We start from the raw sequence: 72089 nt of genomic DNA, 5'->3' as shown, positions 1-72089 counted from the left end.
ACTGTGCACTTAACTAAAACGAAAAAGCTTAATAATGTGAAATACAGGACAAATGAGTGGAGTAAGGTATTTATACTTTAACTGAATACAATAGTGCGCGAGAATATGAAACAGAATGATCATATAAATAAGGGCTTGGCTAATGCAAGAACCACTCATCGGGTAACTTACGTGCGATGTGTGCTACCTTGGACAAGCACAGAAACATACAGAAAAGCATCGCGGAATGCCATTACGTTCTTCCACTTCCGAACGGGTGCCGCAGAGATAATGAAAACTCTGAAGTAGACGAACGGAACTAACACCCTGACTGTATCGGAAAGACCTAACAAAATTCCATAATCTTTTTTTTAATGTGTTCTCTAACGTGATGCAGCAACCACTATACAGTGAACTCATAACAACTAGCTATCATTATATTAATTACTTTATGCATCGAGATAAATGAGTAATCGTTGTTCCCACACTCTGTTCATAAACGGGACAACAGGAAGGTTTAATGACTGCTATAATAAGAAGCACCTTCCAACTCGTACTCCATTATGATCAGCTTCTCATACAACACACAGTAACAGAAAGAACTTACGGTCCTGCAAGCGTTAATGAGCGCTTCTGTACTACACGAACCGTATTAGCATCCAACATCTTATTTCGACCATATCAGGAAATTCCAAATTCTGGGTTACGAAACGTCCAGTTAGCTTACTAGACAGACGAGCTGACACTGAGTTATAGTAGTTATATGACAGTAATTCAGGCTAAAAATAAAGAATGGTTCAAGTAGGAGGTCGAGATTGAACAATAAAGGACGTTAATACATATAACATGCAGGTGGTACGCCTGTGGCTCTACAAAGTGGGAAGCTTGATCAAACGGGAACATGTAGCTAAACTTGTAATCGTTTTAATTTTTCATTCTAATAAAACTGGATGTAACGTTATCTTGCTCAGAAAATCTGAGAACTAGGCAAGTATCTGACCTCAAAGCATTGGATTTCGCGTTCGACAGTTGACATTAGAGACGTCAAACAAAACAGAAAATTTGTATTAGTCGTTTATAACTGTTGTGTTGAAAAGATAAGAGAAATATCTTAACATTAATAGAGATGAACGGCTCCCGGAGAAGACCTTTAAGAATAGTTGATAACTACAAATTCTGCTTGAAAGCAGCGGAAGTTACAAATCTCCTTGAGACGTAGACACACAAGAATGTTTTGAATAACAATGGAAAGTTATTTCCTGTTGTTACTGATCCTTTTGAGCCTGTCGATTTGTTGTTTCTATGCTGGTCACATATTCTTGATGATGAGCCATTGTATTTATTTTCATCAACTGGTAAGTAACTCACAATAACATGTTGCGCTTCCGTTTAGAAAAAGGCACAGTAACTTGCTGCAAACAAATATGAAACCAAACATAAAATTCAGTGGCAGAAACTAGAGCGTGTCTGAAGTCTCGAATTGGTAATTTGTTCACGAAGCATGAGTCGGCTATTAAGAATGCTGACTCACGTATAAAACCTTATCTTCCATCCGCCGCTCTTATCTGAGCGTGACTTCGAAAACGAGGACTCAACGTGAACACGTGGCACCACGACTCCCTTTGGCCTTAGTCCGCCTTATCTAAATGTGAAATAACGACAGCTTTTCATTCTGCCGCTGTGTCAATGTCGTGTTACTTTCAGCGAAGTCTGTAGAGAAGGGAAACGAATTTCAGGATAAATCACAGAGAGTGACTGTGCTACTTATGTTTCCTGAATATGAGACGACAACTTATCACCGAAAACCATCCATGTTATTTTTCACGTGACATTTTTACAGAGGGCTAAGGAGGGAAGAAATATAACGCCACAGAAAATATCAGGAAAACCAACAATATTGCGCAGTTTTAAAGGAACAAACACAATATTATTTTCTGCCCTCCATTAAGTTAAATTACATTTACACATATATTAGAGAACTACTTATTTAAAATGTAATATTTAACTATTATTGTACGGATGTGTGTGATATCCTTAGGTTAGTTAGGTTTAAGTAGTTCTAAGTTCTAGGGGACTGATGACCACAGATGTTGAGTCCCATAGAGCTCAGAGCCAGAGCCATATTTTTGTACGAAATGTACATATAAGGTCCGTTACAGTATAGATGTCTGCATTCAGTTAAGCACTCAGTAACGTTACTAACACTTATTGCGGAGAAAATCATTTCCATATATTAAGCGTCTCCATGTAATGTGTTCAGATGTTTTTAGAACAATGTGTGATTGAGAATAAAAATTCAGTGCAAATGACATCACCTGTAATCTGCAGTTAATCTACAAACTATTAAATTTAACAAGATCAGCATCAGATCATTAAATATCGTAATTACCTAATATCTCTGTCTGTCCAATGATACTTTACCTATTAGTCTCACTCTAATGTAACCTACTGATAGTCGACGAAGCAGAAAACATGTTAATGAACATACTGAAATTGCTGCAAAATATTTGATAAGTGTTCCTTTCTGTTATTGTTTTCATATTTCTAGAGACATAGACCGAGAATATAATTAATTGGTTGGTTATAGTGTTGGAATATAAAAGGAAAATAAATACATTATATGTGAAAGTGCCCCAAAAATTTCATTTTGAAAGAAAACTTTAATAATGTTTCAGCATAGCTAAGGCTCTTGGAGGCCTGTCTGACTACCTCAAAACTAAAAATGAAAAGAAAAAACTCTAAAAACAATATCAGCGAAACATGGCGCCCTTGTCGACAGACTTTGCCGCCTAAAACTTAATAATTTTGTGTTAGTTCAAGAATCTGAAGAAAAAGTATTGGACCATAGCGGTGTTCTGCTTACGTGTCGAAATATCACAATATAAATGGGTTTTCTTTGTCTAGTATGTTTCCTTTCGAACTGTACTTAATACCACGTGACAGTAATAAAAATTTTAATTGTAAGTAACAAAACGAATGTATCACAACACAACAATTAGTATAAATCTTTAACTTTTCGTGTCGCTTAAATTTCAAGTGTATTGTATAACAAATAAATAAATCCATAATATCAAAATGGGTAGTTGTATACTCGTATGCATGTTGCACATATCCCCCTAAACTACTGGGTAGATTCCAAACAAACTTCGTGCACGAATCACTCGCTGCCTGCAAATAATCGCTGTGAGCGTAAGAACTGCCTACCTATCAAAGGGGTGAGGGTGAGAGTGAGAAGGCAGTTTAGCCCGCGACGTGCGAAAATCCACCCTTTATTTATCCAGTGCTTCAGAAGGAGAGCACTTAGTGACTTACAACATACTTAACACGTGATTTCTGATTCTTAAGAAACTTTTTATCGCTGAGAGCCTCCACAAAAAGATGAAAGAACAAATGTTTATCGCTTACATTTTCTATATTCATGCAGTAAAACTGCTGCTTGAACCATGACGTTTTAATTTATTGCTTCCTTACTACTAACTGTAATCGCGACAGATTTTGCAGACAATATTCACATATACCGCTGAATGTACCAGTAAAATTATGTCGTCGTACGACACGTAGTCCAGGGGAAACGACTTCATAACATTGAGCTGGGTGAAAAACATTGAGCTGCGTGAAAATGCAACTGCAGTGGGAAATTCGTTAGAGGTACAGGTGAAACATGTGTACAAATACTTGTGAAATACGTCAAATATATGTCAAATGTATATGGCGTTGTGTACATTAACAAATCGACACGTAGAAAGCGAGGAGCCATAGAACGATTTCAACCAATGGTACACATTTTAGTTACGATCTGGAAAGAAGTACTGTGGGGGTAAGAACCATCAGCCTCCTGTTGGAATGGGGTGTGATAACGTAGAGAAAAAAAAGGGAGGCGGACGAAATGGACAGACATTGAGGGGGAAGGAGGGCATGGACACAGGTAGGGGAAAGGAGGAGATGGACAGAAAGATGGAGAGGGGGAAACAGACAAAGAGGGGGGAGAGGAGGATATGGACAGAAAAAGGAAAGAGGAGGAGATGGTGTGTGTGTGTGTGTGTGAGAGAGAGAAGGAGAGAGAGAGAGAGGGGGGGGGGGGAGGCGGAGTAATGGTGGAGGAGATGAACAGCGAGAGGAGGAGGAGGAGGAGAAGGACAATGACAGGAGATGTAAAGAGAAAGGTGGAACAGGAAGCAGATGGAGAGAAGGATAGGGGGAGATGGACAGGCAGTAGTGGATGAAGGAGGTAGACACAGAGGGGAGGAAGGAGGAGACAGACAAAGGGCGAAAGAGGTGGACTAATAGAAAACTGGAATAAATAGATACTCGGGCAGCTCCAGGAACTCGGCTAGTAAATATATGAAAGATGATCTCTCTATCATTCTCCTGTGGATAGTTTCATCAGCAGTAGAACTCGTTTAATATCATGTAATGAAGAAGAAGAAGACACTGGCCAGGGATATGTACACCTACGACGAGAAAGCACTCTACCACAACTCAAACCCATCAAACATAACACAATTATTAGTCTACCTGTTTTCTGTGGCACATAAACACCACCACCTAGGTTGACAGAATTGAGAATAAGCTCAGCGTTTCTGAAATAAAGGCTGTTAAGTGGATCCCTGTAGCCATTGGCAAGGAGGACAATTAAGAAAGTATTAATCTGAGGACTGCATCCGCGAAATATAAAACAGAAACAGAGATTCTAACGCCTTGAGAAGAAAGTGGATTCAGTGATCTGGTTCTACGAAAAGAAATACTGAAAACGCAATGCTCAGTTCTGTGAGGATATGGATAACAACAGAAAGAATAGTATTAGTATAAACAGATGGACCTCGAGTGTTGGGAGAAGAAGGCACAAGCTCCACCGAATACGTAACTAGTGTCACAAGACAGTCTCGAAGTGATGTTGTCTATGATGTGATGAAAGATGGCTGTGGTTTTGTCCTGTACAAAATGAGTAAAGGCTGGAAACTAAAGTATAATTATTTTATAGCAGTGTTTCAAGAGACCATTAAGTTAGATTATGATGAGATTAAATGTCTTATCAAAGGTTTCATTTAAATATAGTTGCTGAAATAAAAATGAAATTACAGTAGAGCGTCGATTATCCGAAGTAATTTGGGGACATGGGTGTTCGGAAAACTGGTTTGTTCGGATAATCGAACTGTACACGTTTATTTGCCAAAAAGAAGTACTGTACAGTAAAATTATTCATAAAAACAGGCATCTCTCTTAGTATTACAAAGTAACATACAAAGGCAACTTCAGTAGGAATATATGGTATGTGGCACAGTTTATTAAAGAAATATAAATAAATATTACATACGCATTTTGCAGTACACAAAATTAACGTTTAAAAAAATCCTTTATTTTGGTCTGTCTAAGCAAGCCTACACGCTTAGAGCAGCTAAGTCACGTACTTTTTTCATTACAGATATCTGAAACTGGTCACTTTCATCTTGGGCTTCAAACCATCGCAAGGCAGTATCTAAACAAGTGAACGCCTCAGAAGCTGTTGGTATACTTTCATCTTCAGTTTCTGGAGCACTGATTGATGAGATGCTGGGGGCGTCATCTTTATCAGTGACGACATTTACAATCTCGCTGTCCTGCATGATTTGGTGTCCTGGATCTGCATCATCGATATTCATCTATTCATGAACGTCTTCTTCATCACATTCGTGGCAATCTATTTCTTTTAGCATGCCGAGAATTTCGGACATATCATTCTGTTCGTCATTTTCAATCATACCTTGTGAATTTTCTTCTGTGTCCAAAATTTTATTCCAGGCTTTCTACCAATTCTCTTCCTTTACACTATTCCATGCTGCGCTGATCATGTAGGACACGTCTTTCAAGTCAATATTCTTATGATTTCTTAAGAGACTTTCTTCTCCATCCTCTTCTCTTTCTAACAATAACTTACGCAACAATTCTTTCCTGTAATATCGTTTGAAAGTCTCAATAACGCCTTGATCCATGGGCTGTAATAAGGAGGTCACGTTAGGTGGAAGAAATATTACCTTTATGAACTCGTCTTTTTCGTTTAAAATATCACATGACGGATGAGATGGTGCATTGTCAAGGAGAAGTAGTGTTTCCTCCCTCTTCCCATTCTTTAGCTGATGAGCTTTTACAGAGGGTACGAAAACGTCCAGAAACTACTTCATAAAAATCGTACTATCCATCCAGGCACTCTTTTGTGAGGTGTACACAACAGGCAAGGCTGACATATTAACGTGCTTGAAACAACGCGGTTTTTTACTTTTACCAATGACGAACATAGGCAGCCGGTGACTTCCAGTAGCATTAGCACAAGCCAAAGCTGTATTACGGTCCTCGCTTGTTTTAGGACCAGGTGCTGCTAATTCATGACGTGAAACAAGAGTTTTTCTCGGTGAAGCTTTCCAGTTAAGTCCAGTTTCGTCAGCATTGTAAACGTTTTCGAGAACATAATCTTCTTCCCTTAATACGCCCCTTAGTTCGACTTTGAAAGAATCAGCTGCTGAAGAATCAGCCGACAGTTTTTCTCCCTGTATTGTAAGCTTACGAATGCCGTGTCTTGACTTGAAGCGTTTTAACCAGCCCGTGCTCGCTTTAAAGTTCGAAGGCCCTCCAAGTTTTTCGTTCAACTGCATTGCCTTCTCACACAGAATGGGACCTGAGATAGGTTCTCCTTCCGATCTCTTTTGTGTAAACCACTTGTAAACAGCATCATCTAGATCTGTGTTAGTGGCGAGCTTCATAGTTTTACGGCTTGTTGATCCATCAGTAGAATCAAGCATAGCTAAAAATTTGCTATGCTCGTCTTTTGTTTTTTTATATCCGTAATTGTCGACTTCCCCACCTAGTACTCATTGGATAAAGTGGTTGCAGATTCACCTTCTTCTAACCTTTTAATAATCTCGTACTTGTCCCGCATAGAAAGAACAACACGTTTACGTTTAAGCATTTTGTATCGTCAAGTTCACTTCTTCACGCAGCAGCACACAAGTGGTCGTAACAGAGAACAGAAGGTGACTCTTTGCACCGTGAGAAGCTCTTCTTGGGGAGGGGCGCAAACCTTCAAACTGCGCAGAGCGGCACGCCTCAACTCTAAGGCTAGGCCCAAATTGAGAAGTGTATAGCACGTGTGACACTACAGCCAGATACGCACGTGCCGCACGGGTCGCGCGGGTCCAGCGCATATTGCGACGCGTACACCATACTTCGCACGCGCCGACTGGCGACGCTCTGCGCTGACTGAACCGAAGCGCGCGCAACCTCTTATCTTCCTCAAACATTTTTACAGAAACTTTCCCTGAAAATATATGATTTTTGCCGTACTTGTAGCGTTATATGTCAGCTTCGTGACGAAGTGCCCATCACCTCGCTAATGACCATTCTTATTGTGATGTACACATTTTAGTAAGACGCTACGCAAAACTCAAAAAGTTTGCAACGAAAATTAGGGGTCGCTATGATTTTGCGTTTGGTGCGTATTAGACCATATGTTGCTGCGTATGAAATTTAGCTAACATGCTGAATTTTTGTTTAGACTTGGGAGGAGATCGCTATCTGCCTCCGATCTCGAGAAAATGGATCCCATGTAGCGCGCTCACTTCCGATCTCACGCCCTCGAGAATGAAATACTCGCAACATCTCTCGCATCTCCCAAACCGCTCGAGACATCGAAACGAAAGTTTGGCGAATGATAGCACACAAGGAAGAGAGTGTTTTGCCAGTTATTAAACACACGGAGCTTTCTTATCTATGGCGAGATATCACTACTTATACTTCTTTTTTTATTTATTTCACTCCAGTGACTGTAATTTTTTAAGAGTTATCGACAGCAAGCGAAACAAGAGCTTCCTAGTATGAAAATATACATGAAATTTCTTCTTTTATGTTACTGCAAACCGATACTATTGAGCTCTGCGATTGCCAATTACTTGTTTAATGAGGCCCTCCGTTTCAGAATTCTGTCTCAATAGCTGCTGTGAGATGAGTTTGGCAAATTACATTGTGACAAAGGAAGTACAATTAAACCAGTCACCAAGAGAAATGTGGCCTTTACTCATAAACGGTGATGCTTCTTCGAATGAGAAATGGTTAACAACTCACACAAAAACAGATTGGCAATTCTGTTGGAATTTTGGTGGAATCCCCGTAATCCATCGTATTTTTAACACTGAGCGACTGCAATGGAAACTTACCAAAGGATTTTATTTCTTCTCTTGGTATGAGCAGTATTAAAATAGTGACGAGCGTTCCTTCAGGCGGAATGATAGGTGCATGCCAGATACTGTTTACTCACCTAGGGCTTGCCAAACTGACAATGCGTGATCGCGAATAAAATAGTTGTTATTGAGAAAAATAAACAATTGATCTGTCACACAACACAACGGTCAGTCTATTGTCAGCAGCGAAGGATAATGCGCGCGACAGGAATGCAAAAGCTAGCCATGTGTGCCTTGTGAGATGGAGTTCGAAAAACATTGTCATGGAAAGTAGATCTGCCTTTGTCAGCAGCACATTTCAACAAATTAAATATATCTAATCTTAACACTCTTTTAGGATATTCCTAGTTTCGTAATAATACCGACCATTTTCTTCATTTGTGTAGCCTGTTGTTGTATAATTAGTTTATTAATGCTGATAATGTCCATGCAACAATTGAAATGCTTTTTCTCATCGCGGCGAACCAATTATAACATTATTATTTGTGACTGCTTTTTGACTGTTTCTAGCTTGCAGTGGAAATATGTTGTTCACATGCATGTAGTACAGTGTGTCGTATTACATTATTACATCCGTATCAGAGTAATCACAGTGAAACTTCTATACTTCAGATCTTGGACGCTTTTTACCACAAGAACAAAGGGATCACACCTGTGGAGATTATCCCTTTCTAAATTTTTGTAACAGATCGTACAGATACGCTAGCTTACTAGGCAGCGAGAATATAACCTTGCTTTACTTTCCTGCCTTGATTCTTAATCAAATAATTTTATAATATTCATTGCTTCCTTCTTCAGTACCCTCTGTCCATTCTTGCGATCTGAAAACATCGCGGAGGCATATGGTGCAATTCCAGCGGCCAATGGTTCATCAGTAACTGAAGTATACATTTTTCTTGACAGAAGAAAAACAAAACTATGCAGATATAAATAACAGAAAAGTATAACGTGCTAACGAAGAAAGATGGAGCGTTTAAATGGCGAAAACCGAAACACTGCCCAAAGGCAATAAAATTCAGTACACAGTAAGGCAAAATTTATCGTATTGGCAATACTACCACTGCTGATATGCGCCGTTCCGATGTGAGCATATGGCCGGGCTACTTTTCCGCTCCCCTCCTCAAATTTCCCACGGTGCTAGGGAGGCAAGAGCGACGCGCGGCGCGAGAAACTGTGCCTCAACGACAACGCCGCGCGACCTGGCGCAGGCGCGTGTCGCGTCCCAGTCGCGTCGCGTCGCAATTTGCGCGGTCCCATTTGAACCTGTGATGTTACAAAAACGCGCGCTGCGCTGCGTCACACCACACGCGCTATACGCTAGGCGCAGCTGTTGCTGTGAACAGCTTTGATACTGCCGCTACTTCTACTGCCAGTGCCAAGCCGACAGAAGTGTCCTGATGATGAAACACAGCGACTGGCGGCTTGGCCGGTCAGCAGCGCCTTGTGAAGGCCCCATTAGAAGCAATGTTCCGCCAGCGGTGGCTCAGTGCTGCGACTACTGTGGGAAACTTGGTGTGGGAGTGAGGGGGATGATGGACGGTAGGGTGGGAGAGTAACAGATGCGAGCGAGTACACAGTTCGGTTGAGCAGTCGTTCGGTTGACCGACGTTCGGACAATCGACGCTCTACTGTATATGAAAATATGTCTGAACATTAAGTGAGCTCGACATTGTTAAAAAATCTTTCTATGTGGATCGAGATAAAAATATATACATAGTATATTAAAAGGTACGTTGCCATTACTTATGTTTCTAGTTGCATATTGGTCTTACTAAGTGCCAGTGCGCGATGAAGAAAAACCAGGCTACTAGCTCTGCGTCTTCACAGATATATCACCCATTTTAACTGCTTGTCGGATATTACCTGTAATAATTGTAAGCCACAGATCTATGATGAATAAAAGTATCTTTACTACCTAGGTTGTTCTGAGTACTCAGTGCGATTGCTTACTAAGTATCTGTCATTTTTACTTTCTTGGAGTAGTCTGATTAGTGTTAGTAGCGTCTAAAACGCATTGGGACTCTCGTTTTTTTATTTAATTTTTTTCGTGACATTGAATACTGGATAGTAGTGGGAAATGGACACAGTGCGTATTCTGGGGTAACTTTCCACTGTGCAGAAAAAAGCAGTAAGCAGCGGTGGCAATGCCTGAGACGCTATTGCATGGTCCTGAGGGCTGCGGCTGTCTTAAGACGCCTGGAGAGAAGGCTGTGGCACTTTCGGGGACCTATGCTGTTTCCCCGGAACACTGATGACTTTGCGTCCTCAGTGACATGGCCAATACGTCCTCTTCAGAGGAGAATTAAGTGCGACAGTGCGGGTTCTCGAATTTCTAGACAGTAGGTGAAGGTGTGTACTCTGCACATGGATGTCCCGCTACGCTTTGGTAACCGACACAACGTGTTTTTATTATTTGACATTACGTATGAGCCAGTACGGGACGCCTCCCTGTTGGAACTACAGCTAATCTTTCTCGACAACGGCGAAGGGTGTATTTACCAGTGGTAGCTAATTGGGATATGGTACGTCTCAGATACATATTAGCCGTCTGAAAGGAAAGGAATGCTAGTAGGCAATCAATGTGGTTTTATGAGAATCTCGTCAGAGAGGTAGGGCCTTACTCTGCAGGCGGCAATTGTACGCGCTGGGCGGAAATCGTTGTATAAGACGTGGACCGATGGGATTTCGAAATGTAAATGGTGAGCCTTGCGTGGCTCGTGTTCGTGCCCTCTCTCTCTCTTTTACATCCTGTTCTACTGTACTGCCACCTCGTTTTGTTAATTCAGCGCTTATCGATATATGTCCCGCCGTATAATCTTTGCTGGACTACTATTACTTCCGGGTTGTCGTGTGTTGGGGGAGCAGTTCGTATCTCGCAGTGAGTTGCAACGCGCCAGCAGTAGGGTTCGGACTTGCCAGTTGGGCGGTTGGAACGCGGCAGGAGTCGGTCGGTCGGTTAGAGCGGCAGTGAGGTTCGGATAGCCATGACTCGCCCGACCGTTACCAGCACACGTGTTTTCAATAGGGACGGTGTAGGTCGATCGCCGGTTGGTCGTCTTACTGGACGACGTGATTGGGCTGGGTTATTTGGGGGAAGAGAGCAAACATCGAGGTCATCGGTCTCATCTGATATGGGAAGGATGGGGAAGGAATTCGGCGGTGCCCTTTCAAAGGAACCATCCCGGTATGTGCCTGGAGCGATTTAGGGACATCACGGAAAACCTAAATCAGGATGGCCAGACGCGGGATTCAACCGTCGTCCGACGTGATTGCTCGCCGATCGTTTGTGGGTTGGAGATATGTGTATCTCAACTCGGGCTGGCCGAAGTGGCTGAGCGGTTCCAGGAGCTACAGTCTGGAACAGAGCGACCGCTACGGTCGCAGATTCGAATTCTGCCTCGGGCATTGATGTGTGTGATGTCCTTAGGTTAGTTAGGTTTAAGTAGTTCTAGGGGACTGATGACCTCAGAAGTTAAGTACCATAGTGCTCAGTGCCATTTGAACCATTTTTTGGTCTCAACTCGCGGTTCGTCCTCGTCACTGCATAGTCACTGCTTTTACCATTGGCCGCGTTCTTCGTCCAAGTGTTTGTGATACTGTGACTAGCTTGTGATGCCGACTGCCCAGTTGTTTTAGTGCTGTTTCCATGCTGATGTGTAGCAGTTAGGCGGTTGACGCAATCGCGACGTAGCACCAGTAGGGCATGCAGCGTAAGGAAGGTGCGGATAGTCATCACTTGCCCGACGATTGCCGACACACATGTTCTGAGTGGGGACGACCTGGGTTGACTGTCGGTGAGTCGTTTTGTTAGACGACGTGTATTTGGCCGGCAACTGCTTATGGGTTGGCTGTGTGCGCCGACTGGTGGTTCGGCCTCGTTACTGCACAGTCATTGCCGTGAGCGTAGTCTAGCCCTTGTGCAGATGTTCGTGGGACTGTGTGTAGTTTATGTGATTTTCATCGACAAGTTTGAGTGTTGTCGGCGTACTGCTTCTCAGTTAGTCGGTCGTTTGATTAAACGACGAGCGTTTCCGAGTCGTCCTCCCCTTATTGGTTGTCTGGGATCAGTTCTTGTTTCGTTCCACCGTCTCTGCTGTCAGTATCGCTGGAATTTTGGTGCAAATGCGGAACTGAACCTAGGTGCAAGTGTGGAGCGGAAACCACCTTGAGCATTGCTCTGTTGGGTGGCCGTCGGATCGTGAATGGTTGGCCCGACTGCCTGTCTGACCTAAGCGAGCGCTGGTGTTTGAATCACAGGCGAATCCTCGAACAACTAGGTACTCTTGTGTGGACTCCCTTTTTTTTTAATTTGTTCTTGTTGTTGGTACTTATGTGGCTTCTAGCCGGTATTGTGTTTTAAATTAGGGTTGTTTTACTCTTAAGGCCTTCAGCCTAGTTTAAGGTACTGTTTCACATAAGCCCTTTGGCATTTAAAAAAAATTAATGTTTTGGAGTTTTAAGCCCATTTGAATTTAACTTGTTCACCAAACATGATAAATACAGTACTGGTGCTCCAAGAAAATTTACATTCCGAAAACCCCACTGAAAGGCTTAATATCAGGTCGAGGTCTACTTCAGTGGGATTCTGGACATACGAATGTGCACTTTAAGTGTACACTTTAAATGTGCACATTTTAGTACGGTTCACGAAATTCCGATGCCCTTGGAGTATCCTCTGATGTATTGTTTCTTTTCTTACATAAAGTATGATCTTTCAATGTTTTACACGTACCGGTACGTACATACTGGCTTCCTACGTCATGGTAGCTGCGCAAGCGCGGTGTCGCCTGTTATCTGCGCTTTCTGGCAACTGCTGAAACGAACCTGTTTCTAACAAGTCGTGGGAAAATGTTGCGAATGGTAGTTTGAAAAGCGTTACTTTCAAAGTAAATATCCTTTTACGTAAGTTGAACTATGCGCGAAAATGTACCTTGAATTTCTTAAACCACAGAGCGTTTGACTCTCATTTAAAAATCTACTCTTTGATGACGAGCCATTTAAAAGAATTTCGAACCCTACCATGAATTTCTTAAATCACAGAGCGCTTGACTCTCATTTAAAAATCTACTCTTTGATGACGAGCCATTTAAAAGAATTTCGAACCCTGAAGATCAGACATTTATGTCATTATTAAAAATTTTACTGGCACATTTTTGTGATACATCTTAAAGTGTAACACGTGCAGAAAAGATCAATATTTTATGCGAAAGCTTAACTTCTCCTGCAGCTTATTAACCTTAGAGGCCAATATTATATGTGAAAGCTTTGCTTTTCTTGTAGCAACACTGTGTGTTTGTGTGTTCGTGCTACATAACAGTGATGTTGCTGTTGGCTGACTGCACCACGTGTCGTCGGCTGGCGAGATCACGTGACATGAGCTATGACTGGCTTACAAAAGCTCATCCCAATCTCGATTTCAATGATTCGCAAAGTAACATGCGGTGCTTGGTGGATTTCCAATGTATACTTTCGTAATACGAAAATACGCAGAGTACATGTTGCTGCACATAAAAGATATTTCCAAAATGTGTCTTTTTCCCTGAGTTTCGTTTTCTAAAGTTCTGGGAAATTTTACGCCCGTGTATAAAACCGTAATCATTCAAAGGATTGATAAGTTTTTCAGTTCCGGGGGAAAATATAGCGTCACTTAACACGGAAAAAGTGTGTTTTCAACCGAGAGAAAGTGTATTTTTAACCGGGAAATCCGGGAAAAATCAGGGAATTTTTTTCTTTGTCCGCGTATACACCCTGTAATTACACTGGAGTTACTACGATTTATGATGGGGCCCCAGACACTACAAATGGAGGTATTTATATTTTAACAGGTCGTGTGGTCACAACGGACGGCACTGAATGTTCTGTAACGCGTTCTCTTTCCTCAGAGTTGGTTGAGAATTCGTAGATGCTCGTTGCTGCATGTGGACGTGCTACAGCTCATCCCACATGTGCTCGATGGAATTTGAAGTTGGGGAAACGTGCAGAACACTCCATTCGCCGAATATACTCTCGTTCCGATTGCTCGTCCACTTGTGCTGTTTGATGCGCTCGGGCACTTTCATCATAAGAACTAAGTCAGGTCAGAATGCAGTCATCGAATGGCGCACATGCAAAGGTGAACAACGTCGCAACAGCGATAGCTGATGAGTGCATCGCTTTCTACAATATGGATGTCAATACGCCATGCAACATTATGCCTCCCCATACAGTAACATCTGGACCACAAAAACGATTATTTTCGACAGTGCTGGACGTAGCCTCAAATAACAAGAGGTGCTAACATGTAATGCACTTAGGAACAGTGGCAAACGTGATCATTTCGATGATCCAGGTGTTACGTTGTCAGGAGGACAATAGTTGCATGGGCGTACCGACGTCCATATCTTTGAAACTGATTACGAATTGTGTTGTATTGCAGACTAGAAAGGGTACGTTCTTGCAACTGACATCTGTCAAGGGAGAAACAAAACTCTGGAGAGTAAATTTGAAAGTTATGCGAGGGGAGAGAGGATGATTCAGGTTTATCAAAGCTGTTTTGAAGCAAAAACAGGAGACTGGACTTAATCAAAATTTTTATTCACTTTGCCCTGCCTGGAAGGTTAAAAGTAGTGAAAACTTTGGCTTGCGCCTTAATGAGGATCAATAGGAACGTTTTCCCAGCAGGCCTTTCACGTTCCAAGGAAATGAAAAGATGTGGCTTTGATTATAGGATGTTATCCTCTGTAATTGAGGTATTTTTATGGAAAGATAACAAACTATCTTTCTGGTTTCCAGTTACCATGGAGCAGACGTCATTTTTGTGTCCAGAAAGCAGAAGCGTAGCACTAAACTGAACATTAAGTGCTCGTCTGTCTTCAAGAACTACAGTTGTAATATGGGAAGTGTGAATTATGCCGACAGATAAGACCTGCTTTTGTAATAGGCAAGATATTTACAAAATCGTTAGAATATATAAAAAATAATAAAAATAAACATTTATCTGTATTATTATTTCGTTACTGTATGAATAATTGTAGATTATGTATAAAAGGAAATAACAATTTTTCGTTTTTAAGTTTGTGCAATATTTATGTATTTATATTTCACAAATAACGTCTGTGGTCGGCGAATCTATGTATCGAAGCAGATAATGATAATTAGAAATCATTACAAAGATGCATATTAAATTGCCTATAAATAGTGGAGGTTAAAACATTACCGCCTCTGTCTTCCTGTAGCCGTTAAAGTTGTTAGAGCTTGTGACGCTCGCTTTAATGCATAGGTAGCCTTCGTTTGTCCTTTGATTGAGAAAGGCGCCATTGGAGGCTGATATTTGTAAAAGGTTTGTACGTTCAATTTATGTTGATTATTTGAATATAGATTTTGTTAAAATTATTCCCTATAATAATTTATTGCTAGCTTGCCCAAGATTTCATTCCACATTCTTAACAGTTTTCAGCATATAAGGAATTTTTCATGACGCAGAACAGTGCAGCGATAGCGGGAGCTGCCGCGGCAAATTCAAATTAAATTGAATGAAAGTAGTTCTCCCGCAATATAGCGGGTAGGTAACGGTACATTAAAATTATCTCTTTCAGCTTCCTGGAGACTTCTGATGGAAACTGTTGATTTTATTATGTCATTTCCAGGTGGGCATGGGAAGCTGCTATTATGTTACCAGTTATGTGAATAATTCATGAGTGATAAAATTTTACTTGTGTGTGATGAAAGACTGCTGTGCAAAACCTGTTCTGGCTAATAACATAATAATCAAATTTCTTTTTTTTAGTTTCATGCTCTCGTGTTAGTCGTGGCAGTTAATAGTGTTCATATATTTTAAAAAATCCACTGCAGCTTTTACGTTTAGTGAACATAACATACTGTAACTTCGGTACAGGTAATCAGAGTAATTGTCAGTGCATTCAAGAGATTAATGTAGCGAAGGGCATTTTTTATTCCATAATTAGTTACAGTAATGATGACATGTTCCATATCTAAAGAGCCAGATCAGTGTTCTATCAAAATAGTTTGCAAATTAAAGATCGTACGTCCACAGCAGTAAATCTTTCAGTGTTGTGCGTATCCCCACATAATAGGTCAAAGTGCATAAATTAAAAATATTTTCAACTGCAGAAACTAATAGTGGGAATCGTATTTTATCTGTCGTGCTCGCAACAAGAAGCAATATAAAATTAATCAAAATTTTATGCCATATAAACTGCATATAAAGTAAAAAAGGTGTGCGGTGGGGAATACGTGACAACATCCAAAAGTATTCTTAAAAGGTAATGAAATGTGCTGTGAGCTGTATGCAAAAATTTCGTTTCTGGAGTTTTGGAGAAAAGTTGCTCGGACTGGCGGCCAAGGCGAATGGAAGGTTTATTAGTACCACAGTTGAAAGCCAAATCCTAACAAAGAAACAAAAAAAATGATAATCTCATAGTATATAGTAATAGGAAACAGATATGCTCGTCAGCCACACTTTCCGTAAACAGGGGACGATGTGATGTACGTATTACAAACAGGTTCTGTAAGTAGGCTGTTTAAGTTTTCATATTGGTAACGCCACGTAGCGCTCTGTATGAAAATCACTGGCTGTGCTGTGTGCAGTCTGTGGCTGGTTTGCATTGTTGTTGGCCATTGTAGTGTTGGGCAGCTGGACGTTAAAAGCGCGTAGCGTTGCGCAGTTGGAGGTGAACTGCCAGCAGTGGTGGATGTGGGGAGAGAAATGGCGGAATTATGAAATTTGTAAGACTGGATGTCATGAACTGCTATATATATTATGACTTATGATGACTATTAAGGTAAATACATTGATTGTTCTCTATTAAAATCTGTCATTTGCTAACTATGCCTATCAGTAGTTAGTGCCTTCCGTAGTTTGAATCTTTTATTTAGCTGGCAGTAGTGGCGCTCGCTGTATTGCAGTAGTTCGAGTAACCAAGATTTTTGTGAGTTAAGTGATTTGTGAAACGTATAGGTTAATGTTAGTCGGAGCCATTCTTTTGTAGGGATTTTTGAAAGTCAGATTGCGTTGCGCCAAAAAAATATTGTCAGTAATTTTTCTAAGGGGACGTTTCGTATGTTGACCCTTAGCTGAGGATACCTCACTGGAATCTTTTGATTTTTTCTTGTAGCTTATGTAATTAGTGTAGCTTTTGTTTATTGCTAGCGCGTAATTGCAGAGATAATTTCCTTTGTAGTTGTAGTTTTTCATTCTTGTACAGTAAAACAGTTGTGGCATGCACGTAGATTTGCACCAAGTATTTCGCAGCTGCGCTGGCAATTAACGAGATATCATTTTCAATGCTATGTTAATGTGTTTTCTTATTTTTCTCTTCAAATTGTGCTTTTCTGTGTTGTCGTGTGAAATATTGTGACAATAATGTCGTGTGAAAAACGTAATACTAGGCTCCAAAGTAAACTGAGAAATGACAGTGAAGACGAAAGCAGTGTGTTAGCGCCACCGTGTAATGAATTAACTAATGTTCAAAGTAGTAATTTGGTAATTGTGCATAAGGAAATGGAGCGGGCGGCAAACAATGGTGTAGACAGCGAAACAATTAGTGAACAGGGAAGCATTATCGATCGATCGGTCGGCAACAGCCCGCCTCAGGAATCGGGAATGACAGCACACAATTTTGCAAATACTGCAGATTCAGGTTTTGAGTCCTCACCGTTTTCTCAAATAAGTAAAGACACATTTTCTGCTTGTCAACATGTGAATGTTGCCGGTGCAACTTCACTGCCGGAAAGCACTGAGGAACATGTTTCAGACACCAGTGCATTGTTATTACAGTTAATGCAACAAATGGGACAAAGGCTACAAAAGTTAGACACAATGGAACAAAATCTTCAAAAGTTAGACACAATGGAACAACACCAAAGACAAACACAGCAACATTTAGAAGCAATGGAACAAAATCTTCAAAAGTTAGACACCACACTTGAACAAACACGTTAAGATTTAACTACTGAGTTACATAAAATCGAATCGAAATGTCGAAAAGTCTGTAATGACGTAAAAACACAAATTTGTGAGCATTTCCAACCTATTTTTTCGCGTCATAAAAATGCATTACAGAATCACGAAGCAGTCATAAAGGAACTGCAAACTATAGTTCATGAAAATCATGACACCTTGCAAGCTAAAATTGACTCAGTTGCATCTACCGATTCGGTTACCCAACTTGCAAAAACTCAGGAAAACTTAAAGGACACAGTAGATACTCTGAAAATTGGTTAAGAAAGACACATGGAGGAAATTAGTTCATTATCAGATAAAGTAGTTGAACTTTCGGATCAGCTAAATAATTTACCTACGATGGTAGATGATAATCTGAATTACACAATACCGGTAGGCTTTAATGACACAGAAGAGTGCAAGCAAATTAGGAAATTCAAACAAAATCAAATTAATACGCAACACCAAAGAGAAATCCGGGAAGTACAAGATCAGTTGACACAGGTAATACAGGAATTACATACTTTAGAGGCCACTCGGGCTACAATACGGGAAGAGGGACATAGAAATAAGGAACAGCCACAAAATAATAACTCAGGGCACTTCGGAAATTATGAAAGAAAGTTGCAAGGTGCACCGAATTTTGAGACGGAACCGCCGAAACGACGTAACAATGACCGACATGTGACTCGCCGACATGATGATTTTGACTATAAGCTGTTCATTACTACATGTAAATTCAAAACATTTAAGAGTTTTGGCAACGACATTCATCCACAAGCATGGTTCCATCAATTCTCTCATTGTTTTCCTCCCAACTGGTCATTAGAGCATAGATTAGAATTTATGTGTGGCTATTTAGAGAATGAACCAGCTGTAAGAATGCGATCGGTCATTCAGGATTGCCACAGCATATTGGTCTCAAGTTACACAAGACCGAGTAAAACATAGCATCATAATGATGAAACATTTCGAACAATCTGAATTTTCCAGTCTTGTGAAATATTTTGAAGACATGTTGCACAAGAATCAGTACCTGTCAAACCCATACAGCCCCTCAGAACACATCCGCATTTGCTTAATCAAATTGCCTGAACATTTACGACATATTATTTTGGCAGGACGTTGCAAAGACGACATTGAAGCTTTTCAGGGACTCTTACAAGAATTAGAAATTGACACTGACAATCGCGGAACGTGAAAACAGGAACACAACAATTACAGGTCACATCCGTCGCAATTCCGCGATGAAAGAAATAATAACTGGACACGACAAGGCTATTCTCACAACACAAATCGTGATCAAAACAGACACCACCCGTATAACAACCGTTGGCAGAGTAGTAATAATTACAGGGAAAGAACACCTCTCCGTGGTAGTGACTATCACAGAGACAATCAGAGAAACAAACAATATGGGAAACAAAATAATTATTACCAAGAGAGACAGAATAACTTTAGACGCAACGGTCCAGCGCGTAGTTACGATTCTGGGAGAAATTCTCCACTATGTGAGCGACAAGAAAGAAACTATGGAATCTACCGACATGACGACAGACGATATGATCGTAACGACAGACCTGAATTGCCTCAGAACTGGCGGGATTCCAACAGGGCAGGGCCCTCTCGACAAGGTGAATTTATAGAAGTTAGGTCTCCAAATCCCAATAACGATGCGCGCCATCAAAGAGACAATAGGCAATGACTCATACCGCTGGCAGCCACAAAACGTACTTATGAAACTGACGACGCAGCTGCCATAGCTAGTAATTACGTAAAAATGGAAGACATTAGGGACATCTTACTCCAGGAACATGACGTAAAACATAACAACATTGCATATCCTGTGATTCACATTACAGTAAATGACGTAAAATTTACGGTAGTACTTGACTCTGGCAGTCCCATTTCAGTGATTAGGGAAACAGTCTTTAGCAAATGCAACAAATCGAACGATTGCCCCACACTTCCGTTACGTAAGATTAAATTACAAGGTGCAATCTTTGGAAAAAGTGTAGATGTACGCCAACAAACCAACTTAGATTTCTGTTGTCAAAGCCACAGATTCTCTATGAACTTTCTTATTGTCCCATTATTATCGATGGAAATTATGTTGGGAGTAGACTTTTTTAATGAATAAAAAGCAATCTTAAACTTTCACGATGCTGAAATAAGTTTAGAGATAGAAGGTAAGTCAATAGCTTTGAAATTTGAAGATTGACTCTCAAACCATGACGAAAAAATTAATCGGCTTTACCTCCTGTTAGACAACAGTATGGAATTTTCGACGGAAATTGACACTAAAAATCACTCTGGAAGTACTGACAGGGATGGTATCGATGGCGCATTTGATACTAATGAGTTAATTCAGAATAAAATTCAAACAATTGAGAATTGTAATGACACTGATAGGTAAGACCTTTTTGAGATTTTACAAGCACATTCCACAGTTTTTACTCACAAAATAGGAACAATCAAGGGATTTCAATACCAATTTCGTGTTCGTGAGCATACTAAATTTTGTGTTAGACCATACGTAATTCCGGCACATTATAGGGACCGTGTTAGAACAGAAATACAATCTATGCTTGACGAGGGCATTATTGAGCCTGCAGTAACCTCATACAACAATCCACTACATGTTGTTGAGAAGAAAAATGGATCGATCAGGCTTGTCTTAGATTCGTGACAAATCAATACTATCATCATTCCTGAAACAGACAGGCCGCAAACGTTGGAAAAACTTCTTCAAAATTTTAATGGTGTAAAAGTGTTGTCTTCTATTGATCTCAGATCGAGCTTTTATCAGATCGAACTTCATCCAGAATGTAGAAAATACACAGCTTTCCTTTGTTTCGGCGTTTGTTATCAGTTTCGGAAACTTCCTTTTGGTTTGAACATTTCTTCGGCAGCAGTCATTCGCGGGCTAAATTCCATATTACCTGAGTTCTTAAAACGTCACATCACCTTATATGTGGACGATATTCTGATAGCAGAAGCCTCATGGGAACAACACAATCGCATCCTCAACAGTGTGTTACATATTTTTGCAGAATCTGGAATTACAGTTAACTTCGAAAAGTCTGAATTTGGTAGAGCAAAGGTGAAGTTTTTGGGACATATTGTTTCTTCTGGAGGCATTCAGCCAGATCCTGAAAAGTTAGAAGCAATCAGAGCCATTCCAGTTCCATCCACAAAAAACAAGTCTGCAGTTTTCTAGGTCTCGTAAATTTTTACCGTCATTTTCTGAATATGCAAATTCTAGTTACACCAAAACTTTGTTCTCTCACTGGAAAAAATACTATTTGGAACTGGGACGGACAAGCACAGTTGGAAATCAATTCTTTGAAAGAAGCATTACTTAACGCGCCAATACTAGCTCATCCAGATCTGTCACAAGATTTTTGCCTTAGCACGGATTCTTCTAAAGTCGGTCTTGGTGCCCATTTATTTCAAGAAGCCATAGAAAATGACACTACTGTTCAGAAAACCATTGCTTTTGCTAGCCGAGTGCTAACAAAATCTGAAAAAAATTATTCCATTACTGAATTAGAAGCTTTGGCTATCGTTTGGGCATTTAACAAATTCTGTTTCCTTCTTTCTGGTAAGCACGTAAAAGTACACAGTGATCATCGTGCATTACAATTTCTTATGTTTTCAAAATTAAATGATGACAGGTTAAGACGTTGGGCATTGTTTCTGCAAGAATTCCACTTCACAACAGTCTACATTCCCGGCAAGGAGAACATTGTTGCGGATGCACTGTCACGCGCACCGGCTGGGCTTGAGAAAAGTAACACAGAAGGCAACCTCGAGAAAAATTTCAGTGTTCTTTACATTCAGAAAGTCGCCTTTGAAAACTTCATCACCACATCTTTAAAGGACATTCCTCATGAACAAGTTAAACATCCGATTTGGAAAGACATCAAAAGTAAATGGCAGAAAAGACACACACACAGATTCGGCGTTATTATCTGGTCAGAAAGTTAATAAGCTCATTTGGTACATTCATTTCAGCTACGCACATTTTGGTCCACGAAAATGTTATCATATTCTTTGGACGACTTGTTATTTTAACAATATGGAAAAGAGAATTCGAAGAGTCTTGTCTATTTGTTAACTTTGTCAAAAGGCGAAACCATCTACTATCTCACATCGTGCTCCATTGTTTCCTATCATTCCCTCTAAATTAAAAGAATTTGCTGCTGTTGATCTCTTGGGACCCCTTGTCAGAACATCGAATGGATTTTCGTACGTTCTAGTCGCTGTTGAACTTACTTCAAAATTTGTTTCTTTCACTCCGTTACGTAAAGCCACTGGATGGTCTGTATCCAACGCCTCTGTTAAAAATTTCTTACGTGAAGTTGGCCACGTTGCTAAAGTCATTTCAGATGACGGACCGCAATTCAGATCCGCTGTTTGGTCACGCATGCTTTGGAACCATAAAATCAAACCTGTTTTTATTTCATTGTACTCACCACATTGTAACCCGTCTGAACGGATTATGAAAGAAATCAATAAGCTTTGCAGACTTTATTGTCACAGAAAGCATCAGCATTGGGACAGATATTTACACTTATTTCAAAATGTGCTGAATGAAATGCCTCATGACTCCACTGCTTTACCACCTACTCTTGTACTGATGAATGAAGAACCACCGAACAGAATCAGAGAGCTTGTACCTTTCCCAAATACACGTAAACTTCGACACAAAGACATAATTGATTTGGCTATTAAAAATATAAAATCTGCAGCAGACAAAAGGAGAAAACTACACGGTAAAGCAAATGCAAAGAAATTATATATTGGTCAGAAAGTTCTCATTAAAGCTCATTCATTGTCACATAAGAAGAAACACTTGAGTCACAAATTCTTTCTAGTTTACAAAGGACCTTACAGAATCCGACGTATACCACATGATAATTGCGTTGAAGTTGAAACTCTGCGTACTAGGAAGAGTAAAGGTTTACACCACATTTCACATGTAAAACCGTTTGTTGAAAGATAATCTGCTTTTTAACTTCGTCTTTGCCATAAAACTTTTTACTTCACATTTCTTGCATGCTTTGTCAGACTTACGAAACTGTTACAATGCAACAATGTCTGAAGTTAAATATCCAGTCAAGAACCTGGGCAACTTATTTAGACAGTAATTAAGAATGCATTGATATAGTGAACAGACAACACAGTGTTGTACATTCTTCCACCAAGTTGCACGATTACGTAACGACTATCAGGCTTACATACTTAGAACTTATACTGCTAATGAGATTTTAATGCAACATTTTGGTTTATTTGAAAAGATACTCTTTATTTGAAGTACATTCGGTGAGATTAAAGATGACTTAGCATTTGGTTTCTTTGATAGCTACACGATTATATCACGATGCTATTAATATGTGACACAATTTACATTGTTGCTTTTGTGGTGTATCTGTTTTATATCTGCACAGTTTTTCTGTATTATTCTGGAAAGTAAAACATGTTTTAGTAGTAACTTTTGTGGTATAGCTACAATGAGACACCCTTTTTCGTAGCACAACAATACATCACATTATAGTACTTTCTTGATCACGGTAAGGTACGTAATAACTACGATATATATACGCAAAGCATTTCACTGTCGTTTATGATGAGGTAAGTACATTGACTTCAGCAGAACTTTGCTTACAGAGGGCGATAACTACGACACTTCCACAGAATTATCTTACAGCAAGACGCACATTTAGCGCTACAGGACACGCATTTGAGTGATTAATTTTGTACTTAAACCATTTATTTTTAAAGATTTTTGAATTCCAAAGAAAGTTTTCCGTGATACATTTCATTCCATTGCTGTAATCTGTAACACCTGAGGGTATAATTACATTAATCCTCAGGGGGTACACGCCTACATTGTGCACTATGTGTCTGGCAAGCACAAGGAGCCCTAGCTAGTATGGTATTTGCTTATACAACTTTACACATCGGTACCATATTGCTCTAACACATAAATTACACAGCTATCTGACCATTTAACTGAGAGACAAACTTTTTTTTACTACATCAGTGACACATGTTTACACAATTACACAGTTGCATAACTTCACGCTTATGAAATCGTATTTTGTCTGTTCTTCGTGAACTGTTCATTTTTTCGGAACCATTGTGATACTATGAGAGCTTTGAATGATGTATTTGGTATGGGATCATGATTTTTAAAGTACGTTTGAGGTAGATGACACTACCGAAATGAGCAGAGAATTCTTTTTAGGTTTTGAAATTATTGCAGAAAGCTACGATGTTTTGAGATTTGACTGAGGTGTTATGATATTATTACGACGACGATGTGTATTATGCTGTTGACGTATGTTTATGATCAATAAGCTGATGGTATATGAGGAATTTGATTATGCTATATATTTATTATGATGAAATATTGAAGTGTCGACGAATATGTATATGTGTAATAAGGTAAGGAATAATGAGTAGTGGTTAGGGACTCTGACTTGTGTAAAAGGAATTTGGAAACCAAGAATCGTACTTTAGGAGTTATGAAATGTGTGTAAATGCATGAATGTATCACAATGCAGGCAAAAATTTTTTGCACAGTGTTTTATTTATAGGATTTTGTTTCTCTACATTTTTAACGCAAATTCTCGGCCTGTGAAATTTTTTGTATGAGACTGTCACTGTAGTGCAAACTGCTGTCGTAAATATTTCGGTAGGAGAGTTTACTGACCTTCACGTAATGCATGGTGGGCACCCAGCTGCGCGATAGTCACCTGGGAAAAAGCTATTAGTGTGTGCCTTTCAGAGGCACAGGTGGAGAAAAAAAGAGACCATTAACCCCGCTATTGACATTCCTTTGTAGAAAGCATTGGAAATATGGCATGCTCATTACTTGAAAACATATGATTACTCGTACTTTGTGCGACTTACTGAAATGCTTATGAATTGATGGGAAATATTCGTACATCTGCACACCTGATTATGACAAGTGTCTTTCTATGAGAATTGAGGGAATTTCTACTAACTTATGAAATGCCTCATGACTACTGAATGATTATTTTATGCTTTACTTTGTACATACTTCCTTATTTTTTTTGATATCTGTTTTCCGGGTGTGTTGCATCATCGCTTTTATAAAATAAAATTAAATGCATTTGCTAATGTGAACACTTTCTGTCAACAGATCTGTTAGATAATAATTTTATGATCCACATTCTTCAAAAAAACAAAAAAAGGAGCACTTGGAAAGGAAAGAACAGTAAGAAGGGACTAATAACAGTAACTGCATACATAATTTTCTTTTGAAGTATTTGGTAATTTATTTCATAGACTAAGTTTTTGTGGTGCATTAATGACATAAATATTAAGATGTGAATAGACATTTCCCTTATCTGTATTGTTGTCTTTAGTGTACTATTTTTTCTGCTTAAGCTTTGCCATGTTTAGGTATAAGTTATTGCATTTGCTGCTTCTGTGTACCAGGCATAGTGCTACTGAATTTCACTTTGTATTACTCTGTTAAGCCATTTTTACTACTGATTTATTTTTCTTGTTGCTGCACATTGGCTCATATTAGTTGTAATGTTGCATTTGCTTGGTAATTTAGATTTACTGCAGCTTGCTTTGACAATTTCCATTTTTTTCATTGATGTTTGTATTAATTGTTTTGTGTTGCTGCATTGCCTTGTCCTTTAGTTTAGCATCTGAGCTCAGTAGATTTAAGTTAGCTTAAGAGGGGGTAGACTATATAAGAGAATGAGTTGCTATCCATTGGAAGAAATGCATTGAGAAGTTATATGAAAAAATTACAGAAAGCAGGTATAGATAGGACTTTTTGGAAATAATGAAGAACGAAGGGAGATCTCCGAGAAGTAAATAAAGTTTTGTTTGCAAAATACTGCAGTAAAACAAATCCTGTCCTTTCCTTGTGTTATCCCACTATGTGTTTGTGTACCCTTGGGTATTTGTGTTCTTCCTGTCTTTATGTGTTTATCTGATGAGAGTTATGTTGTAGAATTTTTCTGATAATATGTTATTTTCTTTGTGAAGATGTTTAGACATTATTTATTCTGTTTTGTTTTAATGCGCATGTGTGCAGTTGATGTTTCAAAAGTTATTCTTATCTTTTATGTATTTACTTATGTCATATTTCCTGTAACACTGATGTATATGTTTATTTCTATTCTTTTGTAAAGCCCCTATTACTACAAATTGTATTGTTATGTTCTTTAATGATGTATTTTGTACCTTTGTTATTGTATTCTTATGTTATAGAATTGTAATTGACATCAGTTCATCAAATTAAGTAACTTGTAAGTACATTTCACTGCACACAATTCTGTTGGTCATAGTATATGCACAATATGTGAAAAAAAGGAGGACTGTTAGTGTTTGCACGTGTGTTAATAATTCAGCAAGGGACTGGATAACAGCATTGCTGGTTCTAAGGACATTTCAAAAAAAATTTTTGTCAGTGCACAAGTGCTGGTTCATGGACTTGCTATATTGTCCGCAAGACTCTTCAATGGTGATTGTGCACCTGCACACTCGCAACAGATGGCTTCTGGCCGTCTCTACAAGCTCTACAGTTAGTCTGAATCTTTGATGGCCCACCAGTACCATTATCTCTACAAGGACTGCAGTGGGTCTGCACCTCTGGTGGCCCACCAATACCGTAATCTCTAACAAGACTACAGTGGTCTGTTCTGTGATGACCTACCTACCAGTATTCTTCAAAACTTCGAATGACTCTGCTGTGGGTTTGCTCTGTTGTGGCCCATTACCTGTCTGCATGTCAAGAGTCAGCACTGTCTTTCCGTTGGAAAGACAACACTACTTCTTCAAGACTGCATAGAAATCCACTACTTCCGTGTGCATTTTCTTTTACTGCTCAGACTTTGAGAAAAAAAAAACACTGCAATTTTACTGTGATGAATGATCAGGACTGTCTTTATGGACTGTGAGAAAATTTTAGCTTTTGACCAACATTGTATCAATAAGTGTGTGCATTTGATTTCTTTGTTATTGTAATTATGAAAAATTTTTTCAAATCTGTATATGGCCACTGCCCAAAACAATTTGTAAAATTTTTTGTGAGGAGCATGGGGGCTATGTAAGTAGACTGTTTAAGTTTTTATATTGGTAACGCCACGTAGCGCTCTGTATGAAAATCACTGGTCTGTGGCTGGTTTGCATTGTTGTTGGCCATTGTAGTGTTGGGCAGCTAGATGTTAACAGCACGTAGCATTGCGCAGTTGGAGGTGAGCTGCCAGCAGTGGTGGATGTGGGGAGAGAAATGGCGGAATTATGAAATTTGTAAGACTGGATGTCATGAACTGCTATATATATTATGACTTTTGATGACTATTAAGGTAAATACATTGATTGTTCTCTATTAAAATCTTTCATTTGCTAACTATGCCTATCAGTAGTTAGTGCCTTCCGTAGTTTGAATCTTTTGTTTAGTTGGCAGTAGTGGCGCTCGCTGTATTGCAGCAGTTCGAGTAACCAAGATTTTTGTGAGGTAAGTGATTTGTGAAACGTATAGGTTAATGTTAGTCAGGGCCATTCTTTTGTAGGGATTTTAGGAAGTCAGATTGCGTTGCGCCAAAAAAATATTGTGTGTCAGTAATTTTTCTAAGAGGACGTTTCAGTTCAATCCACACCAAAACAAAAATGTTTCTTTTGTGTAGTAATTCTCTGTTACAATCAGAACAAAAAGTTTTTTGCTGAATTGCATTTAGTAAAGGTGTAACTACGTTCCTGGTATTCATAGATTAGTAGTTTTACTATATTATAACACATTTTGCTTGTTACTTAGGGAAAGTGCTGCACAGAAAAGTATTGGTCGACAAGCCACTGGAGGACCAGGCTATAATCAGTAGTACCACATTTCCCAAACGGTGAAAAAAACAGAGTCATGAGAATAATTTACTAATGTTTCGTCACTATTTAATGCTGCGGTCCATAAAAATAGGATAATTTGTATGTATTTGATACTTCAGGAAAGAAAAGGGTTGGAGTGTGTTTGCAGGCATCCGGTAAGTGGAGATCAGAACTATTTCGAAATATCCTGGTTTACATAAAATGGAGGCAAAGACGTAACATTTAGTCAGTTATATGTTTCGTAGTATGAATTTTATGAAAATTGGAGAATGTAAGATACGCCATAAATAAAACTAATTCCATGCAGGCAGCTGTGGGCTCGAATGTAGAAAATGTTTTAAATCTAAAAGTAGGAGGTGGTAGATTGATATATTTTGCGGGACCTCTGATGGACGTGTAATTACACGGAGCAGCAACACATCAAATACAACGATTTAAGGTGCTATTAATAGCCAAGTCTACGTGTTCTGTGGGAAAAGACCTCCATTCCTCCTATACAGCTACCGACACTGCGGCAAGGATATGGACAGCATGTCAACAGCACACTTCACGAGACTATCCGTATCTATTTCAGTTCGGAAGATCAAGCTGCCCACTAGATGCAATGAATTTTGAGATATTTGGAGATATTCGTCCACAAGATTGACCACCTGCGAAAGTGAACTAACATTTTGTAGAACAAAAATCGTTGTATACTGAATCTACGTCAGGAGGAATATAGACATCAAAGGGATCTTACAAACTTCGGCATTTACTGCTGCAGGTTGAAAGATATGGACGTTCATGCACCTAACTTTAAAAGCGCAGTTCCACTTTTGTCTAACAAAGAGGGATGTGATGGAAAGAGCAGCGGTCCAAAACCTCATACAGAAACCCACAGTTAGGCTTTCTACGCTAGTATCATGGTGGTCAACAGAATGAAAAGTTATTATGTTACAAATGTTTTTCCTACATAGTTCTGTCGACACATATGTCATCTACAATCACTTTACAACCTATCTTGACCTTAGCCTTCATTGACAACTGTTTTTGATCTTTAGTGCAGCTCATATTCTGCTGTGGTTATGCAAAAGCCTGTTATGATAGATTCGGAGAAAACTTCACTTCTGTATGAGAAACTTTAGTTCAGCAATTTCTGCCGTCTCTCAACCGTAGGAGGAGCAACATGTAGTCACTCGACCATCTATAATTTGAAATGTCTCCTGTATTTCTGTAGCCTGAAGATGAGTTCGTGTGGTATTTGACGTCTCGGAGAAATTCGACCAAATTAGCTATCCAGGAGTCTTCTTTACCTTATTTTAACAGCTGTGTTTCATTTCGATGCATACAGCTGAGGCATATTGATTACAGGCTTGATTTTTCACGTGTGGCCGTTCAACGCAGTAATGCTATGATGATAACATTGTTGCATAGCAAACATTTTTCCGGATCACTCCTACATTTTGAAGCTATTGCTCGACACAGACGGGAAAAGACTCACATTTTCGTCAGACCGTGTGCCACAACGGCAACTCAGAGGATGCGAAGAATGGGAGTATTGCAAAAGCAGAGCAACGCCTATGCTTCATTGCTGCACAGCAAGCACAGTTACAGTAACGAACGCAGACGGTACTTTATGACTGCACTCAGAACTTGGTCCCGCAAACTCTACAACACGAAGTGATAACATGCCACATCTGAGTTCCACCGCTCCAATCCGTTTATGAGAAATGCAGAGGCAGCCAAAACCGTCGTCCATACTGTACTTGAGACACCACGGTGTGGACAGGTTCGCTGACACCTCTATTTAAACGAAAGCAAGTGTTCGCCTAGCCTGATACAATGATCTGATATCTGATTTAAACATCCCTGTTTTTGATAGGTCGTTCTCGGCGTCTGAGAAGGTCGATAACACTTTTACACTGGAGCTCTACATGAGGGAAATTATGTCATAAGTCTAATGTTTCAAGATTCAGGTTTGACTTAAACAGACACTGTTGGGTAGCTAATACATATTTCATCACCTACATAATGAATTATTATTGTAATTTATTATTATTGTTGTATAGCGTGAGTGTGGCTGTAGGTGTATGTTCAAATTTGCCTTTTTAAGGTGAAGACACACACACACACACACTTTCAAGCAAACGCAGCTCTCCCACACACACAGGACCTCTGCCTTATAAAGCGGTAGTGAGGTACGATCATCACAGTCCGTTTTTTTTTTCAACGTTTTAAAATCTGTGTTCACATTTGTTTCCGATTAGTGATTCTTTTCTATCGCCTACTGGTCGCTGGTGATTGTCGTGGAAGCAGAAAGTTTCTGTTTTAATGCTATCAGTATTACTGCTACCGTCCTTTCTAATAACCATAAGGAAATTAATAATTTGTAATAACTGTCTGACTTAGTAGTGCACTGGCAAAAGAATTAAGATGTATGCAAATATGTTTCTGTCAAAACAGTGAGCAATTAATACAGAGGAACAGTTTAGGCACCAGTGACTTAAATACTGTGTGTTTCTATTCTCAGTAATGTGTAAGACGGCAAAATCCACTCAAACAAATATACGCAACAAAAGATTTTTATTTTATAAATAATACATTCAGTATTTCAATAAATACAAAGAGTCACATACTAGTCACCTGCACAGCAGGAATGAATACTTTTTATCGGAGTATTACGTGAAAATAAAACATAATATAATAATGGCGTTTGACGAGGGCCTCCCGTCGGGTAGACCGCTCGCCTGGTGCAAGTCTTTCGATTTGACGCCACTTCGGCGTCGATGGGGATGAAATGATGATAATTAGGACAACACAACACCCAGTCCCTGACCGGAGAAAATCTACGACCCAGCCGGGAATCGAACCCGGGCCCTTAGGATTGACAGTACGTCGCGCTGACCACTCAGCTACCGGGGGCGGACAATAAAACATCATATGCACTGTGCCACAGAAGTTTCGTTGAAGCCTATCTCTCCACATTGGCTGTAGACAAAATCTATGGTATGAATATATGAGACTCCTCCAAAATTAGTTTCACGAAGTCTTCTCCTTTACTTTAAGAGCCACGAATCTCTTGCAATAGCAGGCCGTCTTGTACAGCAAATAGACCACCACGGACGCCACTGCAACAACGAATCCGATGACGTCGAGCAGCAGCAGCTGCCACCAGGTCAGGTCGAGGGCTGCACTACGCATGTGTGGAGCACCCTTGTGGCGTATCACGTACTCGATCCACCACGCGGCATTATCCAGAGACCTCTCCTGGTGCTCACGGAATACTGCTGAGAGTCGCTTCATGTTCTCTCGGTAGCTGTGCGAAAAATAGGGAAATAATCGTAGGGTGCAAGTAATAATTAGAAGTTACTGCAGAAGTTGAGTGCGAGAAAAAATAATGAAACTCAGTTAATCAAACAGGAATTAAGTTTAAAAGAAAAAATATTAGTATGTATTACGAAAATCTTTGTAAAAGTGACACTAAACATAATATAATGGAGTCAGATAAGGTTCAGAAAGAGGAAGCAAACTACAACCGCGAGAGATCAATCTGTATATAGAATTATATTTCTTACGTAGAAATTGTCCTTTGTATGTCTATAGCAACGAAACGTCACATACAAGTACATTCAGAATTTGTCATTACTCTGCTAAAGAAAACGAATCAATATAAGGCTGAACTTTTTGACAAAGTAGAAATCTCTGGAAGCAAGCTACAGCTCAGCTCGAGAAATACTGGGGGAAAATATCAGTTTGTTACCTTGATAACACAAATGAAATTTTAATATTTCTCATCAAAATTAAAATATGTTAACTTACCTATCATTTCCAAGAACTGTGTGAACCGCTTTCAGAACGGTATCGGTAGTGACATCTTTGAATGACAGACGGTACCCAATTCCTGCCTGCACCATTTTAGCCACATTGTGCTCTTGATCTCCCATGAAAGGAATGCCAATTAGAGGCACTGCGAAGTAACTTGCTTCATTCATGCTCTGGAGTCCTCCCTGAGTGATGAACAGACGAATGTTTGGATGTGCTGAAAAAGCGGAAAGACAGGTAATAAACGTGGTCTGTACAGAGCTCTTCGCACAGGAATGCTACAGTGTACAGAAGCTTACCCAAGACGTCCTGCTGGGGCAGCCACTTGGCTATCATGACGTTCTCCGGCTGTCCAGGCAGGCTGTCCACCTCCCACTTCCAGAGCACCCGCTGTGGTAACTGCGCGAAAGCTTCGAGGAACGCTCGCCTCTTATGCTCTGGCAGTGCAATACTTTTCACATTGCTGCCGAGGCTGAAGTAAATCACACCATCTGTTGCACCATCAAGGAAATTTTTGATATCCTGCAAAATAAATAGCCCCTTGGGAGTAACTACATTATATAGACAAATTGATAACTTAGAGAATGTGCTACAAAAACGGAAAACTATCCAAGATACTCATTTTATTGAGCTGGATCGTAAATTTCTTTCGATCTTAAGCACAATAAACACTGTACCGAACACTTGTAACAAGTGTAAACAGGATGTCAAATTATTTTCATCACAATGTACCTTATTCTAAAGGTTAAAAGCTGGTAATATCACTTACATCATTGAGCCTATGGGTATTTCAAGGTTATTGCTACATCCTTTTCCCAGAAATGTTAGTCCCCAATATGCTGGAAAAGTGTCTGTGTAGTTTGAAAGTTATGAATAAGAACTAGTCATAAGTTGAGGATATGAACTGATGTGGTGTGCTTACATACATTTTCTTAGTGATAACTGAGAACATTTATACATTTACACGTAAAGCTTTTAGTGTTACCAGCTATCAATCATACCTTAGTTTTTCACCACATGATTTTCTATAGCTAACTCATTTTAAATCACTAAATATTAAGCCATAAATTAAAGTTTCACTACTTGTCTCACCAGTACATGTCTGAGGTTGGAAAAGAAGAGATTACGTTTAACCCAAATTTCATGTGTGCTTACGAGCTTATTTCCAAAATGTAACTAACAACTGCTGAGAAGCTTAAAAAGATGCCAAGACGTTCTGCCAGACCACCCACTACCTTACTCAAGCTGGCTGTAGAGCTGCCTAAAGCCAGTTCAAATGAGATACATGTGTTATTATTATTATTACACATTTGTCTGGAATGACCAAAGAACGTGACAACATGACAGCTCCTAGGTATTGTGTGTACGCCATTCATGAATAAAAGTCAGCAAAAGACATCGGGTTATCGGAACTTCAATCCCAGAATCAGCCATCAGACGCAATGCAACCGTTAAAATAAATTGGTACCTACATCCTTCCAACAAAATGATTTCACTCTACTCATAAATATAGATAGCCAAAAGATTTATAAAATCCCTTTGATATAATTTCACATTTCCTCGTGAATTTTGAACAACACTCGTAACAAACCTGGGAGTCTGTGACTTTGTCCAAGTTAACAATATTATTTATGCTTGGCTTCAAAGCCACACTAAACGTATTTTCCTGTATTTTTGTTCAGTGTAGTTGGCTGGATCGAGTGCATGCCAATGGACATGACTTCTTCTTCTTCCTTAGCATTTGTCCCACATGCCGGCGGTGTCCACTGTTTCGGTTCTCTGTCACCATTTTGTCCAATCTTCTGACTGATCAGTGTGCAGGATTGTAATCTTCAAGCAGAGTTTCAAGCCATCGCTCCCTAGATCATGTTACTGCCTGTTTAAATTTACTCTCAAACTAAATACAATCTTTGCCGCTGTTGTATGTCCTCCAAGAATAACTCCGTGCCATTTTAGAAGGCTTTCTCTCCTCTTGTCCACATTTGGCACTGACCATATAAATTACGAAATCCTCATTTGTAACGTGATCGTGTACTGTTAATCAAGATGTCCACCTCAGAAACTTTGCTTCTTCGACAGCAGATCGTTGCTTCACTTCTTTATTTGAAGTGCAGCATTCAGCAACGTTTTCTGAACGGATTACAAACCTGTATACTTCCGACTTCAGAAAATTTGTAAAACATAACTTTATACAATGCCTGACATAAAAAAATTGAAGCATCCAGCAGAAGTGGGTTGGATGTAAATGTAACTTCCTATAGGTTCACACTAACGGTAGATGTGTAAATGATTAAAGTTGCAGTTCTCTGCAACAGGTAGAATGCCCACCATACTGCATTAGTATTGTCACCAGGACTTTCTCTGGTGAGTACCGCTCCGCTAATTCCTTTAAATATTACTCGTTTCATCGATGGTTTAGCCACACATCGTTATCTCTGTTGATGTTCCTTAAATAAGTTACAGTGTCTCCAGTTGATTACTATTTGCTATGCTAAGTCTCATACAAAAACTTATCTTCGTCACTTTCTATGTGTTATAGAAGACACTGAAACTAATTTTATTTGTATATAAGTCGCTTGATAGTTTTTACTATATTGTTGTTTGCTCTTACTACTTTCTAGCAATACCAGTACCCCTCTTTCCCATGTTGTTGATTGCTTTTACTCTTTTGTACCAATACCAGTACCCCTCAAGCAATTCAATGTTACTGATGGAATTAAAAACTTCAGACATCGAATTTTTAAATATTTGTTTCTTTTATTCTTTGTAGTTTGTTTGTCGTAGGTTACATGTAAGGTACCATATCATAAAGATCATCGCTTTTATTGAATATTGTGACCTGCGGTTTTTCATGTGATTTTTTTAACTCATTTCTATACCTTTCATGTTTGCAGATAAGTAATTATATTCCAAATTTGCTTTGGTTTTCTAAAGTACACACAGTTAAATATTCGTGATTCGATAAGCTTGTCTTAACATTTAGCATTGTTAACTAGATATGTAAACGATGTAATTTTGAGTATATAATTTTTCCATTACATTTGCAGCAACTACTAACATTTAAATAAATGGTCATCAGCCTTAATAGTTATATTTTATCTATAAAAATATACAAGGAGACTGAAAATTCACAAACGTCAGGTAGAAATATGACATGTGGCGCTTCCACACTGCAGCCAATAGCAATTTTCATTTTCCAGAATGAGCAAAATAAACGGTGTAATTATGTCCTCATACACAACACTGTTCATTGTAGTTTCAAAGAAAGTAGGGCCCACTGTTTGACGATGTGATGCAGCGCACTACACACCGATTTTCTAACAGCACAAGGTGTTTTCACGAAATAATAGTGTTTTTTCGGTTGATCAAATTCAAGTATTTTGTCTACTCATGTATCTACTAACAAAGAAACGTAACCAGCACGATCTCATAATATAAAGCGAAAAAAAGCACACTTGCATGATTATCAGCCCCAGAAATTGACCGTGTTGGAAAATTTGTGCCATAATTTTTTACAGTACTCAGTTATGGCCTTCTGAAAGTACAACTTTTAAACTTTCGCGTGCATTGTTTGCTTGTCACTCGCTTCGGCCTATTTTAACCTCCTAATGCCCGAGTGCGAAATACTGTACAGTGGAGTGACAACCAGTGCCCTCCTATTCACGAGATTTCAAAGGCTAGGGAAGACGAGGGGCAAGATGGATATATCTGATAACCGTGATTTGAAAAATCTTATTCGAGAACACATGTTATCTTATGCACAAAAAAAAATGGGAAGTCATAACAGAATGAAATATGTCAACCTCATGCACATGTACGTTCAATATCATTTTAACAATCTATATATGTACCTCAAATCAAAACGAGTAAACCTAAGAAACTGAAGAAACATTACGAAACGAAGTTTGTGACTTCTTCATTACCATTTAATCATGCCAATCACGTTGAAGAATAGTGCATCTTCGGCAAATGTAGTTTAGTTTAACAGCGTCAGATTTAAAATTCAAAGAAAATAACGCACAACAGCGATGTTAATAATTAAATAGTGCTATGTTACTTCTTTAATCACATATCCATTCATTTCATTCATTTACACTGTATTTCTGAATTGCGATATAACGGAGAAATCTCTGTCACCATGTAAAGGTCAGAAACTGCACATTGACACAGCTAATAAAAGCATGTAACCAACTTCAAAATAATATCTCACTGGCCTCTACGGGAAGGACTGACTCGGTATGCAGAAAAGTTAAAACAATCTCCTGTGAAACTAAAAGTAACGGCGGTGACACTAAGAATGGTACGGGAATTACACTGTTGAATGCAGCAGAGAAAGCGAATAGGTGGAAGGAGTAAATTGAGGGCCTCAGTGAGAGCGAGAACTTACCTGATGAGCTGATAGAACAGGAAACAGCCTTCGATATTGATGAGTTAAATGATCCAGTATTAAAATCAGGATTTAGAAGAATTTGGAAGACTTAAAATCAAATAAGGCAGAAGGGAAGCCGCAACATAACGATTACACACGTTGGTGTGTAGTATGTATCAGACTGGTGGTATGCCATCAAACTTCCGCGAAAACATCATCCGGACACTTGCGGAGATATCAAGAATTATTGCACAATCAGCATAACAGCTTATGCGTCCCAGTTGCTGACAATAACATACAGAAAACTGGAAAAGAAAATTGAGAATCTGTGGATGACGATCAGTTTGGCCTTGGGGAAGGTAAGGGCACCAGAGAGGCAGTTCTGACATAGCAGTTGATAAAAGAAGCAAGACTGAAGAAAAATCAAGGCATGTTCGTATGATCTGTCGACATAGAGAAAGCGTTCCACAATGTAAAATGGCGCAAGTTATTAGAAATCACGAGAAAAATAGGGATAAGCTATAGGAAAATACGGACAACATATTCAAGAACCAAGAGATAACAAAAAGAGTGGAATACCAAGAACGGACGACAAAGAGTGTTAGACAAGGACGTAGTCTTTCACCCCTGACATTCAATCTATGCAGCGAACAAGCAGTGGCGGAAATAAAATAACGATTCAAGAGTGTGATTAAAATTCAGTGTGCAAGTATATCAATGGTAAGATTCGCTGGTGACATTGCTATCCCAAGTGAAACTGAAGAAGAATGAAAGATCCTGTTGAATAGAAGGAACAGGCTACTGGGTTCAGGATATGGACAGAAGGTAAATCGAAGAAAGACAAAAGTAATGAGAAGTTGCAGAAATGAGGACAGCAAGAAAATTAACAGAAAATTTTATCACGAATTAGATGATATTAAGGAATTCTGTTACCTAGGGAGCAAAATAACCGATGACGGACGGAGCAAGGAGGACATAAAAAGCGAACCAGCACTGGCAAAAATGACACTCTGCGCCAAGAGAAGTCTACTGGTATCAAACATAGGCCTTAAGTTGAGGAAAAAATTTCTGAGAATATGCGTTTTGAGCACAGCATTGTATAGTAGTGAGACGTAGGCTGTGGAGAAATCGCAACAGAAGATAATTGAAGCATTTGAGATGTGGTGCTACAGAAGAATGTTAAAAATTAGATGGACTAATAATGTGAGGAATGAAGAGCTTTTCCAGAGAACCGGTGAGGAACGGAATATATTGAAAACTCTGATAAGAAGAAGAGATAGCATGATAGCACATCTGTTAAGATATCAGGGATTAACTTCCATCAAATAGTTAAGGACGTAGGTTGGAGTTGTTATTAAGACGAAGTGGATGACACAGGAGAGTAATTCGCATCAATCCAGTCAGAAGACTGATGGCCTAGAAAAAAGAAAAGAAACTTTTCCTCCCTGACCTATACAGTACTTCACACTCAGACATTAAGCGGGCCTCCACTATGGTGGAATGCATGACAAACTAATGGTGCACGCGTAGTTCCCAGACTATATTTTCAGAAGGTCATAGGTTGGTACTATCAGAATTATGGCCGAAATTTTCGTGCCAGACAGGTTCTTGAGGATAGTCTCTTGCTAGTGTGCTTTCTTCTTCGTTAAATAAGTGGTCTAGTTAGTGACATTTCTTTGTAAGAAGAAATCGTGTCTCATCAGTTAAGGAAGTGTAGTCCAGCTCTGCTGTTGCGTAGGTATAAACAAATGTCTGAAACAATGGAACCCACAGTACAGGAGACATCTCAATCCGTGGCCTTCAATTTCTGCGCACTACAAATAAAAACTTAAGCTCTCGCATCTTCATCTCCAACAGATGAACGCTGAACCGGACAGACAGTCTCCTCAAGCTTTTCGAAGAAGAACGAAACATCCTTTCACTAGCCATAGCCAGTTTGAAAATAACCGGTCTACCCGTTATCTGCTTGCCTGCAACTGTTCCATATTCCTGGAAACGGCGATTAATTTCGTTACTGTGGAACCGTTCATGACTGAGGCATCTGGATATTTCCCACGAATCACGTCTACAACACGTTGCCTGTAGATGATCAGCAAAACACTGTTCGATAATGATAACTCGTTTTTCATGGAAAAAAGATACGTTGACCTATCTATGAACTGCACAATACAACAGACATCGTGTGTGTTGTACCTACTGCATTAGGACCTTTGTTTGTTGTCGGTATACATGTGTCGCCATTTTGCGGTGGTTGATTGAACGAATGAAGTGCAACTGCAGTTTACAGACATTTATTTTCATATATTTGACAGATGGACAGCACTGTATATGTTACCTAAATAGGAATATTACCCAAATTCAAATTCAGTTACATTGCTTTTAATATGTTGTTGTTGCTAAATGGTGGCCATAAAAACAGAGAAAAATAGTTCCCTTTGGAATTAAGAGTAACTGAAACAATATTAAAGACAGTCGTTGCAGACTTCAGCAATGGAGTTTTCAGTATGGTACAAGTTTATTAGTTATACGAAATTTAACGATAGTGTACGATGAACAATGGCAGGTAATTTTTCAAGTCTTTTTCTGTAATTTGAGATCGGATGTATAATTGGAGGATGATAACCGTGTGTGTTACAATGAGTTTGTTCAAGATCTTGGTCAACAGTGAGTGGTAGCACACTTGTCCATGTAGCATCATTTCCCTTCTTTAACAGGGTGATGAGTTTGCTTGTGTAAGTAGACACGGTGCATTGAAGTTGAGATGGGGCTAACAGAGAATGCTTGGAGCGGAGACCATGGGCTCGTGGCAAACAATTGTCCAGCTTTATTTCCTTGCCCAGCCTAATGTCCACCCATGTGCTGAAAGGCTCTGTGTGAGCGGTGGGCAGAGGGCCACTGCCTAATGTTTTGTGGACCAACTTTGTAGATGGACATCGGTCACTTTAGAAAACACAGGCTGCAGGAAATGATGTGCTAATCTCGTTATCTGTCCCCCCCCCCTGCCCTTTTCCCCTATCATGTCTCCCACCAGGCACCAGGGCAGCTACCACAGGAGACATGTGATTGGTCCGCCTGACACTTCATGCAGGTGCATGAAAGGTGACCTACATATCTAACCGTAGTTTTTGATGTTTTTCTAGGTTATACTGTCGCAGAGACACAAAATCTTTCTGAACGAATTTACAGTTGGGAGATGTAGGGAACGTGTAAAAAATTTCCTTTAAAATAAGACTGTTAGGCGGCTGACAACGAGAAGAGATCTTTTTCATTGAATTTCACCTATAAAGTCTAGATTCTCACAGAATGACGATTTCATTGTAGAATATGTTTCCTATCAGGTCTTGCAAATTCATAATGAAGTTACTTCATCACTTTCCTCACAATAACGTCTTTAACTGTGGACGTGTGCTTGACTAACTGTCCTTAAATCAGTCTGACACTATTCGCAATCTTGTGAGTTCCTACAAGTATGGCATTATCGACAACTGACACAATTCTGCTCGTCATCTCCTTCTGACAGAAAACATCTTTATGCATGCTTCATACACGCAACCTGTTGTCACACACTGAGCGTTCAGTGAAGTGCGTGACAATATTTTAACGAACAGCATACAATTTACTCAACAGATTCAGTGGACCAAGGGTCTGTGTGCTGTGTAATGAATTACGTGTGTCAATCAATAAAAGCTCAATTATCAAAAAGTAATCAAATAATTATCGGAGAATTCTTTGCACCCTATAAAGGCACACTAGTAAGTTCAAGGCGAAATTATTTGTCATGGATTAGCGAAAGTAGATTTTTCTACTTACCCTAGGAAGTGGCTTCCGCTCTTTCTCCAGATGCAGTCCCGTCAACTCGATGATATTAGGCAGCAGCGGTCGCGGATAGTTGACGCTGAAGTGGTTGTTTGCAAGAAGGAGGCTGAAGTTTCTGTCGATTTCGTATATATGGGGGATACCGGGACCAAAATACTTCCTAACGAGCTCATTTTGCGATGGTATCACTTCGTAGTTCATTATGTAAGTACATCGTGCTATAAGGTAGGCATTATACAGCCTTTGCCAGAAGGACATGTGGTCTGTATACCCAAGCATGACATCGGGAGAGTATGCCGGGTTGTTGGGATTCCCAAAAGAATCCAGTACTGCAGCGGGAGCGCCCAGAGACACGAAGGCAATTGTTGGTGGGTATCCCAGGAGATGAATCAAGCCATAATAGCAATAATACATTAACTTTTCTATGATTATTACGTCGAAAGATTGTTGGGACCTGCGAACAAAGTTAAGAGGTCGTATTATCTCAGCACTGAAATTTTGAGAACGCAAAATATATCATTCAATTCAAACATCATAATTACCGAAGGAAATCCTTAATCTGTTGGGACTCTAACTGGATCTCGCAAATCGCCTTTCCTGCAGGAGTCCAGGCACTCATCGCTTCCATTGGGCTTTTGTCTGCCATTGATACAAAGTCAAATGATGTCTTCCAGTATTCGTACGTTGCCGACAGATCAATTTCGGTGTAATTCTGGATATTTTTCTAATGGAAGAAATTTTTTTTAGTGAGAAATGTCCTTACATATGTAACAATAACAATAATGAATTACATTCTAATGCCTAAAAGTTGAGCTAAGGCAAGGAAAAGCAAGAACAAGGGAAAGTTATCACCCGTAATCATAGCATTTTGAAAGTGCTTTTTTATGAGTTATATCTCCGTAAAATGACCTGTACCCTACTTCGAGCAGGTTACTGATTTAAAGACAACGGTAAGTAGAGCAGCAGACTGGCAGTTCCTGAGTCGTATTTTCATTTTCGTTGCGAGCAGAGAGTAGTCTCTTGGTGAGATTTACACTGTAAGGCGTCACGGTCGTCATTTAGACTCTATTTTGTAACGTGGACTCCTCAGGTGCCTAGCGGGTGCCTAGAAACAGTTCGAACCCAGAGAACTGTCTAAGAAGCATGGAATGAGCTACAAAGTGACGGAACCTGCCCCTTTAGCTGCGCTTCCCGATGCAAGCTTGTTTGGTGGTACTCTGGAGTTAGATATTTCGAGTCTTGGTGGTATATGAAATTTCGGTACCTGTATGTCCCAAGCAAGAGGAACAGAGGCGGTGGCGTAAATCTCCCTGATCATCAGACTGTAGCTCCTCAAAACTTCTCTGCGTTGTTTCATGGAGTGACAGCATGTAGCGTTGTTTATAGTAATTGCGGGATGGGGATACTAAGCTTAGCTGTTTCCTTGTTACTATTCAAGGGAAGATGGATATGCGCTGGTACTGATATTTACATCCTCACGGCACCCTCCCTTCAGCCAACAGTGCCACATATCTCCTCCGCTTTTGAGACCGTTAATCAACTGTCTGCAGAACTTACAACTACTTGAAAGTTTAGCGCTGGATGCCATACACACAGCAGTGCTTGTGCAGTTCACGGAAGTTAAGTAATGGTGCTGTCTAGCGTAGTGCCAGTGGCATCGAGACACCCTAAGCGGCGAATATGTCCTTCACAGATGAATTAGGCTTCTGCTTGCAGCATTAATTTTCATCGCACGGTCATTTCGAAAGAAAGTCGTTGCCATTTCCGTTAGAGGAATATCGTGGACAGTTTTATGATTGACAATGCATCATACTGAAGTGCTCAGATATTCGTTGATGATCAGCTGTATATCTTTCATCCCCTGAGGTACGCTGATTACGTACTGCAACCACATGACCCGAACAGGTGGCTGAGACAATGGTATGATACTGAACTCGTATTCTGGTGGACAGAAGTTCAAATGTCGCTCTAGCCATCCTGATCTAAGCTTTCCGTGGGTTCCATAAATCACTGAAAGCAAATCCTCTGATGGTCCCATTGAAAATAACACAGCTAATTTCCTTTTCTTTCGTTCCCAAATCTGAGTTTCTGTCCTGTCTATAACGACACCGTCTGCGACGGGGTTTAACCGTAATTATTCTTCCTACTTCTTTGTAACTACACTAGGAATGAACTAAACAGTTTCTTACTAACAAAAAGCGATAACCAGATAATATATTCTAGAAACCTGTTAATAATATAATAATTAATTATTTAATATATTTAATGTAGGCCATGAAGCACACCTAAAGCAACAAAGTAATATACAGAAATGTAGTAATGTTTTCTAAGTGTTGTATGTGTTGAAGCATACATACTGAACTTCCGTTTATTTTAAACTTATTTAAGATCCTAAACAATCTATTCATACTAATTAGAATTAATAAGAGCAGGCAATAGGAGCAGAACATCGGCCATATGTCTCATGTTCAAGCAAGTGCGGCGATAATTGGGAATAGGGAAATTATAGTAAGATACCTTTCCTCCAGATGATTTTTAACCTTACAATCATTTTGAAACGAAATCTTATAAACAAATGTCGCACTGTGCACTTTTGTTATTTTGGACCGTTACAGAAATATGTATCAAAAAAATGGTTCAAATGGCCCTGAGCACTATGCGACTTCTGAGGTCATCAGTCAACTAGAACTTAGAAATACGTAAACCTAACTAACCTAAGGACATCACACACATCCATGCCCGAGACAGGATTCGAACCTGCGACCGTAGCGGTCGCTCGGCTCGAGACTGTAGCGCCTAGAACCGCACGGCCACTCCGGCCGGCAAATATGTATCCTCACAAATATTTACGAGGGTTGCCCAGAAAGTAATGTACTGCACTTTTTTCTCAGCCAAAAACAAAGCTAAGAATGCGAAACGTTATTTATGTATTATTTGAAGTCTTCTGAGTGAGCTCGCCAAGTTTCCGTCACATCCGACTGATAGTGTGGCTGCAGGACAGTTTCAAAATGGCAACTGTAGCCGATGTAGGCCACAAGAAATGTGCCGACATTGAATTTCTCACTGCAGAGAAAGAAATTTGGGGAATATTCACAAATGATTGTGCAAAGTCTATGGAGCATCTGCTGTCAACAGAAGTACAGTTTGTCGCTGGGGGCGGAGGGTGAGGTTATTAGGTGGCGGTTCGACGCAGCTCCACGATTTTCAGCGGTCGGGGAGACCACCACGGCTGTCACACCTGACATGTTGCAGCAACTGCTACCGCCAATAAGGTCATGATCACCATATTTTGGAACTGTGAAGATGTGATTATCATTGATGTGATGCCAACAGACGGTGCCACTAATTCAGAAGCATATGTCAACACATTAACAAAAGACGCGCTTCCGGCGAATTCGGCACCACAGCAACCCAGGAGATGTTACCTGCAACAAGATAACGCTCGGCCCCACACAAGTCTGAGGATTCTGAACACATCGCAAAAAGGGGTTGGTCAGTGTTACCCCATGCATGGGGCTAAGAAATGAAAGAGGAAGCCGCCTGGTAGAATTCTGCACAGAGCACAACTTAATCATAGCTAACACTTGGTTTAAGAATCATGATAGAAGGTTGTATACATGGAAGAACCCTGGAGATACTAAAAGGTATCAGATAGATTATATAATGGTAAGACAGAGATTTAGGAACCAGATTTTAAATTGTAAGACATTTCCAGGGGCAGATATGGACTCTGACCACAATCTATTGGTTATGACCTGTAGAATAAAACTGAAGAAACTGCAAAAAGATGGGAATTTAAGGAGATGGGACCTGGATGAACTGAAAGAACCAGAGGTTGTACAGAGTTTCAGGGAGAGCATAAGGGAGCAATTGACAGGAATGAGGGAAAGAAATACAGTAGAAGAAGAATGGGTAGCTTTGAGGGATGAGGTATTGAAGGCAGCAGAGGATCAAGTAGGTAAAAAGACGAGGGCTAGTAGAAATCCTTGGGTAACAGAAGAAATATTGAATTTAATAGATGAAAGGAGAAAATATAAAAATGCAGTAAATGAAGCAGGCAAAAAGGAATACAAACGTCTCAAAAATGAGATCGACAGGAAGTGCAAAATGGCTAAGCAGGGATGGCTAGAGGACAAATGTAAGGATGTAGAGGCTTATCTCACTAGGGGTAAGATAGATACTGCCTACAGGAAAATTAAAGAGACCTTTGGAGATAAGAGAACCACTTGTATGAACATCAAGAGCTCAGATGGAAACCCAGTTCTAAGCAAAGAAGGGAAAGCAGAAAGGTGGAAGGAGTATATAGAGGGTCTATACAAGGGCGATGTACTTGAGGACAATATTGTGGAAATGGAAGAGGATGTAGATGAAGATGAAGTGGGAGATACGATACTGCGTGAAGAGTTTGACAGAGCACTGAAAGACCTGAGTCGAAAGAAGGCTCCCGGAGTAGACAACATTCCATTGGAACTACTGACGGCCTTGGGAGAGCCATTCCTGACAAAACTCTACCATCTGGTGAGCAAGATGTATGAAACAGGCGAAATACCCTCAGACTTCAAGAAGAATATAATAATTCCAATCCCAAAGAAAGCAGGTGTTGACAGATGTGAAAATTACCGAACAATCAGTTTAATAAGCCACAGCTGCAAAATACTAACACGAATTCTTTACAGACGAATGGAAAAACTAGTAGAAGCCGACCTCGGGGAAGATCAGTTTGGATTCCGTAGAAATACTGGAACACGTGTTGCAATACTGACCCTACGACTTATCTTAGAAGAAAGATTAAGGAAAGGCAAACCTACGTTTCTAGCATTTGTAGACTCAGAGAAAGCTTTTGACAACATTGACTGGAATACTCTCTTTCATATTCTAAAGGTGGCAGGGTAAAATACAGGGAGCGAAAGGCTATTTACAATTTGTACATAAACCAGATGGCAGTTATAAGAGTCGAGGGACATGAAAGGGAAGCATTGGTTGGGAAGGGAGTAATACAGGGTTGTAGCCTCTCCCAGATGTTATTCAATCTGTATATTGAGGAAGCAGTAAAGGAAACAAAAGAAAAATTAGGAGTAGGTATTAAAATCCATGGAGAAGAAGTAAAAACTTTGAGGTTTGCCGATGACATTGTAATTCTGTCAGAGACAGCAAAGGACTTGGAAGAGCAGTTGAAGGGAATGGATGGTGTCTTGAAGGGAGGATATGAGACGAACATCAACAAAAGCAAAACGAGGATAATGGAATGTAGTCGAATTAAGTCGGGTGATGTTGAGGGTATTAGATTAGGAAATGAGACACTTAAAGTAGTAAAGGAGTTTTGCTATTTGGGGAGCATAATAACTGATGATCGTCGAAGTAGAGAGGATATAAAATGTAGACTGGCAATGGCAAGGAAAGCGTTTCTGAAGAAGAGAAATTTGTTAACATCGAGTACAGATTTGTGTCAGGAAGTCATTTCTGAAAGTATTTGTATGGAGTGTAGCCATGTATGGAAGTGAAACATGGACGGTAAATAGTTTGGACAAGAAGAGAATAGAAGCTTTCGAAATGTGGTGCTACAGAAGAATGCTGAAGATTAGATGGGTAGATCACGTAACTAATGAGGAAGTATTGAATAGGATTGGGGAGAAGAGAAGTTTGTGGCACAACTTGACCAGAAGAAGGGATCGGTTGGTAGGAGCTCCACTGCAGACCACCCCTACGTGTTCACATGTTAACCCAACGACACCGTCAATTACGATTTCATTGGGAACGGAACCATCGAAATTTAACCGCCGATCAATGGAAACTTGTCGGCTCTTTGGATGAATCACATTTTTGCTACATTAGGTTCATGGTCGTCTGCACAAACGCCGTCATCGAGGTGAATGGCGGCTCGTAACGTGCAGAAAGTCACTGACGCAGGCTGGTGGGAGCAGTATTATGCTACGGGAAACATTCTCATGTTCTTCCATGGGACCTGTGGTACTAATCGAAGACACGCTGCTGGCTTGAACCACCTGCATCCATTCGTGCATGGTGTTTTCCCCGACAGCGATGTCATCTTTAAACAGTAGAATTGTCCATGTCTCGTCCACACCCGACGCGCGTCTCTACGAACTGTCTGTGTGAGTTTGAGATACTAACGTGGCCAGCAATACTCCCAAAACTGACCCTGATAAAACATGTGGGACCAGCTCAGACCCCAAATCTATCCCGATGCCAGTATCCGGGATATCAAGGAACCGTGTTACAGTAGTTTGAGGAACGTTATAGTGAACTCACGTTGATGTCTCGGCAGCGAAATTCGTTCTCAAGTAAATCCTATCGAACCCATCTGGGTCGCTATCGGGTGCCATCATCGCGTACGCAAATCGGCAGCCCGTTATTTACGCGCATTACATGACCTGTGAACAGACATCTAATGCCACACATCTCCGCAAACCTACTAACAAACAATCCGATCCCCGATACGCAGAATCAGTGATGTATTTCGTTCCAAAGACGGACAAACAAGCTATTAAGCAGGTGGTAGTAATGTTTTGGCTTATCAGTTCCTGTTTTACTTTGGGTATGTGCATCGTTCTACATCTACATCTACATCTACATTTATACTCCGCAAGCCACCCAACGGTGTGTGGCGGAGGGCACTTTACGTGCCACTGTCATTACCTCCCTTTCCTGTTCCAGTCGCGTATGGTTCGCGGGAAGTACGACTGTCTGAAAGCCTCCGTGCGCGCTCTAATCTCTCTAATTTTACATTCGTGATCTCCTCGGGAGGTATAAGTAGGGGGAAGAAATATATTCGATACCTCATCCAGAAACGCACCCTCTCGAAACCTGGCGAGCAAGCTACACCGCAATGCAGAGCGTCTCTCTTGCAGAGTCTGCCACTTGAGTTTGCTAAACATCTCCGGGAACGCTATCACGGTTACCAAATAACCCTGTGACGAAACGCGCCGCTCTTCTTTGGATCTTCTCTATCTCCTCCGTCAAACCGATCTAGTACGGATCCCACACTGATGAGCAATACTCAAGTATAGGTCGAACGAGTGTTTTGTAAGCCACCTCCTTTGTTGATGGACTACATTTTCTAAGCACTCTCCCAATGAATCTCAACCTGGTACCCGCCTTACCAACAATTAATTTTATATGATCATTCCACATCAAATCGTTCCGCACGCATACTCCCAGATATTTTACAGAAGTAACTGCTACCAGTGTTTGTTCCGCTATCATATAATCATACAGTAAAGGATCCTTCTTTCTATGTATTCGCAATACATTACATTTGTCTATGTTAAGGGTCAGTTGCCACTCCCTGCACCAAGTGCCTATCCGCTGCAGATCTTCCTGCATTTCGCTACAATTTTCTAATGCTGCAACTTCTCTGTATACTACAGCATCATCCGCGAAAAGCCGCATGGAACTTCCGACACTATCTACTAGGTCATATATATATATTGTGAAAAGCAATGGTCCCATAACACTCCCCTGTGGCACGCCAGAGGTTACTTTAACGTCTGTAGACGTCTCTCCATTGATAACAACAGGCTGTGTACTGTTTGCTAAAAATTCTTCAATCCAGCCACACAGCTGGTCTGATATTCCGTAGGCTCTTACTTTGTTTATCAGGCGACAGTGCGGAGCTGTATCGAACGCCTTCCGGAAGTCAAGAAAAATAGCATCTACCTGGGAGCCTGTATCTAATATTTTCTGGGTCTCATGAACAAATAAGGCGAGTTGGGTCTCACACGATCGCTGTTTCCGGAATCCATGTTGATTTCTACGTAGTAGATTCTGGGTTTCCAAAAACGACATGATACTCGAGCAAAAAACATGTTCTAAAATTCTACAACAGATCGACGTCAGAGATATAGGTCTATAGTTTTGCGCATCTGCTCGACGACCCTTCTTGAAGACTGGGACTATCTGTGCTCTTTTCCAATCATTTGGAACCCTCCGTTCCTCTAGAGACTTGCGGTACACGGCTGTTAGAAGGGGGGCAAGTTCTTTCGCGTACTCTGTGTAGAATCGAATTGGTATCCCGTCAGGTCCAGTGGACTTTCCTCTATTGAGTGATTCCAGTTGCTTTTCTATTCCTTGGACACTTATTTCGATGTCAGCCATTTTTTCGTTTGTGCGAGGATTTAGAGAAGGAACTGCAGTGCGGTCTTCCTCTGTGAAACAGCTTTGGAAAAAGGTGTTTAGTACTTCAGCTTTACGAGTGTCATCCTCTGTTTCGATGCCATCATCATCCCGTAGTGTCTGGATATGCTGTTTCGAGCCACTTACTGATTTAACGTAAGACCAGAACTTCCTAGGATTTTCTGTCAAGTCGGTACATAGAATTTTACTTTCGAATTCACTGAACGCTTCACGTATAGCCCTCCTTACGCTAACTTTGACATCGTTTAGCTTCTGTTTGTCTGAGAGTTTTTGGCTGCGTTTAAACTTGGAGTTGAGCTCTCTTTGCTTTCGCAGTAGTTTCCTAACTTTGTTGTTGTACCACGGTGGGTTTTTCCCGTCCCTCACAGTTTTACTCGGCACGTACCTGTCTAAAACGCATTTTACGATTGCCTTGAACTTTTTCCATAAACACTCAACATTGTCAGTGTCGGAACAGAAATTTTCGTTTTGATCTGTTAGGTAGTCTGAAATCTGCCTTCTATTACTCTTGCTAAACAGATAAACCTTCCTCCCTTTTTTTATGTTCTTATTAACTTCCATATTCAGGGACGCTGCAACGGCCTTATGATCCCTGATTCCCTGTTCTGTACATACAGAGTCGAAAAGTTCGGGTCTGTTTGTTATCAGTAGGTCCAAGATGTTATCTCCACGAGTCGGTTCTCTGTTTAATTGCTCGAGGTAATTTTCGGATAGTGCACTCAGTATAACGTCACTCGATGCTCTGTCCCTACCACCCGTCCTAAACATCTGAGTGTCCCAGTCTATATCTGGTAAATTGAAATCTCCACCTAAGACTATAACATGCTGAGAATATTTATGTGAAATGTATTCCAAATTTTCTCTCAGTTGTTCTGCCACTAATGCTGCTGAGACGGGAGGTCGGTAAAAGGAGCCAATTATTAACCTAGTTCGGTTGTTGAGTGTAACCTCCACCCATAATAATTCACAGGAACTATCCACTTCTACTTCACTACAGAATAAACTACTACTAACAGCGACGAACACTCCACCACCGGTTGCATGCAATCTATCCTTTCCAAACACCGTCTGCACCTTTGTAAAAATTTCGGCAGACTTTATCTCTGGCTTCAGCCAGCTTTCTGTACCTATAACGATTTCAGCTTCGGTGCTTTCTATCAGCGCTTGAAGTTCTGGTACTTTACCAACGCAGCTTCGACAGTTGACAATTACAATACCGATTGCTGCTTGGTCCCCACATGTCCTGACTTTGCCCGCACCCGTTGAGGCTGTTGCCCTTTCTGTACTTGCCCGAGGCCATCTAACCTAAAAAACCGCCCAGCCCACGCCACACAACCCCTGCTACCCGTGTAGCCGCTTGTTGCATGTAGTGGACTCCTGACCTATCCAGCGGAACCCGAAACCCCACCACCCTATGGCGCAAGTCGAGGAATCTGCAGCCCACACGGTCGCAGAACCGTCTCAGCCTCTGATTCAGACCCTCCACTCGGCTCTGTACCAAAGGTCCGCAGTCAGTCCTGTCGACGATGCTGCAGATGGTGAGCTCTGCTTCCATCCCGCTAGCGAGACTGGCAGTCTTCACCAAATCAGATAGCCGCCGGAAGCCAGAGAGGATTTCCTCCGATCTATAGCGACACACATCATTGGTGCCGACATGAGCGACCACCTGCAGATGGGTGCACCCTGTACCCTTCATGGCATCCGGAAGGACCCTTTCCACATCTGGAATGACTCCCCCCGGTATGCACACGGAGTGCACATTGGTTTTCTTCCCCTCTCTTGCTGCCATTTCCCTAAGGGGCCCCATTACGCGCCTGACGTTGGAGCTCCCAACTACCAGTAAGCCCACCCTCTGCGACTGCCCGGATCTTGCAGACTGAGGGGCAACCTCTGGAACAGGACAAGCAGCCATGCCAGGCCGAAGATCAGAATCAGCCTGAGACAGAGCCTGAAACCGGTTCGTCAGACAAACTGGAGAGGCTTTCCGTTCAGCCCTCCGGAATGTCTTTCGCCCCCTGCCACACCTTGAGACGACCTCCCACTCTACCACAGGTGACGGATCAGCCTCAATGCGGGCAGTATCCCGGGCAACCACAGTCGTAGTCCGATCATGGGATGCGTGGGACGAGTTGGCCGTCCCCGACAAACCCCCATCCGGACCCCCACAGTGATGCCCATTGGCAACAGCCTCAAGCTGACCGAAGCCAACACTGCCTGAAGCTGGGAGCGAAGGGATGCCAACTCAGCCTGCATCCGAACACAGCAGTTGCAGTCCCTATCCATGCTAAAAACTGTTTTGAAAAGAACGTCTGAACTAATCTACAGAGAGCGCAAACAAATCGACAAAATTTAAACGGTTATTAAAATACAAGATTGCCTAGTAAATGCAGTAATGCTGCTACTTGCGCACTGCTGACACTGCTCGGCGGCGGAAGGAGACTACGCGAATTTACACTATTCAGGTACTAAAACGCGATGCTACACTCTCAAATACTATAATACGCCCGAAATTTATGAATTAAACAATGCAAGTACCAAAAATACGCAAAGAAATTAAGAATTAAACTATGTAACAAATGAGTGAGCTAGGAGTATACGACTTACTGCTGCAGCTGCTTATACAACGGTGGCAGGGAGCACACTGACTGTGACCAACCGACACTGGCCGTTCGAAACAAAAACAGAAGACAAACGACTACGCGAATTTACACTATTCAGGTACTAAAACGCGATGCTACAACTCTCAAATACTATAATACGCCCGAAATTTATGAATTAAACGATGCAAGTACCAAAAACACGCAAAGAAATTAAGAATTAAACTATGTAACAAATGAGTGAGCTAGGAGTATACGACTTGCTGCTGCAGCTGCTTATCTAACGGCGGCAGGGAGCACACTCAACAATAATTAACAGACAGATATCCTAATTCTTTATGAGGATACGTATTTCGGTAAGTCATACAACAATCCCATTTATCAGTGATATGTCGCAGCCCCTCTGGCCCGGATGTATGATCCTGTTAGGTATAATGTCGTAAAGCAGTTATATTCTCCCCTGAGCCAAGCTGGCCTGGATACTGACACCAGGATGGATTTGATGTCTGATCTTGTCAAGCACGTTTTGTCAGGGTCAGACTTGAGGACATTGCTGGCCACAGCAGTAGCTCAAAATCAGACAGTTTATAGAGAGACACGTGTCGTGTGTGAACGAGTGTACTGAAAAATGTCTCCACAACACTGTCACGTGGGAGGCAACTCCTATCTTCTTCCAGTTACGCTTCTTCTTCTTTTCATTCTTCACACAGTCACGCCAGTTTCTTCTCCTATAGTTTCATTACTCGCTTTTTTATCACGTTCCTCATGTGTCCGTGCTTATCGTAATGAGTGTAAATTGGAAAATGTACTGTACCCAGTTAGATGTAGGAGCCCTAGATTTGGTAGTGGAAATAAATCAATAAATAAGGAAGTAAAAGCTAAAAATAAGCGTGAATGTGGCTCAAATGGCTCAAATGGCTCTGAGCACTATGGGACTTAACTTCTGTGGTCATCAGTCCCCTAGAACTTAGAACTACTTAAACCTAACTAACCTAAGGACATCACACACATCCATGCCCGAGGCAGGATTCGAACCTGCGACCGTAGCAGTCCCGCGGTTCCGGACTGCGCGCCTAGAACCACTAGACCACCGCGGCCGGCTAAGCGTGAATGTAACTGCTTGATAGACATGTATTAAAACCAATGGAAATGCCTTTGTATAATGTAGCGAACAGTATGAAATGAAATTAATATAGTAGTGTATTAAAAGTATCTTGCACAACAATAATGCAAATGACTGGCACTGCGATACTGCAATGACTGCCGTTCACAATGGCAACTAAAAATCCTTCAATTTTGAACTTGAGAGACACGTGTACAGATTATCTGAAGGAATTTAATTAATCTATGATTTACTATTCATTAACAACTAAGCCGCATTGAAATTCCAGTAACAAAAATTATGTCATATTTGCTACAGAATGGTTGAACTCAAAATAAGTAGCATCATACAGATTTCAAAAGCACCATCTAGTATCTTTGGCACGGAATTTGAAATATTGTAACAATATATGATGTCTGAGTGATAAACCTACATACATTAAACATATCTACATGCTTTATTAGGTGTCTGACGCTGAAAATCAGTTTGAAAAGCAAACAAATTTCCGTAAACATTTCTGTATCGTTACATGGGGTTAAGACACAGCTGCACGTCTTCTCTCGTGCTTAATGACGGTAAAGGTCACGCTTGTAGCAAAAGACTGCTTCAGTTTTTAACCGAAAGAATATTTTTTATGACATTCGTTTCAGTATGTGCAGACTTCGAAGCTGTGTAACAAGACGGTAGCTTAATTCATAGAGCAATCTTAAGCTGACACATGTGCTGCGAGTTTATAGAGCACCTTCCTCTGCAAGTTTAACGAGTGGTCACCGGCAGTTCTGCGACTAAGGCTTTACGATGGATTTGTCCCTCAATAAAATTACGGCATCCATCCAGAGTCGCATAATAACATCTCAGTTGATAACAGCAGCTACAGTATCTCAGTAACAGGCTATCGTCTGCCCCAGCTTCCCAAAAGTGCATCGCATCATCAAACCGGGGTCGATCTTCTAGTGCTCCTAAAAGTGGGAGGGAACATTGGATCGCCGGCAGCTCGATAGCAAACGACTCCAGGTTCCGAAGTCCAGGAGAGGAACGTGATCAATACATGCCACTGTTATATTGCCGTCTAATGACGTCATGTGATAAAAGGAAAGAGTGATAAATCGAAAAAATGCATTGGATCCTTGAGCATAAATCCACGATTTCGCTATTTTTACGTAATTTAACGGCAGTTAAGGCTGTAAAGAAATCAGGTAATTGCCGACCAAGGACCATTACTCATCAAATGAACCTTTTCGGGGTATGCTATAACAGACGATAAATTTAAATTACATTTGTGACGTCTACAGAGTTTTAAATGTCTGCACAGTGATCTTTCTGGTATCTCTCGCCAACATAACTCTGCAGATTGTTCGTGGAATTCATCCTGCTCCGAACAATAACCTTCAGTGAGGAAAAGTGCCGTCCAAGCTGTACAAAAACTACATTCCTTGTCAAAGATTCCTTCTCTACCTATTATGACAGTGATATTCTCTGTACAGCCAAAGGTTTACTTACTCTTATGGGGTCCGCTGTGATGAGTGTGACCTGGTGGCCTCTTCTGACGAGCTCGAGGGCTATCAGTCGGAAAGGCAGCTGGTGGCTGATGGACGGTGTCGGGATGATGCCCAGAATCCTGGCAGAATTTGTAGCTCGAGCTGCCAGCATCAGCACCAGGTATAGCGTCACAGAGCTCCTCATAGCGAAATAACCAATCGTGCACCTGCAGACAGAGGCAAGGACTACATAAAAGCACTGTACCGATCTGCTACAGAGAAAAAGAATAACTAAAGCACAATCCCTGACACTGCCGTGTTTCTGGAAGTTTTCTCTCAACAGCCGCGTGGGAAAGAATCGAATATTTATTATGGCTACTCTCTGTATTAGTCCCAGACCACCAAGGTATGTAAAAAGGAATATTGGATGATTCTATGTCAAGTGGACTACGACGCGCAACAATCTAAGATTTCTTTTTAAATTTTACGTGGAGCATTGTTAAACGATCAAATGAAGATAGGCAAATTTCTAGCTCACAAACGTTTTGAGTAGAGACGTCACCTGTTCAGATGTGCTAAAGAACGGCAGCGCCACGAGAGGCGTATGCTGTCACCTAGGACCTCGACTCCGCCGGGAGAAGAATCGGAAGGCGTCTGGATACAGCCGCATCTGTTCTGCCGTTTATGTGCTAGCGCGTAGCCTCGGTAATAGGTCCAGTCACGGACGGGGAATTCGCTGAGTAATGCTAGCTAGTACTCCTCCAACTGAGGGATTAGTAATCATGACTTGGCGACTCGTGTGCTTGAGTTTTATCTCCCTTGTGACACTAAGTAGAGTTTGGGTCTGAAGATTGTCTCAAAACTCCGTAAAACATGACTTTATAGATTATCTTCTTGTTTCACTTATCTCGTTAAGTTTCATAAGTGTCTGCCAACATTGGGTGCATGGCTCTCTCAGGGCGATATGAGCTGCGCAAAGTGGAATGATGTCGATATCTATGTCATGTTGACTCAGCTAAAACTTTCTTTGCAGAGCATGAAATAGGACTCTATTGACATTTTCGTGGTACAAGAGCACGAAGATTGAAAATGACCGATGCTTATGTGGACAAGGCAACGTTTGCTTGGCTTGCTGTAAGTTAGATGGCGCTGGTCGTACACCTTCACTGTGTTTTGCAATACAGAAATATCCATCATACTTTTGACCAGAAAACAGACAATGTAAGCGAATAAGTATATCTGTATATGTTCTGAAATAATAGCTGAAATATAACAAGTAATGGAACACTGGGAAAAGTCCTGAAGGATAATTTGTTGTTTAAAGTACAAATTAAGGAATGCTATTTAACGCAAGTTTCCACATATCGGAAAGGTGGTTTCGCAAGTTATGCAATCTTACGAAATTAAGACAGTTGAAGTATAATTAATTATGCAGCGTAAAACATGTAGCGCGAGCAGAGAGTTAAAACACAGTGGCATCGGCGAATAAAGTTCATTTAATAGCACGATACATCTCAAATTCAGCAACAAGAACTTAAAGTTCGTAAGTGAAAAATCTCAGTTACAGACTCAACGAAAATTATAGTTCATTATTGTCAATGACTATCGCGAGAAACATCTAGTAAGTTCACATCGAATCTCGCAGAGAAGAAAGCTAGCAGTCACTTTTAATAATACTGTTAATTCACATAAATAGTACCGTTATCGTTGTCGAAACCGGCAAGTTCATCATCGGATGTCTGTTCACATTAAGATACATAATTGTTTTTGTTTATATTAGTTTTCAAATTTTATCCCCCATTCTCGTTAAAGTTCCTTGGGGTGATGCTACTGTCTGAAGTCCTGCGACATTACGTTGTAATGTCTACTGCTTGCGTTCATGCAGTAATGAAAATTATATGCATCATCGGATGTCTGTTCACATTAAGATACATAATTGTTTTTGTTTATATTAGTTTTCAAATTTTATCCCCCATTCTCGTTAAAGTTCCTTGGGGTGATGCTACTGTCTGAAGTCCTGCGACATTACGTTGTAATGTCTACTGCTTGCGTTCATGCAGTAATGAAAATTATATGCATGAACGGAAGTAGTCAGCATTGCATGGTAATGATGCGGGACTTTCGACGACACCACCGTCACAAGGGGAATAAAAAGTGAAAACTAATGCAGATAACAACAAATACGTAACTTAACGTGAAAAGCCATCTGATCATGAACTTGTCGATTCGAAACCGGCAACGGCGCTGTTTATGTGAAAAAATAGCATTATTAAAAGGGACAACTTGGTGTTTTTTTTCTGCAAGCATCAGTACCCAGACAAAGTTGAAGTTCGCGTTGTAGCAGAAAAACAATCACAGAGACTCACACGAATAATCCTAAGTATCGTCAAGATTTAGAGTCCGGAATACTGAGTAACTGGCGCCTTAGATCGTCAGAATCCGAGCTGGTTGGAGGACCCCTGCCCATAATGCTCCAAACGTTCTCAGTTGGGGAGAGATCCGGCGACCTTGCTGGCCAAGGTATAATTTGGCAACCATGGTTACAGGCAGTTGAAACTCTCACCGTATATGGGTGCGCATTATCTTGATGAAATGTAAGCCGAGGGTAGGTTACCCAGAAGGGCTACAAAACTGGGAGTAGAATATCGTCGACGTACCGCTGTGCTGTAAGAGTGCAGCGGACGACAACCAAATGAGTTCTCCCATGAAATGAAAAGACCCAACCCCCCAGATCATCATTCCTGGCTGTCGCGACGTATGGCGGGCGACAATCTGCGGGGACGTCTTCGCTGGTCACCACGGCTCATTTCGAAGTGGGACTGATCACTGCCGACAAATCTGTTCTAGTCAATTAGATTCCAGTCTGAAGACGCCGCAGACAGCAATGGGATTCAAACCTGGCTGTCGTCTGCTATACGGCCTGACAACCAGGAATGATAGTCTGGGGTACCATTTCATTTCACAGCAGGACCAGTTTGGCTGTAATCCACGACAGCCTTGCAGCACAGAAGTACGTCGACGATATTTCACATCCCGTTTTATTCCCCTTCATGTCACGCTATCCTACGCTTATATATCAGATTACGTATCAGCCCCCTGGTACACAGTAAGAGTTTCCACTGCTTGACTCTGTGCTTGCCAAACCCTGCCAGCAACATCGCCGCATCTGTCACCAACTGAGAATGTTTGGATCATTATGGGCAGAGCTCTCCAGTTATCTTAGGATTTTGGCGATCTGATGTGACGACTGGTCAGAATTTGACACAATATACCTCATGAGGACACCCAGAAACTATCAATGAACGCCACGCACAATAATTGCTTGCATAAGGACCAGAGTGGACCAGCGAATTATTAGCTTGTTTAATTTGTGAAGCTCTTTCTCTTGAATAAATCATCCAACTTTTATGAAATTGTCATCGTTTGCATGAAAATTTCTCGGTTCACTTTCCGTATCAGATCTGGATAAAATTGATAGCTCTCGATGATGTTGTCTACCATCTTCGTCAGGAACTAAAATTCACTGTAGTGAACTGGCGAGGTTCCCTCTTTTGTATCCGCAGTGCGGGATCCGATTGGCTGGATTACGTCATGATGGTGCGTGCAGAGGTACGTCCACAGATTCTGCTTGTGCTCTCTACTTAGCTTTGCTGGAAGCGTCGTCCATCGCATGCGGCGGTGAAATGCTGTAAGTGTTCCTCTCTGGTTTCTGCTTGTCAAACGCACGCTTACACGAATTGTTAAAAGCATAGCCAGTGTCTCTAACGAAGGTTTTTTCTCAAAGTCTAATTTCAAGTGCTTCTCTGATCAAAGAGTCCCAACAGTTTGATGCGTGAACAAGTGTTCTCGTTTATTCAAACAAAAACTTGTGCATATTTAATATGCTGTACTCTGCCGCCCCTGAGTTATCCAAATCTCCATGTTTAAGATGACTCTGATTTTCGACGTAAGGATCGCTAGCCGTCGGTATAGAGTGAGTCAGTGGGTCACGAAACTATTGTCACATTCTTAAGGAACGCTATAAATTCCCGACACTCTCAGGTCGAAAGTGTCTAAAGGCCTGTTGCAATGTTTCTTCAACTTTTTTTTACTGCAACAACGCTAGCTAGAGAGCGCATCATGACTTAATCCAGCCAATCAGTTGCTGTAGTGTCGGCATAAAAGAGAGAACATTGTCAGTTCACGACAGTCAGTTTTGAGTTCCTGACGAAGCTGCATGGTGGTTTCATGGAGAGCCTGGAACTTTATCCGAATTTGGCACGGCAAGTTAACCGAGAAATTTTTATGCAATAAACTTCGTAGCCAATGTCATCATTTGTTTGACTGTACATTAATCCTCTGAGTACTGCAGACGTGACAAACCGCGACTCTCCACCTTGCCGCGGGGCCTGTGGATGTTCTTTGCCGCTGAAGTGGGCTCTCCCGTGAGCCCTGCAGACGGCAGTCGCCGCGCGGCCTTGCCGGTACCTGAGTCCTAATGACTGCTTATACCGCAGCAGGCTCCACTGCCTGTGGGCCTGCGGACGTTAATAGCCGCTCAGGGCTGCATGTCGGCCCGTCGCAAGTTCTTTTGTGCCGTGCACTCTCTGGGACGGATGTACCCTATTTATTGTTCTGTGCCGCTGTCCCTGCTATCTGGGAAACACTCTGCTACGGATTTCGCAGTTGCTGTTCGACATTCGCGCTAGCTGGTTCATGTGATATTCTGCTTTTTTGGTGTCGTTTAACCATCTGCCGTTTCATGACGAGTTTTAGAGTTCTCTCACTTTTCCACAGACAAATGGCACAACGGATTCGTTGCACTGACGAAGAGATACTGGAGATACTGACAAGGAGTGACATTGAGTGTGGCATCTTCAATGAATGTAGTGACGATGAAGATTCATCAGAAGAATCTCGTAGTAATATACCTTCACGTATTTCCCCTAGTAGAGCTCTCCAGGACAGTTCTTCTTCTGATTCTGAAAGTGAAGACGAATCGATCCGTAAAAGGCCACGCCTTAGAATGATAAATTGGATTGGCAAAAACGTTATTTCAGTCCAGCACTTCACGCCTTTGATGACTCATTTTCAGGACATAATTGCCAACTAGCGTTTGATTCAAGCGTTCTAGCCTTTTTAATGCTATTTCTATCAGAAGATCGGTTGAAATTTGTTGTTGTTGTGGTCTTCAGTCCTGAGACTGGTTTGATGCAGCTCTCCATGATACTCTATCCTATGCAAGCTTCTTCATCTCCCAGTACCTACTGCAACCTACATCCTTCTGAATCTGCTTAGTGTATTGATCTCTTGGTCTCCCTCTACGATTTTTACCCTCCACGCTGCCCTCCAATGCTAAATTTGTGATCCCTTAATGCCTCAAAACATGTCCTACCAACCGATCCCTTCTTCTAGTCAAGTTGTGCCACAAACTTCTCTTCTCCCCAATCCTATTCAATACCTCCTCATTAGTTACGTGATCTACCCACCTTATCTTCAGCATTCATCTGTAGCACCACATTTCGAAAGCTTCTATTCTCTTCTTGTCCAAACTGGTTATCGCCCATGTTTCACTTACATACATGGCTACACTCCACACAAATACTTTCAGAAACGACTTCCTGACACTTAAATCTATACTCGATGTTAACAAATTTCTCTTCTTCAGAAACGATTTCCTTGCCATTGCCAGTCTACATTTTATACCCTCTCTACTTCGACCATCATCAGTTATTTTACTCCCTAAATAGCAAAACTCCTTTACAACGTTAAGTGTCTCATTTCCTAATCTAATCCCCTCAGCATCACCCGATTTAATTTGACTACATTCCATTATCCTCGTTTTGCTTTTGTTGATGTTCATCTTATACCCTCCTTTCAAGACACTGCCTATTCCGTTCAACTGCTCTTCCAAGTCCTTTGCTGTCTCTGACAGAATTACAATGTCATCGGCAAACCTCAAAAATGTTACTTCTTCTCCATGGATTTTAATACCTACTCCGAATTTTTCATTTGTTTCCTTTACTGCTTGCTCAATATACAGATTGAATAACATCGGGGAGAGGCTACAACCCTGTCTCACACCTTTCCCAACCACTGCTTCTCTTTCATGCCCCTCGACTCTTATAACTGCCATCTGGTTTCTGTACAAATTGTAAATAGCCTTTCGGTCCCTGTATTTTACCCCTGCCACCTTCATAATTTGAAAGAGAGTATTCCAGTTAACGTTGTCAAAAGCTTTCTCTAAGTCTACAAATGCTAGAAACGTAGGTTTGCCTTTTCGTAATCTTTCTTCTAAGATAAGTCGTAAGGTTAATATTGCCTCACGTGTTCCAACATTTCTACGGAATCCAAACTGATCCTCCCCGAGGTCCGCTTCTACCAGTTCTTCCATTCGTCTGTAAAGAATTCGCGTTAGTATTTTGCAGCTGTGACTTATTAAACTGATAGTTCGGTAATTTTCACATCTGTCAACACCTGCTTTCTTTGGGATTGGAATTATTATATTCTTCTTGAAGTCTGTGGGTATTTCGCCTGTCTCATACATCTTGCGCACCAGATGGTAGAGTTTTGTCATGACTGGCTCTCCCAAGGCCATCAGTAGTTCTAATGGAATGTTGTCTACTCCCGGGGCCTTGTTTCGACTCAGGTCTTTCAGTGCTCTGTCAAACTCTTCACGCAGTATCTTATCTCCCATTTCATCTTCATCTACATCCTCTTCCATTTCCATAATATTGTCCTCAAGTACATCGCCCTTCTATAAACCCTCTATATACTCCTTCCACCTTTCTGCCTTCCCTTCTTTGCTTAGAACAGGGTTGCCATCTGAGCTCTTGATATTCATACAAGTGGTTCTCTTCTCTCCAAAGGTCTCTTTAATTTTCCTGTAGGCAGTATCTATCTTACCCCTAGTGAGACAAGCCTCTACATCCTTACATTTGTACTCTAGCCATCCCTGCTTAGCCATTTTGCACTTCCTGTCAATCTCATTTTTGAGACGTTTGTATTCCTTTTTGCCTGCTTCATTTACTGCATTTTTATATTTTCTCCTTTCATCAATTAAATTCAATATTTCTTCTGTTACCCAAGGATTTCTATTAGCCCTCGTCTTTTTACCTACTTGATCCTCTGCTGCCTTCACCACTTCATCCCTCAGAGCTACCCATTCTTCTTCTACTGTATTTCTTTCCCCCATTCCTGTCAATTGTTCCCTTATGCTCTCCCTGAAACTCTCTACAACCTCTGGTTCTTTCAGTTTAGCCAGGTCCCATCTCCTTAAATTCCCGCCTTTTTGCAGTTTCTTCAGTTTCAATCTGCAGTTCATAACCACTAGATTGTGGTCAGAATCCACATCTGCCCCTGGAAATGTCTTACAATTTAAAACCTGGTTCCTAAATCTCTGTCTTACCATTATGTAATCTATCTGATACCTTTTAGTATCTCCAGGATTCTTCCAGGTATACAACCTTCTTTCATGATTCTTGAACCAAGAAATTTGAAATTTATTGCACCTGAAACGAATCGATTTTTCACTTTCACCCTGGCGAGTACGTCGGAATCAGTTCGTTCTCGACTATCTGCCTGGAAAGGTACAGGTTTTGAGGAAATGTATAGCTTCCTTTGACAATGTGGTTTGGGACAAGCTGACGACTATAATGAGGGAAAAGAGAGTGGACTGGAAAACCAGAAGACTTATAAACTCATTATATCTTCATCAAAAAGTTTCAGTTAAAGTGAGAAGAGAAAGTACAAACTGGATCAGACTAGGAAAAGGAGTAAGACAAGGATGCTGTTTATCACCTACTCTTTTCAACCTCTACTTGGAAAATATGATTGACCAATGCTCATTAGATGACAAAGGAGTAGAAATTGGAGGAAGAAGAGTAGGGTGTTTGAGATTTGCTGATGACACGATCCTTCTAGCCACAGGGGAAAAAGAATTACAGGATTTGGTGGACACCATTGCAACTAACGGAACAAAATATGGAATGAAAATTAACACAAATAAAACAAAAGTATTGGCACTAGGAGGAAGAAGCATGTACTATGAGGAAAAAAGACTGAGAAAGGCTGGAGGCTTTTGAGATCTAGACATGGCGGAAGATGGAAAGAATAAGTTGAATGGACAGAGTAAAAAACGAAGAGGTACTGAGAAGAGTGGGAGAGAAAAGACAGTTACTAGATGTAATAAAGAGAAGAAAAAGAAATTGGATTGGGCATATATTAAGAAAGAATGACGGACTGATAAAAACAGCTTTAGAAGGTTATGTAGAAGAGAAAAGGAAGCGAGGAAGGAAGAGATTCCAGATACTGGATGACATGATGGACGGTACAACATACAGCAGCCTTAGAAGGAAGCAATGGATCGCAGAAAATGGAGAGGCAAAGGACCTGCTAATATAGCAGATAACTCATGATGATGATAGCTCCATAGGCATTTGACTTTTCATGGCTCGTGTTAAAAAATTGAGGATAAAGGAAAACTTCTGAGTTCTCCAATTTTTGGCAAAGTTATGTCCCGTGACCGTTTTATGTTACTTTTGAGAATGTTGCATTTTAGTGACAACTCGGCCAATCGTGGAGATGACAGTTTGTTTAAAATTAGGAAAATAATTGATATAGTTCGTGTGGCGTTGCGCAGTGCATTTAATCCACACAGAAAACTTTGTGTCGATGATAGCCTTTTATTGTTGAAAGGTCGCTTATGTTTTAAACAATACATTCCTTCGACGATGTAGATTTGGAATCAAAACATTCGTGTTGTGCGACTGTAAAACTGGATACTACACGGGCACAACAACAGGAATTGAAGTCCATAATTTGGGGAAATCTGGTGATATTGTGGCAACACTAATGAAGCCATACCTTGAACGTGGATATACCCAGTACGTCGACAATTGGCATACAAGTACAGCCTTGTTCCTCTGGTTATACAATCAGAGAACAGAAGCATGCGGTACTGTACGTAGGAACAGGCGCAACTTCCGAAGCTACAAAAGAAACTGAAACGAGGAGAAGTTGAGTTTATGTCAAGTGACGCAATGCTGGCCATCAAATGGTGCAACAAGAGAGAAGTGTTCATGCTGACTACCTGCAACACTACAGAAATGCGTGACACGGGAAAGACAGACAGGACGACTGACGAAAAAGTAATGAAGCAGCAATGTGTTGTTCATTACAATGCAAATACGGGAGCAGTAGACCACTCCGACATGCTGTTAAGCTCTGTTGCATATGTGCGTAAATCTGTTAAATGGTACAAAAAGTATTTTTTTCATGTTGTGGACCTTTGTGTTTTGAATGCTCACACTCTTCACAGATCGGTGACGGGGAGCAAAATATCATTAGCAGATTTTCATTTATGACTGGTTCGAGAACTTGTGGAAAAATTTGCTGCAGAACGGAGAAGAGATAGGAAAGGATGACGCTTTGATGACGAGAATCCTCTTCGCTTTACTGGGAGGCACTTTCCACATGTCATTCCAGGTGACCAGTCCAAGGAACGCGGACTACTGCGTAGATGCGCAGTCTGGTCGAAACAGAATATGCGTCGAGGAACGAAATTTGAATGCAAAACATGCAACGTACCTTTGTGCGTTGACACGTATTCTGAAACATACCACACAAAGAAGAACTTTTAGCCAAGTTGCTACAGCTGGAAGATGAAATGGAGCCCTCACTTTTGAAAAAAATTACTTAAAAATTTAAAAAAATAAAAATAATAAAAAAAATATAAAAAAATATTTTTTAACTTCGCCATTGCCTGTCCAAAGTCCGGATGAGAAAGAAGGATGGGAAATATAACTGTGCAAAAAAAAAGAAAAGAAAGAAAAAAGTAAATCACCGAATTATCTGAGCTTGAAGAGCCTCTCCCGATGAATTACTTTGCTGACAAACACCTTATGTACGAACATGTGAAACATTCAGTCTGTTGGTAATAATATTCAGTAACGGATTGTTGTCCTATGTTTTCCAGGACAGTGAATTTGTGAAAAAATTTTAGGACTACGCTTGGAAAGAGCGTCTCGGTACTCGTTGGTCAGTTGCACACACTCGCCCGCTTCTGAAGCACAAAAGGTCATTAGGAATTAAAGGTGATATTTAGTTAAGTAGTTTCGAAACTTAAGTATTTCCATGCCTAGTTCTTAAGCAAAAGTTATAAATCATTGTTTATTTATACTGTACTATAACAATAGCGTCCCATATAAAAATGATTCAGAAATGTTGAATTTTTGGTTTTGGAGTTTCCTTGGGGATAATTTATTTGGTTAATTCTCTCTAAATATAGCGATTGGCTGCAAAAGTGTGTCTCGGCATCCAGACGGTTGTTTGCGGGCGAATTATTGCGCTAGTACAGAAGAACGTCAATGTTTGGTCGTTACGGATTCTACAGCGTTTACATCGTAAGTTGCGTACAAAAATCTGATAATTAAGTATCAGTATGACAAATGAAACACAGATGCATACTGAGACCTTATGACGATTCTCAAGAACTAATTGCAAATGAAAGAAAGCCTTTAATGAGGAGTTACATGTTAGCAGCGTAAGCAGTTTCAGTGTACATTAGGTCTATAGAGCAATTCATCTCCAGATTCAAAGGTATGGAATAAGTATCCAGATATCCTGCGTTTATTTGTAACGTCGATGATCACACTATCTGCTAGATGGTCACGACCACAGAGCATAGAAGGATATGCTCTGTGGTCACGACCGCCGTGGTTCCAGAAATAGCCGCCGCTCCATAAGTTTTTCAACACCACTACGGCGACTTGCGAGTGAATGAGGATGAAATGATGATGAAAGACACACAACAGCCAGTCACCTCGAGGCAGAGAAAATCCCCGACCCCGCCGGGAGTCGAACCCGGGACCCCGTGCGCGGAAAGCGAGAACGCTACCGCAAGGCCACGAACCGCGGACGTTCCAGAAATACTCAGGCCAGGGAGAGAATGGCTGAGCGGAGAGCTCACGCACACACAGTAGCACAGAGTAACATATCTTTGTCTGTGACAGTAGACCGCGGAAGTGGCTGCCACTTTGGGTACCGGATTAGGCGGCCCCAGGGGCAGGCTTGGCACGGCCAGCCGCACGCGCCGGTGCAGCACTCAAAGGGTTAAGAGAATCCTAGTTCCTTATAGGAATGTTAATTTACGTTCAGGGACACTCACACGTTGCAGGTTACGTGGAATATTCGTAGTAATGGCACAAATTGCATATAAATTAGGTAAAATTGTCCACAATTATTTATATGCCTACCTTACCGTAAAAGAAGTGTGTTGTGCTGATTAGTAACATCATCAAATTTTGAATGACATATCATGTGCAGATATTGCTTCATTGGCTCATTTGTTATTAGTTTTATAAACTATTTTAATTAAAAGGTTAATAACATTTAAAGAATTTTCTTTAAAATTAAATTTAAACTGGCAATGGGCTCCTATCATCGCCACAATCTCTCTGATGTTTTTGGTTTTTCTGTAGCATACCTGAAAAATACATTCCTGATCAGAAAAAAAGTAAACAGAACACCTCGAACAACTAGAGATAGGTCGTTTATATTCAGAACACATGTAAATTAGTATTTGCTGAAGAACTGATTATCATTTGAACCATGTCATGTCGCGTGTTCGAGATCAATATCGATATCGCGGCTCAACACTACCTACCGGTAAAATGTGCCTGAGGCTCTCGTTGTAGGTATAAATCGAAGTTAATAGATCAGTGTGGCTTGAGCAGATGTGCAGGATCCCTCACAGACGCATGCGCGAACAGTCAAATCGGTGAGTCTGAAAGAAGGCGCATTATTGGTATGAGCGAATAAGACGCATCCATCTGGGAGAGCCGCGCGGTGTGACCACGCGGTCTAGGGCGTTGTCACGGACCGCGCGTCTCTCCGACGTCCGAGGTTCGAGTCCTCCCTCGGGCGTGGGTGTATGTGTCGTCCTTAGCGTAAGTTAGTTTAAGTTAGATTAGGTAGGGTGTAAGCTTAGGGACCAATGACCTCAGCAGTTTGTTCCCATAAGACCTTACTACTGCGAATTCCTGCTCGTGTGGACTCGCACACGCTAAGTGGACATTCGCACGCTGGAGATCATCGCCATCAGTTTCTCGTGTGTGTGCCATCGTGTTTGTGTTTAGTGTTTTTCGCCGTCACGCGCCTTCGGTCACCTGTACCGTCTAAGTCATCACTGTATGTGTGCAGTGCCGAGAGTTTTTCGTGTCTTTTCGTCGAGTGTGAATGGCTTCGTGTTTTTCATTTTTGTATCTACTGTTTTTAACCACCAATCTGTTACTATTCTGTCTTCCTTGTCTCTTTTATTGTAATGCTTGTCGCTGAAGAGTGGAGTAGATTTGTCCGCTGCCAGCCCACCTTTGTATGAGGTGAAAAATAACAATAAAGAAAAAAATGCTCGTGTGGACGAGTCTTTCGGCAGCGCAACCGGTTTGTGCAGACTGGTTCACGGAAGGCTGCAGAACACGATGAGGTGGGTGTTGTGACACCACCCACACCATCCCCTGAGAAGATCGACACCTCGTCCGAATGGCCTTTCAGGACAGATCTGCGTCCTTCTCGGCATTGGCGCAAAACTGGAATAGTGTAACACATCGAACACTATGAGGAACGACAGTCCGTCGCTGTTGATGATGGCATGGGTTACGTGCACGACGTCCACTTCTCCGCTTATCTTTGATGAATGTGCAGACACTTGCTAGACGGTAATGGTTGAAACGTCCCCTACAAAAAGCTGAGCAAAACTCTCACTTTACTTATTCTGATCGTCACTAAATTGACACACAATATTTTTTTAGCGCAACGCAATCTAACTAACAATAATCTCTACAAAAGAATGGGCCTGACTAACAATAGCCTATACCCTTCATGAATCACTTACCACACATAAATCTTCGTTACTCGAACTACTGCAACACAGCGAGCGCCAATATTGCCAGCTAAATAAAAGATTCTAACTACTGAAGGCACTAACTACTGATAGGCATAGTTAGCAAACGAAAGATTTTGATAGAGAACCAACTATGTATTTACCTTAATAGCGTTCAAAAGTCATTATATATAATTTTGTGACATCCAATTAAACAAATTTCCTTTTTCTGAGGGACACACGTTCAGATCGTCCGCTCAAAGCTCTGGCATCTCTCTCTCCACATCCACCACTGCTAGCGGCTCACTTCCAACTGCAAAACGCTACACGCTGTTCACATCCAACTGTCCAACACTACATAAGCGAATATTCCAACAATGAGTCCAACCAGCCACAGACTGCACACAGCACAATCAGTGATTTTCAAACAGAGCACTACGTGGCGTTACCAACATAAAAACCTAAACAGCCTACTTACATAGCCCTCATGCTCCCCACAAAAAATTTTACAAATTGTTTTGGGCAGTGCTTAATAATTATTTGCAAATTTTTTTTATATTGACGACAAAAAATTATCAAATGCAAACAATTATTGATACAATGTTGTTCAGAAGCAAAAATTGTTCTCATAAAGACAGTCCTGATCATTCATCACGGTAGTAATTACATTGCACAACGTCTGATCACCAAAAGAAAATGCACACAGAAGTAGTGGATTTCCATGCAGTCTTGAAGAAGTAGTGTTGTCCTTCCAACGGAAAGACAGTGCTGACTCTTGACATGCAGACAGGTAATGGGCCACAACAGAGTAAACCCACAGAAGAGTCAGTCGAAGTTTTGAAGAATATAGGTAGGTACGTCATCACAGAGCAGACCCACAGTACTTCTTGTAGAGATTATGGTATTGGTGGGCCACCAAAGGTGCAGACCCACTGTAGTCCCTGTAGAGATAATGGTATTGGTGGGCCATCAAAGGTGCAGACCCATTGTTGTCCTTGTAGAGATAATGGTACTGGTGGACCGTCAAAGGTGCAGACCCACTGTAGTCCTTGTAAAGATGGCCAGCAGCCATCTGTTGCGACTGTGCAGGTGCAAAATCAGAAATCGAAAAGTCTTGCAGACAATATATCAAGTCCATAAACCACCACTTGTGCACTCACAACCTTTTTGGAATGTCCTTAGAACCAGCAGTGCTGTTAACCAGTCCCTTTTTGAATTACCAACACACATGCGAGCACTAACAGTCTTTTTTAATTTTTTAACTTCTCACATATTGTGCATATACTATGACCAACAGAAACGTGTGCAGTGAAATGAAATTGAAGAACTGGTGCATATACAATTACAAATTTACGACATGAGAATACAACTACAAAGGTACAAAACAAATCATTACAGAGCATAATAATACAGATAACATTTGTAGTAATACAGGGTTTACAGAAGAATAGAAATAAACATATACATCAGTGTTACAGGAATTATGACATAAGTAAATAAATTAAATAATGAGAATAGTTTTCGAAACATTAACTTCACACATGAGCATTAAAACAGAACATAATAAATAATGTCTAAACATCTTTACAAAGTAAATAACATATTATTAATGCAAATTATATTTGAGGATAACAGTATTGCTCATCATTGTGAATGTAAGTATTAGAAAAATTCTACAACATAGCTCTTATCAGATAAACACATAAAGACAGGAAGAACACTAAAACATAGCGGAACAACACAAAAGGACAGCACAGGGTTTATTATCAGTGTGACATTTGGTACTGCACTATTTATACTAGTTGATTTGCAAACAAAATTTTCTTTACTTCTCGGAGATCTCCATTAGTTCATCATTTGTTTACAAGAAAATCCTACCTAAACCTGTTGTCCCTAAACCCTACTTTTTGTTCATATCCTCTTTCAAAACAATTATTCTTCATTGTACACTACTTGTTTGGCCAAACGTTTTTCTTATAGCTTCTTAATGCATTTCTTCCAATTCATTACAACTCATTCTCTTATATAGCCTACCCCTCCTAAGCTAACTTAAATCTACTGAGCTCAGATGCATAAACTAGGGGACGAGGCAATGCAGCAGCACAAAACAATTAACACAAACAGCAATGACGAAAATATGCAAATTGGCAAAGCAAGCAGCAGTATATCTAAATTAGCAGAGCAAATGGAACATTACAACTAATATGAGCCAATGTGCAGCAACAAGAAAAATAAATCTGTAGTAAAACTGGATTAACACAACTTAAAATTCAGTAGAACTAAGCCTGACAAGCAGCAGCAGCAAATGCAAGAACTTATATCTAAATATGAAAAAGCGCAAGCAGAAAAAATACTACAGTAAAGATAGGAAATGTGTAACACTTATTTCAGATTTTAACGCTAGAGTGATGCATCACAATGACTTTGAAAGGGTACAGTACCGCCTGACAATGAAAATAGGTACAACATTCTTCGTTGTTCTTGTCAGAACAACATATTTTTTCTAATAATAACTCAATTTCAATTAAAACAGCAAAGCCGGATACCAGTGTGGGAAAGAATGACAATTTATTTAATTGATCACATGTGCACTCCCACAAAATAAATCCCTACATCCAGTTTGGTGAGATCTGTGAAATGAATGAATGTATGGTCGTCTGCTAACTGCAGATAGTGAATGTGAATATATGATCATCTTTGAGACGATCCTTTGGCCACCTTTGGTGGAACCAAAGAGATGAAACTTACCGGAGCTTTGAGCGCCTGAAATGTGGATGACCAATATGGTAGTATGGACTCCCCAACCTCGACAGAGGTGCGAGATGACCTGAAGAATGGCCATGTTTCAGCACTCTGCCGCTGGATCTTGTGCTGTTAAGACCTGTCTTAGGTGTGCTCCATAAAGACAAAAGAGTGGAGACATGGTATGCATGTGGAATACTTAAGCGTAGTTTGAAATAATAATTTCTCTATTTCAGGAACTTTGGTGGGGAGAATTAAATGTCAGGCAGGTAATATTAATGGGATCGTAGTAATCTTCGGAAGTGACCAATGGTCACAATGAAACCACATGTAGCAATAAGTTGAAATACTTCCGTGTGCTTAAGTTAAGCTGAATTACTAGCGTGTGTACTATAAGTTGAAATATTTAAGAAATGGCTTGTGCAGGACTTGAAATTAGAGACGAGTACTTCCACGTGGTGAGTACTGTGTAAGTCTCAATCTGTGTGTGAGACAAAGGATGAAGAGAAGTACTCATCCATGGTATCAGTTGAGGACTCGCGTGTGTGATGAATATGTTCTTAATATTACTTTGCGTGATATGTTTCCGTGTGATGCTTGATTCATACTCTGAGAGAGAAGCAAGGTGAGTCAGCCGTCTATCCAGCAACGCCACTTGGCTTGCATTCCACAGGAAGACGTGCATATATCTCCAGAGTTCATAGTAGGAAAGTACAATTACGAAGTGGGGCAGTGTCGTGTGAAACTGGGATAAATATTAATTGAAGTGGGAAAGCTGAAAGTGATAATGTTGTGACTATTCCCTGTGTTGTATTTCATGTTGTAGTGTGGTGTATGTCATGTAATTTAAGTATGTGTGGTTTGCATGGGACAGTAGCAAGGTAAATTCAGAAGTAGTGAGTTATGCGTGTTCCTTTTGTACCGCTCGGTCTGGAGGAAAGTTTCGTGATGATGGTTGTGAGAGTCGAAGTGTGAGATATAGAAAAAGATCCACCATCCTATCCAGAAAGTGCACTGTAGCGTTAAATAATTACGAGACCATAAGATAGAGAATCATCAATGTAAAGCCATGCCCACTGGGCGGAATTTCTCATGTGTTATTGTTGTAGGTTATAGAATTTGTGTGTTTAGGTTACAGAATTTATCGGAATAAATAAGATATTGAAAAGAAAAAGATTGGTGGCCTTTTCTTTCCAATTGTGTGTTGTCATGATATCCAGAATTTATAATGTGTGCGCCACTCATATTCAGTGCGATGGCCACATGTTGATAAAAGCCGTTAAATAAAAAATAAAAAGAAAATGTGGTATTGCCAGTGCGTAGTGAACAGTCAGAGTTCTGTAAATTACTGATAGTCAGATGTACGCTTCCGTTGCGTATTATTCATACAGCAGGATAATTTGCAACTTAATTGTGAGTACGAGAGTTCATGTTACTCGATAAATAAGAATGAATCCACTTGCTTGGCAGACCACTCATCTTGCAGGCCTGACTGCTTGATGCCACAGTATGAGCAAGGCATGTGGGTGCCTCTCAACTTACTCTACCAAACAAGTTACCAGATCAATAAAAAATTAAGTATGCAACTCCTGTGAAGGGTTATGTCTATTTGTGGTCCCTTTTTAAGAAAGTAGATCATAAAATTACTATTTAATCCATTTGTAGACAGAAAATAGTGATAATAGTACATGTATTAAATTTTATTTTAACCAATATTGCAGTGCAACTAGAAACTAGATATTAAACAAAATAAGCAAATATATACATAAAGCAAGGCATGAAACGTGATTCACCAGCTGTATGGCATTTCAGTAAATATCAGAAATTACGAGCTACAAAGTGTAATCGTTTGTCTTCGAGTATGAGCGTGTCGTATTTTCGATGCTTTCTACAAAGAAATGTCAATAGTGAGGTTAATGGCCTCATTTTTCTCCACGTAATGGTTTTTTTAAAGGCGACAGTCATGCAGCTATGTGCCCACAATGCATTAAATCAAGGTCACTTATCTTCCTTACCGAAATGTTTACGACAGCAGTTTCCGCTACATTGACAGTCTCACATTAAAAAAAAATTCACAGGTCAAAAAATTAAAGTAGAAATGTGTAGAAACGAAATCTCATGAATAGCAGTGTTGTGATACTCACATTCATGCATGTACACACATTTCATAACTCTTAAAGTACGATTCTTGGTTTCCAACATCCTTTTCACAAATCAGAGTCCCTAACCACTACTCATTATTCAGACACATATAAACACATACTCACATTCCTCATATAGCGTCATCTTATTGATCATAAACATATATCAGCACCATAATACACATCCTTGTCGTAATAACACCATCATAACAGATCAATCACATCGCAAAATCGTTGCAGCTTCTGTCAATAATTTCAAACCTTGAAAAAAATTCTCTGCTCTTTTCTAGACTGTCATCTAACTCAAATGTACTTCAAAACTCACGATCCCATACCAAATACATCACTCAAAGCTCTCATAGTATCACAATGGTTCCAAAAATATATGAACAGTTCACAAAGTACAGACAAAATACAAATTCATAAGTGTGAAGTTATGCAACTATGTAACTGCGTAAACATGTGTCATTGATATAGTAAAAAAAATCTTTGTCTCTCTCATTTAAATGATCAGATAGCTGTGTAATTCTGTGTTACATAAATATGGTACCGATGTGTAAAGTTATATAAGCAAATACCGTATTAGCTAGGACTCCTAGCGCTTGCCACACGCTTAGTACACAAAGTAGGCCTGTACCCCCTGAGGATTAATGTAATTATACCCTCAGGTGTTACAGATTACAGCAATGAAATGAAATGTATCACCGAAAAACTTCTTTGTATCTTTGTAATTCAAAAATCTTTAAAAAATGTTTTAAGTGCAAAAATTAATCACTCAAATACATGTCCTGTAGCAGTAAATTATGCATCTTCCTGTAGGATAATTTCTGTCATTACTTAACGGTAAAAATGTGCCAAGTGTCGTAATTATAGTCTTCTGTGAGCAAAGTTCTGCAAAAGTCAATGTACTTACCTCATCATAAACAAAAGTGAAATGCTTTGCGTATAGATATCGTAGCTATTACGCTTACTGCCGTTATCAAGAAAGTACTTCACTGTAACGTATTGTTGTGTTACGGAAAGGCTGTCTC

At 40.6% G+C, this 72089-nt stretch overlaps 1 protein-coding gene across 1 annotated transcript; it reads right to left on the bottom strand.

Moving 5' to 3' along the window:
• Positions 1-30545: 30545 nt before the first annotated feature.
• On the bottom strand, positions 30546-53977 carry LOC126473718 (UDP-glycosyltransferase UGT5-like). The gene is made up of 7 exons (XM_050100964.1): positions 53879-53977; positions 53339-53543; positions 40531-40712; positions 39983-40442; positions 32103-32325; positions 31801-32020; positions 30546-31297 (listed from the first exon to the last, which is right to left on the bottom strand). The coding sequence occupies exons 2-7, from the start codon at positions 53519-53521 to the stop codon at positions 31021-31023; spliced, it is 1545 nt and encodes a 514-aa protein (XP_049956921.1). The 5' UTR covers positions 53522-53543; positions 53879-53977; the 3' UTR covers positions 30546-31020.
• Positions 53978-72089: the final 18112 nt, after the last annotated feature.

The sequence above is a fragment of the Schistocerca serialis genome, chromosome 4 (genome assembly GCF_023864345.2).
Source record: "Schistocerca serialis cubense isolate TAMUIC-IGC-003099 chromosome 4, iqSchSeri2.2, whole genome shotgun sequence".
NCBI lineage: Eukaryota > Metazoa > Arthropoda > Insecta > Orthoptera > Acrididae > Schistocerca > Schistocerca serialis.
This window is presented reverse-complemented; position numbering and strand designations above follow the sequence as displayed.

What these genes read in the sequence shown, in the direction of transcription:
- LOC126473718 (XM_050100964.1), bottom strand. Translation starts at nt 53,521, where the DNA reads ATGAGGAGCTCTGTGACGCTATACCTGGTGCTGATGCTGGCAGCTCGA. An exon ending in CAGATTAAGGATTTCCTTCG is followed by an intron (nt 40,443 to 40,530) that starts GTAATTATGATG and finishes CTTTGTTCGCAG; the next exon opens with GTCCCAACAATCTTTCGACG. An exon ending in AGCGGAAGCCACTTCCTAGG is followed by an intron (nt 32,326 to 39,982) that starts GTAAGTAGAAAA and finishes TTTATTTTGCAG; the next exon opens with GATATCAAAAATTTCCTTGA.